This window comes from Antrostomus carolinensis, unplaced genomic scaffold (genome assembly GCF_000700745.2).
Source record: "Antrostomus carolinensis isolate BGI_N321 unplaced genomic scaffold, ASM70074v2 scaffold21220, whole genome shotgun sequence".
NCBI lineage: Eukaryota > Metazoa > Chordata > Aves > Caprimulgiformes > Caprimulgidae > Antrostomus > Antrostomus carolinensis.
Genome location: NW_010290800.1, coordinates 1 through 51,065, shown reverse-complemented (window position 1 = coordinate 51,065; position 51,065 = coordinate 1). Strand labels below are relative to the sequence as shown.

The 51,065-nt window shown below is 47.9% G+C and overlaps 2 protein-coding genes across 4 annotated transcripts; one reads left to right on the top strand and one right to left on the bottom strand.

Annotated features, from left to right (window-relative positions):
- Positions 1–11,764: 11,764 nt before the first annotated feature.
- Positions 11,765–16,633, top strand: LOC104530080 (carbohydrate sulfotransferase 11). The gene is made up of 2 exons (XM_010174564.2): positions 11,765–11,843; positions 15,323–16,633. The coding sequence occupies exons 1-2, from the start codon at positions 11,778–11,780 to the stop codon at positions 16,166–16,168; spliced, it is 912 nt and encodes a 303-aa protein (XP_010172866.1). The 5' UTR covers positions 11,765–11,777; the 3' UTR covers positions 16,169–16,633.
- A 9,147-nt stretch (positions 16,634–25,780) lies between these two features.
- Positions 25,781–49,985, bottom strand: SLC41A3 (solute carrier family 41 member 3). Of its 3 annotated transcripts, XM_010174546.1 has the most exons (11): positions 44,686–45,233; positions 39,014–39,121; positions 38,120–38,191; positions 37,158–37,302; positions 34,893–35,039; positions 33,476–33,484; positions 32,129–32,273; positions 31,340–31,419; positions 29,399–29,533; positions 28,431–28,579; positions 25,781–25,966 (listed from the first exon to the last, which is right to left on the bottom strand). In XM_010174546.1, the coding sequence occupies exons 1-11, from the start codon at positions 44,878–44,880 to the stop codon at positions 25,781–25,783; spliced, it is 1,371 nt and encodes a 456-aa protein (XP_010172848.1). In that variant the 5' UTR covers positions 44,881–45,233. The 3 variants fall into 3 exon arrangements, with proteins under 3 accessions (XP_010172848.1, XP_010172839.1, XP_010172855.1); XM_010174537.1 differs by lacking the exons at positions 33,476–33,484; positions 44,686–45,233 and adding an exon at positions 49,667–49,985; XM_010174553.1 differs by lacking the exon at positions 33,476–33,484.
- Between the last annotated feature and the right edge of the window lie 1,080 nt (positions 49,986–51,065).

The following is a 51,065-nucleotide window of genomic DNA, read 5'->3' as shown; positions in this document are numbered from 1 at the left end:
TGCCCCATCACCCTTCAAGAGCCATCTGTGGCTGCTTGGAGTTGGCCTTAAGTAGCTTCCCAGAAAGCCAAAAGAGTCGTTTGGGGAAAAGGGGAAGATTTCCAGGGGAGGAGGGTCTGTGTGATAGGGATTGGTAGGATCCCTCCATCAGCTCCATGGGGACATGTTTTAGCCATGTACTGGAGAAGAGGGTGGACCATTGTGCAGCCTTCATCCCTTCTCTGCACCCCTCCCTCATCTTGCCCTTAAATGGTACTTCATCACGGAGGCTATAACATCACATCTAGGTGACCCTGGTGCCTGTGATGCTGCAAAACCACCTTCTCCCACATGCAAATGTGTGCGGGTTCATCCACCTGAGCTGGTGGGAGAAGAGATTAGTCTTTCACTGCTGCAGGTTGTGGTGTCTGTTGTGCGTGGGCTGTTGTCTTTGTAAACCTCCTTGTGTGCATGTCCTGTCTTGCCCCACTCAGGTTTGCCTCCGAGCTGCTTTTATTTGTGGTTTTTCCCTCAGCTTTGTGGGTAACCTTCTCACAACGCATCTCTGTTTAGCCCTCTGCAGTTTCTAAGTGCTGGGAGGTGAGGGGAGGCAGAGGGGTTAATTATTTGGTTTGGCTGTTTCAAAAGGGCTAGGGGAGATGGTAGAAACTGTAGCAGTGTCAAAAAAAGCCTGAGCTAAACTTTTAAGTGTCCCCGTGCTGCTGGGACTTGGTTCTGTCAGATCCAGCCAAGTTCAAGTCACTCGGTTGGTTTAATTTCAGCTTTAAGTCAGGACCATGTGAAGTGCCAACTGAAGCATTCTCCCTTCCCATGGGGAGCAGTCCAGGCAAGCTGGGCTATTGGAGACAGGGTGTCTCTGGACACAATCCCATGCTTGGTGGATTCAGCAGGACCTCTAAACAGGGGTGTATTGCACCACTTGATCCAAAACTTGCAATGATCTGTTGCACAGCCCCAAAGTGAGCAGGTTATGTGTTTTCCAGCCCACTGTGTTGTGTGGGTGCTGCTGGGAAGGGCCTTGTACAAACTCATAGCTGCAGTCTTGTCATGGCAAGAGAAATTAAATACCCTTCATTAACCCTCTAATGGATAAGCAGATGAGCTTCAGACTCATGTGTGTGTTTTACTCCCCATCCCTGTGAGAACAGACATAGTTTGGTTGTTCATGTTCCTGGAGGAGTGTGACACCAGTGACAGCTGCCAAGCTGCTGCAATGCTCCTTGTGAGAGGTGGCACCTGGCTGGAGATGGGGCTTTGCCATGGGGGATAACTGGACTGACAACATCCAGGTGGTGGCTGTGCTTGAAGATAGAGTTGTATGGCCCAACACTAGGCTACCTGGAGGCAGTTTCTGAGCCTGAGAGTTAGGATGCAGTGCTGGTGAGTGAAGACACTTTATCCAGTGGTTTCAGAGGGATGGTTGAGCTTCCAGGTCCCATGCCAATGCCTGAGGGTTGTGGCTCAGCTAGTGACAGGGAGGGATGCCATTAAAACACGTGGTGGTTTTACAGGGGACAGGGATGTGCCTGCCTGCTGACCTGCGCAAGGAGGCAGGATCACAACAGTGACTCTAATCCTGCCCTTCTGATCTGCCATGTTAGCCTGGCTGGGTTATCTGGGATGGACTTGCTCCAGCAACCCTTGCAGGGGTACAGCCAGCTACAGACCTTGGGCTCCTCTTGAAGGTCCTGTTCCTAAGGCTCCCATTGCCCATCCCTCGAGGGAGAAGTGTACGGAACTGGGGCATTAGTTGGGTCCTGGTGCAGACATGTGGACACCCTGTGCAGTTCTTTTGCCTGTCCCTAGCTGGTCAGATCAATGGCATCGTGCCCCTTGGCTCTGCTATCAGGTCTGAAAATGCTCTGGCGCAAGCAAGGGGAAGGTCCTGCTGCTCCCCAGGATGCTCCAGGTTGTCACTCTGCTGCAGGCAATGGGAGGGGAGCTGGCGGGGAGAGGTCTGGCAGAGAACAGAGGATTATTCCCCTTCCCTAACTTGAGAGCTGAGACAGACGTCTCTGACAGACTCTAGGCCGCCTCTACCTCAGCAGAGAGAAATGCAGAGCCAGCCAGCCCCTCCTGAGGCTTGGCCCGCAGAGCAGAGGGCAGGCTGGCACACATCGGCTGGGTTATATATTGCCGGCTTGTTCATCACCGGGGGAAATATCAGAGGTGGATGGCGGTGGGTCTGCCTGTGACCACACTGCTCAGGGCTGCATTAAGAGGTAACCTATTGCCCATGTCCACCAAACCTCTCTCACAGGAGTCACTCACTGCTTACCTGCTGATGGGAACGAATGATCACCTGTGTTTGTTCTGAGCTTCTGCAAGAGGACGTTGTCATGAGGCAGAACAGGCTGAACAAGTCATAACTGGGGAGAAAAACACTATAAAAAGAGAAACAAAGATGGGAAGGGCCACAGGGGCATTTCCCAAGCTACAGAGGATGTTGATCTGGAACAATAAATGTATGTTTGTATTGTAAATATTAGAGTTACAGAGTTTTGCGAGGTGATGCCAGCTCCTCTCCATCACTCTTCCCACTCGCTGGCACAGCCCCAGGATGAACCAGAGAGGTCAAATACAGTGTTTGCTCCAAAGGGATCTGTTAGCCGACACGTGGAAGCTGTGCACAGTGGGGACTATCGCAGGTCAGTATCTGAGCTCTCTCCTTCTCTGGAATGCAGCTGCTTGGGGAGCAATGCTGGGCACAGGAAAGGCCTGGGGAAAAGATCAGAAGACATCTCTTCTGGTTATTCTTTTCTGGGATATGGTTTAGTGGGCATTGTGGTGATGAGTTGATGGTTGGACTGGATGATCTCAGAGGTCTTCTCCAACCTTAATGATTCTGTGATTCTCCATAGGGCTGGTTACATTTTGCCATTGCTTGTGCCTGTCTGAGTATTGCTCTTCACCTTGAAATGCTCTATCTCCCCAAAATGCTTGGTCCTGTAGGTGCTGCCAGGTGTACCTGCCAGAATGGGGCATGGATGCTGCCTGCTACCTCTGAGCATGTCCAAGGGGCACAATCTCCTATTGCCAGTGTGGAAACAAAGTGCAGAGATACCCGTCAGCTGTCTAGGGGACAAACCTCAGCTTTGGAGATGTAGGAAAAAACTTGGCCTGCTACCTGGTAAGAGAGCTCCTTCCAAATCTGCTCAGTGCCAGTGGCTCCCACAGTCTGGAGGCTGCCAAGCAAGTCTGAAATAGCTCAGGCATCCCCTGATTCTCTCACCAACCCCCTGCATGTCCAGAAAAGCAGTGGTGGGGGATGCACTGCAGAGCAAGCACTTACTTGAGGTCTTTGTACTCAGTCATCATGTTATTGTTTCCGTTTTTGGGGCAGAACGGTGCCTGTCATGTCTTGCAGATTCAGAAATCAATGTTCTTAGCTGTGACTGATGCTCTTGGCTCTCCCTCAGTGGGAGATACAACTCCTGCACTGCCAGTCTCCTGTGCAGCCTCAGCCAGACCTCTGGCATTTGCCATCCACCCCAGGTTTCCCACACTATGGCCCCAAGTCCTGTTCCCCCCATCCAAAGTACTTGGATGTTCCCTTTTCCCTTGTGAGCTGTGGGAATACACATTTTCCCAGCGGTACGACAAGACGGTGAGAGGCAGAGTCCCACCTAACCCAACGGAGGTAGCTGCCAGTGTAACACAGCAGTGTGACAGGGGACAAGGTCTCTTGTCTGCTTACCATCTTCAAGAACAGCAAATCAAGCAGGAGCTGCCAGCTGAGCAGATGGCAAAGCGCTGCAGGGCCGTGTGAGAGGACATGTCTTGCTGCGCCACATCTGGCATTGTCACCCCTTCATCATGTGGCCTCACACAGCAGCCGTGTCCCCCCTCCCCATATCACCATTGCATGTGGGGGGTCTTCAGCCTCAGCAGAGAAGATGCTCAAGCAGACTTGAGTTTTTTGGGGCAATTCGTCAAACCACTGAGCTCGTTCTGGGAGCAAATACCTGGATGAATCCCAGCCGATTACACCTCCTGCTCCTTCTAGTTTCACTTACAACTCCCCAGCAGAGGAGGTTGTGTCTGAATGCACAAAACTGAAAGATGAGTTTAACCAAATCAAGCACGTGGCTCTGTTAGATTTATTTTCCTTCTTCTCTAACATTTTAATTCAGACTCTGTTGTCTATATCCCCAGCTTTTTAGATGCAGTAAAAATGAGCAGTTGCAGGAATCTAAGTAGATTCGATTTCTCTCTTTGCTGAAACCAAAAACTGGCATTCCCAAATCAAAACCTTCCTGTAAGAATAAAAACAGGAATGGGGTTTGGTTTTAATTCCCAGAGGTGCTCCCTTAACTCTGAAGATGTGCATGGATGTGAGTACCAGAATTGCCACACTTTTTCACAGCTCAATGTAACGTGCAGGAAAGCAAACAGTCACTCATCTGGTTCTCTTCTCCATCAAACAGAGGTCACTACCTTCAGCAGTGTTAAATTCTTGGCTCTGGAGTTTGGTGTGGGATTTTGGTGTTTGGGATCCCATATCGCCCTCATTTTGAAAAGTATATTTAAAGAAAAAAACAACAATCAACCCTTATGCTTAGGTGGAAATAAAGCAAATGTGTTCTCCACCAATACAAGCCCAACCATAAAACCCAGAACTTCCTAGACTTAAACTTTGCTTCCCTGAGACCAGCACTGTTCAACCCAATAGCTCTGATTCTTCCAGGCAGGGCAGCTCTTCATGCAGAACACGGGCCACTGCCCAGGGGTTCAGCTGCTGCTTCCATGTGTGATGCCCTGGACCACCCTCACACAGTCAAAGTGTCCAGCTGCTCAGCAGGCAGTGTGTGCTAGGCTTTGCTATCAATCTGGGAGGGAAAACTGAGCTCAGACTGCAGGAGCTGTCTGGATCTATCACTGCTGCTGTCAAGCTCTATTTTTTTTTTATCTCTCTCTCTTTTTTTTTTCCTTTTTCCCCTCTTGGATGTTAAAATCAAAAATTGGACAGATTCAGCAGCCAGTGGCTGCAGCTGGGATTTGGCTTTGAATAACGCAGTCTCGATATCCTTTCTTAAATTAGATGGCAGGATCCTTCTCTGTGTCTCTTGGGTGCAGTTATTTTAATAGCAAGGAGCCTGTCTTCACAAAGCAGGGCTGCATTTCTACAGTCAGGGACAAGTGAGCCATCACTGGTACGATTGAAGCACACGTTCATCACCCATGACAGGTGCTGGAGAAGAGTCAAAACCAGCAAAGTCTGGAAAAGCTCACTGCTGTGCCCACAAAGAGATCCAGGTCCTAATTTCTGGCTCTTCCACTGATTGACTTTAAGCAAGTGCTGATCCCTTTACACTATAGAGCTCCAGATGTTGTTCCCCCTTTTGATACAAAGTGATAATATTGTTCTTACTTGTTTCCCACCATAAACTCTTCTTTATTCTACAAATACAGTTCAGCTGCACAGTTGGGTACGTACCATGTGTGCCAGGCAGTCAATTCATGTCACCAATACCATTTCCTATGTTCAAATCCAGAATCCATCACAAATCCATCAAATTTCACACCTCCCCCTCCCTCAAGTTCAGAGCTTTTTTGGTTTTTTGTCTGAGAGAGAGCATCTTTCAGGTGCCCCCAAGAGAGCTGGGTCTTCCTACAGGACAAACGAGCACCTATCCCACTCACCCGCTGGGAGCTGCAGGCTGTAATTAACACTCAGACTGATCATTTCAGGTGGCCAGGCACCACAATTATTTTTTCTCTTTTTTTAGGTTTTGCACAGACACAACAGGAAGCGAAGCTGGGGCTGTGAGACAGCAGCAGGGAGACAGCGGTGGGGTCAGGATTAGCTCCTTGGGGCCTCTGGGCTGCATACTCACATGCAAGCAAGCATCTTCTCTCTTCCCTTCCCTTGGCTGGAGACCACTGAGTCTCCAGGTTTTAACACTCTCCAGTGTTTTGTATTGGAGACCATGAGTGGAGCTTTTGGTTCCTTGTGGCCCTGGGGTCCAGCCTGGAAAATGCCTGAAAGCTCCATCCTCCAGCCCAAAAGGAGTTGGGATTCCTCCTGCTGCATCCTGGCCAGACTCCCACTGATCTGGGGTTTCCAAACCTCTTCCTGTTTGGCACCTGTGAAACACCCCCTATCCCTCTCTGCTGGTCTGTTCCCAGGAGACAATCACATCCTAGCTCAGCTCGTACACACATCCATCCCATGGGGCAGCAAGTCCTGGGATCACCTGGTCACCTTGCAGCTCTTCTCAGCAGCTCTGGATCTGCTTGGTCCCAGGAGAGCAGATTTTTCAGTGCTGCAGGTGAGGGTTGCCAATGCTATGGATAGTAGTATTCATGTGTTTTTTGCTGCTATGGCAAATACCTCACCTGGTACATTTCAGGACTTTTTTGTGACTGTCACACTGGCAGCTGATAGCCCGGAGCTAATGCGTCTGGGACCTCCTGCCACTTCCAGCAGCAAAGTAGCAGAAACTGCTGAATTCCAACACTGCAAAATTAAATTCTGTTGCATTTCCACTCCCCTGGTCCAGGATGAAGCTTTAGTTTCCCTGTTTGGTGTTTCAGTCTCTCCCTGCCATGGCAGCCCTTCTCAATGCTTTGTCCATCAACAGTATATTTCTATTTTTATGTTGATTCATTCCTGAAGTACTGGTCCCAAAGCCAATTTGGAGATACTTCACTAGAAATCTGCCTTCTGCCCAGTATTTCCTCCTGCTTTACAGTTGCTTGTGTCCCTTACAGTTCACCTTTTAAACTTTATCTTCTCTATTTGAAGTACTTCCTGTGGTGTGTCATAGCTCGTGCATTACATATATCTGGGTGAAGATCTACCACATATGTTTGATCTACAGGAATGACTTATTTTATTGACAGATCAGGTTGTGTGGGTATAAGCTGTGCTTAGTAAATGCCATGTTGATTTTTTTCCCCTGTCCAGTTGCACCCACATCTTTTAATTGTTTTCTTTCCTTCAGACTGTTTTCTAAAGCCCTGGTAATGCTGATGTCAGCCTAGCAGGCTTGTCGCTGCCTGAATCCTGTCTCTTAGCCAAACACTTCAATTCAGGCGCTGGATTTGCTGTTGTGGTTTTAGAGAACCTCCCTCCGTAATTAAGAGTCTCTGCAGCCAAAACAGCAAATTCTTTCACTGCTGCTTCCAGAAGTCTGGGATGGGCATGATCCAGTCTTTCCCTCACCTCACACATGTCTGGCTGTCTTTGCAATCAGCTAGTACACCCAAATATTCACAGCTTTAAAATCTATTCTCTTTTCCAAAGAGAGCTGGCAAGTTGTTGAAACCCCGGATCCTGCTGCAGTATTGATGTCACGCTGCTGCAAGAGAATAGCTTTGGTTTTGGTGGGACAGCACTAAAATCTGGGCTGTAGGGGGAAAGGAGGGAGGGAGCTCCTTGCCTTTGTAGCACAGGAGACTCCAAAATGTACCTGAGCTCCCTTTCAGGCTTATCTCATTCAGTGATTTCTGGTTGATGTTACTGCCACAGAGCATGGGGTTTTGGGTCTCTTGCTCTGCATCACTCCTATTCCCTTGCCTCATCATTTGAAGATGCAAAGAACAAATGTGGTATTTCCTTCTGCCCGTCTCAGTGAAAAACATTTTGGATTTGGATCACGGACATAGACTGTCTTGATACTTGTTATCCAAATGGTGATCCAGCAGTTGCCAAGGGTTGATGTTTTCTCCCCTCAGAAACTCGATATTCCTTGGCTAAGTGGCGTCACTGCTTTCGGATGCAATTGTGGTGATGATAAATTTCCGAGGATTACCACTGCATGTGGTGGAATCTGGGAACCTCAGTAAGAAGCTATAAAGACAGGAGGAAAGCCAGGATGTGAAGATCTTGGCAGCTCCCCCATGATGGAAGCTCATGCTGTACTTAGGGCCGTGGTGCCAAAATGCAGCACGAACCATTAATGTGTTCTGATGAGATTCCCCCCTCAATGCTATCATATATTTCAGTATTCCTTGGCCTTCACAAACTTCTTGGAGTCCCAGGAGCATCCCAGGGATGGGTAGGCCAACAGTACAGGGGATGGGGTAATTGACTTGCTCTCAGCATGAACAAGTGGAAGAAGAGGGATGTGTAAATGCCATTGCCTATCTGCCACCTTCTTCCCTCCTCCTCCTCACAGTCCAGGCTGTATCCAAGATCTAATGGAAGAAACAGGCACAGATCAAGAATTGAGCCTTTTCCTGGCTCTCCTTCCATGTTTGGTTTCCTCTCCAGCTGTGCAGTTCAGCCAGCTGTGGAACCCCTTGAGCTCAGCCTTCCTAAGGTGGGCTGTTGTCTGCTTGGGGTAGGCGGTGAAGGTGAGAACGGGATGCGGAGAGACCCCAGGATGGGAGCATGCTGTGGGATGGCATGATGAGGTAGTTGGGATGGAGCAGCCAGGGAAGAGGGATTTTGTGTTCAAAGTAGGGCTGAGCTGTGTCTATAGAGGTGCTTGATGATGACCCAGGGTCTGGTGATGGGGAGAGGAGTGCATCAGCAGAGATGTTACAGGTGTTGGGGCTGAGGGATGGTCAATAGGGGATGGCCACAGCTTGGGGTCATGGGACAGAGCTGTGTTAGGTGGCAGAGCCTGGTCTTAGCAGGGCTGGACTCTTAAATCAGTCTCCACAGCCTCCCACTGGCTCAGGCAGGTTGCAGCAGATGTTTTGGGGATGCTATGGGCACAGGCAGCCCGGACTTGTCTCTGTTGGAGCATACACTGCTGGCCACAGGCATTTGCAGCTGCTCTGACCCCAGCCCTGCAGAGGATGGACACTTTGGTCCCACAGGGCACACAGATGTGCTGCTGCCCTCCACACACCCCGGTGCCGGCACAGTGCCATGCTGAGCCATGCACGGTTGCAGCTGCTGCATCTCCCCCTCTGCCACAGGGTGTAACACCATCTCTGAAAGTCATCCTCACGGCCCAGCCAGGAGCCCCTTTGCTTTTCTCCTTGGGATGCCGCATGTAGCTCGAGCAGACGGTTTCTGAGGCGGGAGACTTCCTGCACTTGGAGCCTTGTAAAAACCTGCCACTGGGCCAGATGTTTGCTCTGAAGGGTTTGGCGAGTGCCCCGGGCAGGGGATGGTGTCATCGCTTTGGAGAGCAAAAGCTGTCAAGTTGCAGTGAGTGTGGAGCACTGGTGTCTTCCCCCTGCCAGCTCAGTGCTCCCAGGCTTCTTCAGCCACACGGGAGCAGCCTGGCAGCTTTTTTTCCCTTTTTTTTTTTCTTCCTCTTTACCTTTTTTTCTGGAGCCCTGTACAGCATGAGCATAGCAGGGGTCCCAGGGGGTTTGCTGCTCTCCGGAAAAGATGCCTTGTTCTCTGCCAGATCTCATGCTGGGGAATGGCTGGAGGAAATCTTGCACTGGAAAAAGGCTGGAGGAAATCCATTTTGCAACATTTCTGCTGGGGCTATTGGCAAGAGTCATGCGAGGTGCAGCAGTCCCTGTCCAGGCTTGTTCTCCTGCCTCAGCAGCACCAAAAGGAACAGCCCAGAGCAGTCAGAGCACAGATCTGACCTGCCCAACCTCTGCTCGCTCCCCACTTTACTGCACATTTGCTTTTTATTCATCCTAAAGAGCCTCTTCCTGAGCCCACATGTTCCTCCTGGGCTATGACCTGACCCTGCACCAGGCGATGAAGCCTTTCCCTGGGATGGTGTTTCCATGCACCCCTGCACAACACCAGCATGAGCAATTTGCATTTCTAGCAGCTTCAGGTCATCTTATGTCCCTCATAAGAAAGGTTCTGGTTGATGCACGTGTTAATCTCGGAAACAAACACCTTCACATTGCTTGTACTAAATATAGGACAAGCATCAGCTGCGGTGCAGGGTGCAGAGAGCCCACAGTGGGGTCATGCTCTTAAATCGAGCAGGAGTTTATCAGCCCTGTCCAGGAGAGGGACTGGAGTTTAATGCTCTCTGCTTGCAGAGTTGAGACGCAGTGAGTTGAGTTTCCCAGGTCGATCTCATTCCCTGTCATTTGCAGAGGGTTGAGCCTGGAAATGTGAAACGGGGCCCCTCTGGGACAAGCATTTGAATCTTCTGCTTATCTCTGGTTAGCACAGGTGCTGTTTCACCCTCCTGCGGGGTAACTCATACAGGGGGACTGAGGAAGAAGCTGCACCTTCTCATTGAGTCACATCTCAATCAGCCCAGTGCTGCAGGAAGTGTCATTTCCCATGAACGCACAAGAGTACATGCACTGCTGATGAAATCTTGGGAGGTCAGGCAGTCATTTCCCCCTAATTACAGCTCCAGGAATGAACGGTGTTTAGTTTAGACCTTGATGACTTGGTGCTTTGGAGCAGTTTTTATTTAAGCAAAAATATGAGCATGTGAAAATGAAGACAGAATTTGGATTTTTCCTTCTGGTTATTTTGGTTAAGTAGATGCCATCTGGGGTTTGTATAACAAATTCGGGTTTTTTTGGTGATGGTCAGTGAACAAAAAGATCAAGAGCCCCAAACTGTCGTGGAAAAAGTCTCTGTGTTAGAAACATTCATGTTCCCAGAAATGGTTTGTGAGAGATGCTTTTCCCTCCACCACATACGTCCCTGTGAGATTTTAGAAGGTCTCTGTAGGAGCAGGAACTTGGGGGACTGGAAGAACCTCCCAGGCCACGATCTCCCAAACAATGTCTTATGATCCCCTTCAGAAAAACTATCACCTTCCATTTTAAAACTCACAGTGTGATTTCTTCTGTGGAAGCCAACTCCAGGCCTGCACAGCCCCTGTGGTTAGAAAGCTTCTTCTCATATGAAAAATGTCATGGCACTCTCTGTAAATAGAGAGGGTCAGATACAAGAAGCAGAGGGTGGGTGAGAGGTGGGACAGCTGCTTGGAGGTGTTACTGCAAGCGAGAGCCTGTGCCCCTGTCATGGCTTGGGATATCCAGGCCACATGGTTCTGCCCACACTGTGCTGGAAATGGGTCCCTGGGGCTGAGGGAAGGCAGCTGAAGCAGATGCTTCATAGCCTGGAAGGTGGTTGCATCTCTATATAATTTATGAGCATGAGAACTTGAGCATCTGTCACCAACAGGGTGTCCAGCACTTGCATTCGTGGCTGACCAGATCGAGCCTCAGGTTTGGTGCTGCTGCAAATAGACCTCCAAAATCAAACCAGACAATCTGCATGGCAGGGAAGGGGCAAGGGCTGTTTAGATGGTTATCTTCAGCTTCAAACACTTGAGGAGATGTTTCTGGTTTAGAAGGGGGGGGAAAAAAAAGCAAATAACTTCAAATGACTTATCATCAGTCAGACGAAGCATCTGACCAATTTGTCTTTTAATGACCGTGTCTCTGAGCCTGGAAATGCAAACTCCCAGCCCACAGAGCTGCTGGTGTCAGATCTGCCCCTTATCACTCCAAGCACAGATGTTGTCTTGCTCCCCGTGGGGCCACGGTGATGCTGGCCAGGGTCCTGCTGCCTCCTGGGTCATTCCCTCACCAGTGCAGCCTGTGCACAGTGGTATTTCCCAAATGCACATGGATCAAACTGTTCCCAGTTGCTTTTGAAATTGTAACAAGCTGTTACAAAAATTTATGGCCTTTTATTTGTTTAAAGGTTAGGTTGGGACCTTTTGAACCCTAACTGCAGGTTTTGTTAAAAAATAAGGGAGAGGGACAAGAATTGCTTGAGCATCTTCTCCCAGAGCCAAATGGATTTCTCTCTTCTCAGGGGACGTTACCTCATCCCAACTTGGGCATCTCCAGAAAGGGTGAGAGAAGCAGCCACCCCAACCCCTCTGATTTTTCTCGTTTGTTTTCCAGCCACAGAAGATGGGGGTATGAGATCCACCTGGCAAGGGAAGGCTGGTCGCAGCCCACTCCAGGCCCTGTACGAGAGCGACCAGGTAAGGGGACAGGGAGAGGGAGATGGGGGGGTGAAGAGGGAGTGGGGCACTGGGGGTTGACTCCTTCTTCCACCCCTCTGGTGTGTGGGGCACTGTGCTTCCAAGGTCCCCGCACCTGAACCTCTGTCCGTGTCCAAGAGACCACACCACTTTGGGGAGAATTTGTTGATAAAAAACTGCTTATGGGCCTTGCTGGTACTTGGGCAAATGGTTTCATTACCGGTGGGCTGAGCCATAGCTGGGGAAACCCAGGAGATTGTCCTATGTGAGGAGGGCAAGAACATTGTTGCTACACTTTCTGAGCTAATAATTGATAGATGCTTCTATGTTGGGTGCTATACACCCATACGTATATGCATATATTTATATATACGCATATAGACTGCTGGACCCAGCCATGAGGGGTTTATAATCCTGGGACATCTCAGGCCTCTCCATCACCCTGAGCTGTGCCAGCTACATCTGCTGAAAAAGGGGCGGCCAGGCCCAAGTCTGGGCAGGCAAACGCTCCCCTCAGGGAGCTCAGGGTGGGCTCAGCAGGTCCCTCCCCACACCAGGCTCTGCTACAGGACAAGCCATGGTCACTGCTTGAGGTGGGGAGCACCCGCTCTCGCCAGCCCCCAGTGCCACCAGCCCAGCCAGCATTGGTGACCCAGCATCAGGGAAGGGTTTCCCTTTAGCAGCTCAGTGGGAGCTTGGAGGTTTGTGGTTGAAGCTGCAGAAGGTGTGTTTGTTTCCTTCTACTGTGTTTCTCCCCAGGAAGGTTGTTTTCCCCCCATGCAGCCAAACTTGTCTTTGTAGCGGGATCCTCACCCACAACTTCCCTACAGGAAGTCCTGCAAGAAACCACCCTCCAACCGGTGCAACGGGCTGGGCCATGGCCACACACCCCAGCCACCAAACATGCCCTGCATCTCCTCATGTCCACAGGCCAATCATCATCTTCTGCAGCCTCCAAGAAGCAGAGGGCAGTGCTGGTGGTCCCTGTAGCTGTCTGCCACCCCCATTGCCCATCGGCAGTGCCTGCTGCAGCCCGAGCCAGGTCTCCTTTCCATACACGACACTTTATGTTACTGTCTAGGTTGATGCTTTTATGTCTAATAAGCAGCCAAATTACATTTGCTCTGGGAAAAATGGCAAATGTGGACTTCCTTGGCCACGATGCCAGCAAACCCTAATGCTGCTGGAATGTCGTGGTGTTATTTCCTTAAAAGCGATACTTAATTTCTCTGGCTTTTAAAGAGAAGGAAATGAAGGGAGCAATTTTGCTCTGAAATAACTGCAAGACATGCACTTATTCCAGTGGGCGGCTGTTGAAAAGTAGTCACATTTATTTGTTGCCATGCCTGCAGACAATGTCTGTCTGTCTGTCTGTCTGTCTCTCTGGTCCAATAGTTTTGAATTATGCAAGTGCAGGGAAAAACACCTGAAAAAACCCCCGCATTATTAAAATGCCTTTTTCTTTTTTTAAGCACTTGCAAAAAGGGTTTCCAGTTTTCAAAGGTGATGGGGAGTCTCCAAACAAAAGAAATTTCTGTTGAAAGGTTTGTGTCGCAAGGAGGTGTGCCATGAGAATGCCTCTTCAGCTATGATTATCACCTCTCTAGGTGCTAGATCTTCTTCATATCCTAGTAGCCGACAATGTCAAAGTCATTTCTTGGTGGCAGTTAGAGTCTATTGACCTGCATTTCCTCCAACTGAGCATTTTCCTTTATCATCTCCCTCTTGGAAGGAGCAGGGATGGGATGCTTTCTCCTGCTCCTGTCTCAAGTTACTTTCCATGCAGGTTCCTGGGGAAAGTAGTCACTAAGTTGACATGGATAGGACTATTTTTTTAGTGGAAATGAGATCTAAAAGGTTCTGAGTGTGGTTCATCCCTTGCAGGAGGATCTTTTTGCCCAGATGTTAGTGCCCCTCTGGAGGTGGCAGGATGGGCAGTTTGTCTCACTATCCCAACTCCTGTCAGGAGCTTTACAAAGCCCCATCTCCACAACGCTGCCTCTCCCAGGCTCTAGTGCCTCCCAAAACCCCTTATGGTTTCCCAGGAAGAGGTGAGGGTGCACCTGAAGCTTGCCAAAGGGTGTCCTTCAGCATGCCTAAGCTGTCAGCAGCAAGGATGTAGGAACCAAGGAGATGATCTGCATCTTGAGGTTGCCACGTGTCTGCAGACTGCAGAAATGTTTGCCATGGTGCCCTGTGACATCGGCAGGACTGTCTTCACAACCCCAAAGTGGAAGCCACTGTCATCTTGCGACATGGCAGTCGTTGCATTGTGTTAGAGCAACAGCTTCACGGGGTCAGAGCTGCCCCTGGTTAGCAAACGGGCGGTGAAGCCGTTAGTGGTCATGGCTGGGATGAGGCTGTTAGGGGTTCCCAGCAATGACCTTGGGACTGAACGTGAAACCTCCCAACCCTCATGAGCAAATCAAGGAAGGAGTGGGCAGGAGGAGGAAGGATCCTTCCCCTTCTCAGTTCCTGGAAATTGTTTCCTTCTGCAGATGTTTTAATGACATTTTGAGATTTCTGATGAAAGCCATGACAGAAAAGGTCACATCCCCAAATCTGGATCAGCTGGGGCAGGGGTCACGGGGCTCTGGGTTTCTGGGAAGCCAATGCAGCAGCTGCTGGGCCTTGATGCAGGGGTCAAAAGGGATAAAGAAGAAGGACCATATGTGGAGTCCTCATCCCTGTGGCCAAAGGAGACTGTGACTAGAGCCGCAGCATTGGACTGACCTGTGTGGAAAAAGTCCCTCAGGAGAAGAAACCCAAAGGCGTCAGGAAGGGCCCCACCACCACCTCCAGCAGCACCTTGCTCCTCTCCATCATGCCCTGCCACCCCATCTCACCTCCAGCTCCCTGTGTGCTCCCCAGGGTTCAACCATGAGCGTTAAAAGACCATTTTCCTCCACCCATCTCCCTTTGCCTTTCCTTGGCAGCACACCCACCCCATTTTCACCACGCATGCCCACACTCATGTGCCACATTTCTGCCTCTTGGCTGTGATGTTCACAGTGAGCCCACAGGTGTATGTGTCAGCATGACACGGCAATCAATGCCCCATCGCAGCCCGGAGGCGAGCGCAAAGGGGCTGCACTGTGTGTCCCTGGAGGGGTTGGGCCATGCCTGTCCCCCCAGACTGGTGTAAGGGAGAGCACTTCACCCAGTGTGTGCTGTAAAAAATATTTCATTATTGACTCTCTCTGCAACTCCTCTTCTTCCCTCACCCCCTTTGACTTGTCTCCTCATCCGGCTTCGCATCCCATTTTGTTCTGTCTTTTGCCCCCAGCAGGTCCAAGGATTAAATGCAACAAATCAAGTTGTGTTCAAAGTCAACGTTGTTCCCCAAAGTCCCACATGGGTGACTGCCAAACCCAGGAAAGGGGAGGGAATGGGACAGTTGTGGGCCAAGTGTTGTGTGTAGGCCACGATCAACTTGGGCAAGCTGGTGACCATCTCTTTATTTTTTTTTTTCTTTCCAGTTTGAGCAGTCATCACTGCAGGCAGTTCACCAGCAGAGACGTGAGCTGTTGAGCAACATCTGCAACCGTTACACCCGCAAGCGGCGTCTCCTGCGGCCGGATGACTTGCGGCACTTGGTGGTAGATGACACACATGGGCTGCTCTACTGCTACGTGCCCAAAGTGGCCTGCACTAACTGGAAGCGGGTGATGATGGTCCTGACGGGACAAGGCAAGTACCGGGATCCACTGGAAATCCCTGCCAATGAGGCCCACGTCTCATCCAACCTGCGCACCCTCTCTGAGTACAGTGTCCCCGAGATCAACCACCGCCTGCGCAGCTACCTCAAGTTCATCTTCGTGCGGGAGCCCTTTGAGCGCCTGGTCTCAGCGTACCGCAACAAGTTCACCCGCAGCTACAACACGGCCTTCCACAAGCGCTATGGGACCAAAATCATCCGACGGCACCGGCAGGAGCCCAGCGACAAGGCCCTGGAGCGTGGGGACGACGTGCGCTTCGAGGAGTTCGTCTACTACCTGCTGGATCCACGGACGCAGCGGGAGGAGCCCTTCAATGAGCACTGGGAGCGGGTGCACTCACTCTGCCACCCCTGCATCGTCCACTATGATGTGGTGGGCAAGTATGAGACCTTGGCTGAAGATGCCAACTACATCCTTCAGCTGGTTGGGGCTGACACAAGCATCAAGTTCCCATCTTCATCCAAGACCACCAGGACGACAGACGACATGACGGCTCAGTTTTTCCAGGACATTAGCCCCTTCTACCAAAGGAGACTCTTTAATTTATACAAAATGGACTACTTGCTCTTCAATTACTCCATCCCCTCGTACCTCCGCATCCGATGAGGCAGGGGCTGGGGGGAGAGGCAAAGGAGAGCTGGGTAACTCTCATCTTGCCACAATTCTTCTCCTCCCACCCTGTGTTCATCTCTTAGTTGACTTCTCCCGTGTGCCCTCTCCGTTATGTTCTGCTCCACATCCTGATGCCTCATTCATGCATGGTCTGGAGGGAGGACACCTCTCAAAACACTGGGGTTGGAGTTTTTCCTTCCCTTTCCCTCCTACCCTTCAGCATCTACAGGGGATGGTGGTGGGACTTGACACTGCTGGGTAGGAGGGTTTGCCTTGGCTGGGGACTTTCTTTTAACTAAGAGACTCCTCTGTAGATCCAAGTCTTGGGAAGGCTCCTTTTTTTGGGCAGGATCCCTTTAGGTCTTTCTCCTCCTTACTGGGCTGTTTGGGGGTGGACGTGGCATCTCGGGGGGCAGGGTGGAGCATGTCAGAGACTTGCATAGAACCAGAAATAAAGCAATAATTTAATGTAAGTCTTTCCTTTCATTTAAAATTGCTCCCACCTTTTCTTTTGACCTTGTTCTCCTCCCTCCTCCTCCTCCAGCTTCCCGTGCTGTCCCCCATTGCTGGGGGAAGGCAGTGGTGCGTTACGTGACCACGCATTTCTCCTTGACAAAGCCTAGAGGGCTTTTTTGTTCCTCTCCTTCCATGTGCTCTTGGTTGGGATGCAAAATACTCCAGAGAGAGAGAGGGGGGGGCAGGTTTGTTGCAGGTATGAGCTGTTAAGAGACACAGTGCTTTCTCCTGAACTACAACAGCAGAGCAGTCAGTGTCTCTGTGCGTGTGTGTCTCTGGATTTCTAGTCAAATCTAGTCAATCCAGGCCCCACACCTTCTGGTTTTCAAGAGCAGGTGCTAATTGTTTTGCAAAGCCATATGTACAGCACGGGTGCAGGTGTCTGCTCAGATGAAATCATGTCCTCCACGGTGTCCTGCCCACAGCTTCGCTGGGCTGGCAGAACCCAGCTGGCAGTGCTGGCTTCTCATCCCCTGTCACCATGTGCTGCTCCCATGTGTGGCCACTGCCTCCCACATGGGGTGGCCACATTGCACCGGTGGGTGGAGAACGGTGCTTTGGGGAGCACTGTGGTGGGACATGGGAGATCACTATGGTAAGGAAAAGGTGAAGCTGGACTGGGAAGGCCAGAGAAGAACAGTGTGTGTGTGTGTGTGTGTGTGAGAAAAAAAATGAGAATAAAAATGGGGACAGAGACACCTAGAGGAAAATTCCCTTTTGGCTGGCTGGCTTTGGACAACTCATTACTTGAAGAAGAAATGGGGAGGAGGGGGCAAAAGACAAAAGAAAATGACGAACACTGTCCTAGGATTTTAAATTAAAACCAGTCGAAGGAGCTGTGGTTCTTTAAAACCATATTTCAGTCTTTTTTCTTTTCTCTTCAGCTTGGGTCAGTGCTGCCTTTGTAAATAAACACACCAGTAATAGAATTTGCTGTAGAGTGGGTCCGCTGGCTCGGCTGTGAACACTTGAGTTATTAGTGCAATACAATGGGAAGTTTTCTAAAACCCCAGTGCTCTCAGGCTCTTTTAAAAAATGATGTTTTCATCTAACAATTTTGGCTGTTACATCTTAACCTTTTTTCTCTCTGCCCCTGATCGGCACCTGTACGCTGACACTCGCTCCTTTGTTGCTCTGTTTGGAGATGGGGTTTAGCAAAGCAATGAAAAAGAAAAGTAAATAAAATCGCTGGTAATCCTGGCAGCCTGATTGATCCTCCCAATCTGGACTGAAGATCTCACAGAAATGGCCTTTCTTGTGCTACCTCAGTATCTCCCCATCTAGCTGAAACTCAAAGCACAAAACCAGATTATATGATGCAACAAATTTCATCTCCAGTGTTCAGGCTTGGAGTGCATTCCTCCGGCTTTCTCAGGAGTCTCGCGTTCCCTGCTTAGCACTGCCTCTGCTTGGAAAAATCATTGTTCAAGTCACCACAAACTCTTTTCATCATTTTTGGTCATGAATTGTAATTTGAGGTCAGCTTCAGAGTCACAAAGTGATGGATTTTTAAATGGATTTTTTTTTCTTTTTTTTTTCTTTTCCTAAATATGTTCCCTGCAGGTAGCTCTTGAAAGCTGATGGCACAGAGAGTGCAAAGGACAGACACACAGACTCTCTCCCCGTTGTGCTGTCGGGGGGTGTTCAGGCAGTATCTGGCTGGCTGGGAGCCCCTTTGGGCTCTCTTTAGAGTGAAAGTGAGGAAATGGAACGCTCTGGGCTTTGCCTTTAGCCAGCTGGTTTCTAAACTTTCCTGCAATGGTGGCAATTTAGAGATGGTTCTGGTTTTCATGGCTCTCTGAGTGGCAGCCTGTCCCCAGCCATCCCCATCAGACCTGACCCAGTGCCCTGAAAAACAGCAAAGTCAATGCAGCCCTCCAGCCTCAGCCATGCTCTGCTAAGGGCAACACCTGGCTCAGATTTGGTCTACAAGTGACAGGACGAGAGAAAATGGCCTCAAGTTGCACCAAGGGCAGTTGAGATTGGATCTGAGGAAGAATTTATTTCCTGAAAGGGTTCTGAGGCATTGGAAGGGGTTGCCCAGGGCATTGGTGGAGTCCCCATCCCTGGAGGGATTGAAGAGTTGGGTAGACATAGTGCTGAGGGACATGGGTTAGTTGGGTTGTCAGTGTTGAGTTCATGATTGGACTCGATGAGCTTAAAGGTTCTTTCCAATGGAGGCAATTCTGTGATTCTGTCTTTTGGGTCACATAGGACCTTTGGAAATACTCACCTTTGGGCTTTTTCTAACCCAAGCCATTTAGGTCATACCCTTGCCTTTCCCCCTGCCTAAATGACGGTTGGATTTGATGATCATAAAGATCTTTTCCAACCTTACTGAGTCTATGATTCTATAAATACCACTTCCCAAAGCAAATCCTGCCCATGCAAACAGAAAATGGCCACTTTGTCGTGCTGAAACAACTGCCTTCAGCCCGGGCTGAAGCTTTCCACACCTGAATTTCCAGGTTTGCCCGTGCCAGAGCCCAGCAGCACCGGGGCCGTGGGGCTGGGGGCAGCGGGGAGCCCCCAGGGCTGGGCAGCGTCCCGACTGGCACCGGAAAACGCTGCGGGACTGGAGCAAAACGGAGTTAGAGGGACACCGTGTGACTGCTGATCCCAACTACAAGCATTTTAATTTCCTGTCCGATTTCGGGTGCTGGGAGCCATTTCTCTGAGCAGCTCCTCGTTGTTTGGATTTTTTTTAACTGTTTCACTGCATCCCCTTTTCTTGCCACATGAGAAGAATATCAAGGTTATCTAGGCCATCTCTAAAGTGTAATTGCATTTGGTTTTCTCCTGTACTTGGGACTGGGAATGTGGTGGCACTTGATGTACAACAAGGGCTTGAAATGTAAGGAGATGCCTCCCAGGAGGACAGAGCAGGTGTCATCCCTTTGGCCTTGTCCAAGCACCTTGCTGTGAGCACGGAGTGTTTCCAGGAGGAAGATGGTGGTCAGGTGATGAAGGGTACAAATGTGCTGCCGGGATCCCAAACAGGACCAAACCACAGCCTTGTGGGATGTGTTTGGGTTTGTGGCAATGGGGCTTTGGTGCCGCTGGCCTGTGGGACTACACGCCATGTACTGTGCTGTGTTTTGGCCAAGGTTTGATGATAGGCAGAGATGAAGACTCTTCTTGGGAAGCCCTGTAACCAACAAGGTCAAGACAGGACCAACCATCTCATCAGGAATAAGCTCAGCTGCTGGCACCTGGAGACAGAGCAAAAGGATAAGTCCAAGGGCAGCAGAGGCTTTTCTACCTGGGCATGGACTTCCTTTGCTGCCCCTAAATACAAGCCTTACACTGCCAAAAAAATCCCCCAGCTTGGTATTCCTGCAGGGAAATGAACCTGCCCACAGGGCTGGTGCTCAGGGGTAAGTGTGGCCATGGCCCCACATTGAGCTTTGCCCCCAGGCAGTGCTGGGATGTGGGACATGGGGATGACATCCCATGGCCAAGCTGGAGGTGCTGGTGGCTGCCAAAACAGCCAGGTGAGAGCACTGAGGTGTCTCCGCTGCACTAAGTGCACCAACCTGCCAAAAGGAGCGGAGGCACCCAAGCGAGTGTGGCTGCAATTGGACGCTGACCCCATAACCGAGCAGCTCGGGATGTGTGGGGGCAGGAGAACTGGGGTGGCCAAGGGAGAGCGGTCACAGCCAATGCTGCCAAGGTCACCCCGGCTCAGCAACAGGAGCCCTAAAAACAAATGGAAAAATCCAAGTTAGACGTGATGATTGCATGCGGCTCAGCCTCAGGCAAGGAATAACTTCACAAACTCTATTTAAATCCTCCCTCCTCTCACCTTTCCCCCCCGCCCCTGCCCCAATCAAGTGCCTATTAAAAATAAATAATTAAGTAAACAAATCATGGCTGTTGCCATATGAAGTAGCATTGAGATTTCCAAGTCACAGAGCGCTGGTGTCACACAGCTGACATGGGGTGAATGCACCACAGGCATGCTCAGCGAGGGGCTCTGGGAGGGGGCAAACGCCCACCCTGCCAGGCTGGCCCTGGGGAAACTGCTGGGGAGCTGTCAGAGCACCAGAGATGAAAAAAAAACCCAAACAAGTAAGAAGAGCCTCACTTGGGTATGTCCATGTGTGCACACATATACAATGTAAATAATGATTCTATTATAATAGAATTATTGCAAATAATTGGAATATTTATAGGTGATAATACATGAATTATATGTAATTTTTATATGTGTATAAAGTATGTATCACAAGATTAAACAGCATTTATGATTACACTTACATATTATATGTTCAGTGATTATTTTGTGTATGATTGTAATACTCAATAGCCATTTAGTTTACGTATGTCTACATATGCATGTGTGTTTATATGATAAATATAAATACCCCTTCCTGCAATGTGAGCGTCACCACAGTCCAACGTGGCTTAGCAGCTCACGGGGAGCTGGTCCCTTCCTCCGAGTGCCACTGACAGCTCTGCTTGCTCCAGCCTCCGGAGCGTGGTGGGCACTTTGCCTGCGCTGTGGCTATTTCATGCTATGGAGCCGCTGGCCCCATCCCTGGTGGCCCACGTGAAGCTGTTGAGTTTTACCTTCCAGTGGAACAAAACTGAGCTTCAGTGATTGGGAGGTTTCTTTCCAGAGCTCGCTGTGCACTGCAGATTGGGTTGTTTACCAGCTGGAGGATTAAATAGACTTTCATTGGAGGGAAAAAAAAATATGTAAGTGTTTTCAAGTATGTGTTGGAAGCAGTGTCCTACTTGAAGGCGGCTTTTCAGACTTGCTTGTGTTTGCTGGCTGGCACTTCACTTGTCCTTGGTAAGGATGCTGCATCTCGTTCAAAGTAGAGTTTCTGGAAAAATACTATATTAGGATGGAGGCAGTGAGTGGAAGCTGGAGGGCAGGAAAATAAATGCTTTGACTATCCCTCAAAACAACCCCCTGCTCCCATCTCTCTCTATGGCTGGTGACAGCCCCTTCTTTGCTTACAAAGAGAAACCCGTCTGCAATCATGAATGAGGGAGCCCCTAACTGACCTTCCTCCTCGATGCCAGAGATGTCTCCCTGAGGTCCCAGCACCCACCCCAGCACCCAGCACCCCAACACAGTGGCCTTGCAGTGGTGCAGAGCAGGCACCCATCCCCTCCCAAACTCCCATGCCCTTCCTTGCCCCCATCCCACAGCACTGACGTGACCCTGAGGTTTAGTTTATTTGCAGACAACTAGTGGATGATGTCAGAAGTGAATCTAAACCTTGCTGCTCATACTGTGTGAAGGAAAAACAAGGGACATTATTAAAAAAAAAGAAATATACATTTTTTTCACCATCTCTTACTACACTCAGTTGGCTGATGGCTGCCCAGGGCCTGGGGGATCCAGACCAAAGCACTTATTTTTAGCCTTTATTTCTGCTTTATTTAAAACCAGACAGTCTCATTCTTCTGCTGACACTCCACATTTGCTTTTTTTCCCTCCATAGAGATTAAAACAAGGTAAGCCTTCAACTGGGACCTTGTAGCATATGATGGGTTTCTCAGTCCAGGACAAGCGCTGAGCCCAAATAGGCAGATCAGAGCAGCCAAGGACTAAAGAGCTGCAAGAAAAGAAAGGAGCTCTCTTCTCTCACCTTCTCATTTGTAAGAAAATTGTTTATTTGAGAGCTGGAGGAATAAATACAAATAAAAGTCACTCTCAGCTCAAATGGAGGTGCTGGTGACTGTGGCAGGGTGGCTACAACCCAGTGGAAAGCTGGGCACAGTAATGACAGACACAGCAGCAGAGAAGCCAGGCCCACTGCTGGAAGGGACTTTCCTGCTGGGTTACATTAAAGACAGAAATCACTATGAAACGTCCACACCCCATCTGGGCTCTGCTACCCACACAGGTTTGCTCTGAAGCCATATGAATTTTGTGAAGGGAAAGGGAGGAAAACAACCCCCTCCCCAAATCTCCACCCCAGCAAAATAACCCCAATTCGACACCGCAGGGAGCACAAACCCAGGCAGAGCCGGCTGGGATGTACTGACAGCTCTTAAAAAGCTGAGGATCCAGCAGACATTTAAACACCAGATCTCTGATTTAAGGGGAGGGACGATGCCTGGACACTCGGTGCCACCGAGGCAGCCAGTGCCAGGGGGTGGGAGCAAGTGCTGCCACTCACCAAAGGGCTGGGGGTACTTTCTTGGAGGAGCAGGTTCAAATGGAGTTACAGGAACGCTGATTCAAGCCATGCTCCAGGGCTACACATAACCTTTGTTAGCAAAGGCCCTTTCTCATTTGCACAGGGAAAGAAAGAAAAGGAGGAAAGAGTAAACAGGCTGAACAGCCAAATAACTAGCCTTTCACTGCCCTTCAGAAAAGAAAAGGAAAAAAATCCCCTTTTATTGAAACCATTTCCTTTGGTTATATCATTTCTCTTGCGGCTGGAAGCAATTTTCAGTCTTAAGTGCGTTCCCTGCGCTAAGTACATGGGCAGGAGGCTGATGCTTGGCTGCCCACCAAGGGGGACCCTGGAGAAGAGCACATCTTGCTGTGCCCTCTATAATGTCCCCACATCAGCTCACAGCCCCAACACCTCCTGCAAGGGAGGAACCCCCAAGCCCAGCGTGGGCAAGGTGAAGCACAGGTCACCCCAGCCCAGCTGTGTCCCACAAGTAGGACACAGATGGGATCCATTACGTGTTCCCATCCATGTCCTCTGTCAACAGTGACAACCAGAACAAGCCGAGCTCTGCTCAGAAATCCCTGATGAAGGGACGCACCAGTGCTAGGGTTTTGTTACAATCAGGTGGCAGAGAAGCAGTCGTGTGTTGGGCACTAGGGATTGATACTGGAGGAGGGTGACTGGGGTCCTCTGCAGTCTGCACCAGCCACAGGCTCCAGTCTGGGGCTTTTGGGGGACTGAAGAGAACAGGGGCAAATCTCTGCTATTAAAGAGTTCCATGTGTCTGGGACCTGCAGATGGCTGGGGTGCCCTCAGCAGCTTGGCCTTAGGACCAGCCTTGCCTTAGGAACAGCCTTACCTGATTCACGCCAGCAGCAATAGCATCAAGGGCCAGAGAGGATGTCTCCAAGGCAGTGGGGACACGCAGCAAGGAGGAGAACAGACAATATTGAGGCAGGAGGAGTTATTTGCCAGGCCTGCTCAAGCCAGTGCCAAATTGGAGCTAATAAAAGGTTTACAGAATAAAATACTAAGGCTCAAGTTATTAAAATATACATGTACATATCTCCTAATGCAGCCCCCTCAAACTGGGACCGGCAATCAGACGCTCGCTTTGCTTTTCTCGCAAGCCCCCTCAGCTGCTGCTGCTGCAATTATCACAGGCGGGTGCTCGGGGTGCAGCCGAGCAGAGCTGACAGCACAGAGGCTGCAGCAAGAGATAAAGCAGCGAGGCCCAAGACAGGGGGAACATGTGCCTGGAATGCTGAAATCTCCCCCACCATGAAGCTGGTGTGTGCGTACTCTCCAGCTCAGCCAGCATGGGGTAATTTATCCTTCTTAACACAAAAAGGAAGAAGAGGCTTGGAGAGGGGGGAGGCGACAGCTTATTTTTTTTGAGGGAGTGCTTTTCCCCATGCCTGGCAGCCCAGAGCTGAACAGATTTTGCTATTAGGGACCTTCAGCCACGTGTTGATCCCAGGCAGGGGCCTCAGCTTTGCAGCAGCTCTGGGAGACTGGAGCAGCACCAGGAGCAAAGAAACACCCCAGGCCAGTAGGCACCCAACACAGCTCAAATTGAAGTGTCTAAGAGCTAGCAGGTCCCTGAGCAAGGCATCTGTCTGCCAGCAGGCAGGGACTTCACCTCCTCCTTTCCCTCCTCCAACACATACAAACGCAGATTATTAATAAAGTTGAGGCCTAGTGGCATTTTTCAAAGGTTTGAACCATGTCCTTAACTCCTGACTCTTGGGCATCTTATTATCTGGAGGACCCTACTGCTTCTTTGATTTCAGTGAGAATTGGCTGCTTTCAGCCCCACAAGCTTCCCTGACATGTTCCTGGTAGCACAAGATAGCCACCCTGAAGTGATGACCTAAGGAGTCATTTGCCAAATCCTTGTGCCAAATCCTCACCCAGCCCAACACGGTTCTTATGCCAACAGGAAGATTCTAGACTCATGGCAGAGCAATTGTTAATGAATGCATGTTGAGTGTGGGAAAGGGAATGGGCTTTAATTCTAACCTGAAACATGTGAGCTGCAAAATGCTGCTCCTGGTTAGGAAACAGATTTTCTCGAAGTCCTATTAAAATTGTATTGTCCAACCTTGAATGGATGACAAAGAAGTAAGCAAGAAGTTCTACCTGACAAGTTTGAACCAGAAACAGGCAGAGCCACGGCAATAAACAACCCCCAAATCCACAGCATTACTTTGTTTTTAACCACTTTATTTGTGTGTGTGTGTGTTTCTATAAACATTTTAACTACAGGACATTTCATAAACCATAAAAACAAACCTTCCTACCCCCAAAATGCAATCAATCCAGCTTGTCGGTCAGACAACAGGACGCTGCCAGCGCAGGTAGGTGGTATCCCTAGATAACCTCTGGCTGGGCATGAACCAGCAAGGAGCTCACTGCATCAGATCCTGAGTGTCTGAGCAATGGAGAGGAGGCAAGTTTAAAGACCTGTTTGCTCTCCTCCTCCAGGGATGTGATGGGAGAGAAGAAGGGGGCAAATAAAGAATTTCCTTGATGGAAAGTCATAGAGTTTGACGGAGAGGCTGTGACATTCACCTGGATCGGATGCAGTGACCTCAGCAGGCTTTGGAGCAGCCTTGCAGGCTGTGTTGGTGGTAGGGACTGAAACCCATCAAAATGCTCACTCAGTACAAATGGCCCAAATGCTCCTTGATGCCTTGTTTGCCGGGTGCAGGTGTGAGCAGCGGGCACTGCTTAAAACTGGCTTACTCACTTGTAAGGGCACAAGTCTGTGGGTGCTGATTCCTCGGGATGGGCGAGCCCAGCTGTAAGGCACGATGGGGAGGAGAGATGGGGTGTCAGAGGAGGCCCAATCCAGCTGGGTGACCCAGCACTCACTGCCAAGTACCCCATTGTCCCAGAGGAAAGCACCGTATCACATGAGTGATGCAGAGCAGCGCATGGTCTCTCAGTTCCCCATGTTCATTTCTGCACCGTGGACAAGCCAAACCAGGCGGAAACAGATGGCCAGGAATCCGGTGCCCAGAAGATCCCCCAGGGCAGTGAGGTAGGGGATGGAGAAATTATCTGGATCCAGTGCCTTCCTCCACATCAGACGCACAATTAAGTCAGCCACGTAGAGCAGGATTCCCACCTGAGGAGAGGCAAGACAGGTCCTGCTGTGAGGCAGCAAGAAGGTAATGCACGGCCTCCCTCAGCTCACAGCCAAAATGACATGGCCACGGCCAAGGTACCAGAGCTAGCAGGGATCACCGAGAGGTAACACCTTCCCCAGAGAACTGCTGTTTCTCTGTGGGATGGACCTGTGCTGGGACAGGTGTCGCTGGCTCGGGGCCTTGGGCACTGCATTGCTTGGCATCACCCATGGTGCCATGGACCCGTGCTGCCAGCCACGAGTGAGGGGACCACATCTGAACTGCTCACCAGCATCACATGGCCCAAAACAGGAGTCTGACCATGCCAAAAGCATCTCCCAAAGGTACAGTTCCCACTTCCCAGGCCATGAATGGGAGTGCGCCCATCCACTCCACCAGAAACAGGGCTGCTGTGACTACATGGGCAGCCCCAAAGGATAAGTTTGTAGCCAGATTTTCTTCTCTTCATCCTTCTTTTTGCCATTAGAAATTCAGAACACGTCTACTTTGTTTTTCCTAAAAGTCTCAGTGGACGAGTGGAGTTTGAGGCAGTTTTTACATCAAAGTTATCCCAAGCAGCACTGACATGTTAAAAAAAGAAAATAATTTCTTTTTTTCATTTCAACAGTTTTAAAATCTTTGTTGTGATTTCTTTTAATTCCTATTTCATTCCTGATTCTGATAAACAGATGGAGGAAAAAAATGCTTCGGTTAAAGATTAAAGACTGTCTAGTTAATTGAATTAAGAAAGGAGAGAGAGTTTGCACCCCACATCTGTGGTCCCTCCATGGGAGACTACAGCACAACAGGAACCAAAGCCAGAGGCGTCATTTCTAAAGGTGAAAACTGCAAGCTGGGGGAGGGGGCGGAGGGAGGAGGGGAGATGGGGGAAGCAAGTTAAATAACAGAATCACAGAAACGAAAGCTGGATGGAAACTCAAGAGTTTTATATAGGCCGCTCCTCTGCCTCAACACAGGATCAAATATGCCTACGTCTTTCCTGATGGTCTTTTGTTTAACCTATCCTAAACAACCCTCAAAGATGGAGATGCCACACTACAAGCGATCACTCTCATGGCTTTTTTTTTTCTGTTCTTGTTTTTCCCAAGGTCTAACATAAATCTGCCTTTTTACATTTGAAACCCATGATTTCATGTTTCATCCCTAGTGACCACAGAGAAAATGTTATTCTGTCCCTCCCTACAGAAACTTGGTAGTTTAAAGGCTGCTAACCTGATTTTTCTCAAGCCTTTCTTCTTTGGACTAGCTAACCCCAGTCCATTCAATCATTCCTCTGAGGTCATGTTTTCTAGGCCTCTGATCCTTCTCTCTGGGCTTCCTCCAACTGACCCAAACTTCTCCCTCTCTTTCTTTCTGTCTTCCTTTATAAAGTATAATGGAGGAGAAGAAAGAACCAGGCTGAGGGTATTCTCCTCCACTAGCCTCCTTGGGAATCTTTCAGGGTCAGTGGCGTTGCTGGGATTCTACTCTTTACACCGTCACTTATTCTGCGTATTTTCATGCTTGGCTCCGGTTGAGGAGTTACCTCAATACATAAAGAGAAGAATAAATATTTTCCTTTACAACTATGGCTGGGCTGCTGGGCTTAGGGTTGTGCAAAGGTCGAGAAAAACTGATTGTTTACACATGCAAGGAATTCACCCACAGACACGAGGCTGCTTGTAAGGCAAAGCGAGAAGTCAGCTACCTCACCCTCCAGATTAATCAATCACTGATTTAAAAGGGCAAGTGAAGTCAGAGCCTCTGTGAGTTCAAGCAACAGCCACATGCATTTCTGAGATGACAAAGTTTACAGCACAGGCAAAACAGTGAAAGGGAACAAGCAGAATAAAATGGATGAACTGCCCATTGCCTATCCAGAATTTTTACTTTTGAAGATTTTGAAGATTTCTCAGGCCTGGGTTTCCCTTGGCTTTTGACCCATACGGCCCTGCCCAGAGGAATCCCTAGGTCTTCACCATGGTATCTGAAACTAGTTTCCAAACTGAGTGGGGAAACCTGCTGGCTGGGGTTCACAGCCTCTCACTTTCCCCTTACTGGGACAATCAGTGGCAGTCTAGAAATACTTGGGGCTTAGAGACTCAAAGAGTGAATATAGTAAAACAAGGTACCACCTATAGCAAGAGGCACCTCCTTGCTAAGTGTGTCTCTGCACCCTTACTGCAGCTCTGCAGATGATGATAACTTCTTCCTCATCTCATGTCTGATCCCTCACTCACCCTTAAGGTAAATTGTGCTTATGTGGGAAGCCAGACTCTGGCAGTCTGGGTGAAGTATTACTGGACCTACAGAAGATACATGATGCTTGGTAGGAAGCACAGCTGAAATTATTGGAAATGTGGGCCACTGTTGAAGTTTTACCATGACTCCTCTTTAGCCTGGAGACTGCTTTGTTTTCATGGTATCTGAGAGGTTCCTTCTGGATGACAGTTTGGGGCTTACCTGCAGCAAAGCAGCAGTCAGATAGAACATCACAAAGGTGAAGGACAGAGACGTGTGGCCTCCTTGCAGCAGATGGATGGTGTAGAGGAACACGAGGTGCCCTGGGACAACCAGGAGGAACAGGACTCGGGCTGACTTCGAATTCACCTCTGCAGAGGACAGAGACAGAAACAGCGATGGCAGTGACTGTCAACAGTGGGAAGAAGACAGGACACAGCTGCATATTTTAATGCATAGATTTGGGGCTGTCCCCTCCCACCAACCACATTGCTAATGCCTTTTCTAGAGCACGCAGCAATCTGGAGCATCTGCAGTATCAGCCCAACAGCTTTGTCTAGCACTGAAACTATGTGCCAAAGACATGCTCCATGCTGATGCACTCCACTTCTAAACACTCCTCTCAGCTGATCTCTGCCTCCCACTGCTTCTGTTCTTTCTGCCTTGCTGAAACCCACTTCCCCAGTTTTCAGTTTGTGTTAGCAGTAACTCCCTACCTCCCTACTCCTCCTAGCAGGGAAAATCAAAAGGAACCTGCAATTTGAAATGACAACACACTCAAATCCAGTTCTGCTGATGCTTAGGTTTATCCATTCCTGAAGATGGAGGAATTACTGATTTTCAGCAAGGTTATGCTCTATTCACCCCTCTGTCCACAGGTGACGGCTCTAGGCTGGCCATAGTTAAAATTACTTCCTATTAGATCAAATCTGAGATTCTTTTTCAATTGCTTTCTTTAGTGCTCCCTGAAGGACAGTTTCTTTGCATGTCAGTGAGCAAGGATAGCACAGGCTTTTTTTCAAGCTGCCCACCACAAAGATGCTTCCTCTCTGATCTGAGTATCTTCCCTGGAAGGGGGAAAGGGAGTTCTGCCTTTGAAACCCACCTAGTCCTTCGCCAACCAGGCTTGATAAAGGAGCTATCTGTGATGACAGGCCTTGAGACATGGACACCTAGGGTTCAAGGTCTACCTGATGAGAAGAAAGTGGTGCATGGGTTGGGCCAATTCTGCCTCATCTTGTATGGCAAAACTCCAGGCATGCTCCAGAAGTGCAGGAATGTGGAAATACGGCTGGCCTGGATGGCGACCAGATTCCCTCCAACACCTATGAGAACAAAGCACAGTAAACCTGTAAACCACCTCCACTGCAGCAGGAAACATCAGTCTAAAACCCAGGCCAAGGTGAGGCAATGTGCATTCATTTACAAGCTCACTGAGAGCAGCAGTGAGAGAAAGAGAAAACTTGATCCCACATGTCATGGTGATGCTGTGCTTATTCACTTGGCAAGAACAGCTCTTAAAAATCAGGAAGGCTCCAGTGATCATCTCTTTCTGACTGTTTTATTGGAAACACTTTCCCTCGCTCCCCAGCAGTGGCTGTAAATGCCACGTCGCCTCTGAAGATGACGTAATTGCACCTGGTTTGACGCAGTCTGTGAGCAACACCTGGGGAAAGCAGCACAGGCAATGGCAGGTGCTGCTCACGACCACTTCTTGGATTTACTCACCCAGAGAGCCATTAGTGTTTAAAAGACAAAAACCATCACAGAGAGTGATTATATGTCTGTCTGAAGGCATCTAACACACACGTTAAATGAGAAGAAATCATATGAGAATGAATCAGAGCTCAAATACGTTAGGTAATTAAAAGACAATTAATTCCTTCCAGACTGATTAATTCTAGCAAACATGGAAAAGCAGCTATGTTTTCCAGCAGAAAACAGAGATGATGACCTATGGAGCAAACCTCCACCACCCAGGGTAGAAATGCCACAGAAAAGATAACAGTGAGCCAGAAACTACAGGCTTCTCATGTTTTCCATGCCTTGAAGAAGGAAATGCTCTATCATTAAATGTGAGATTTGCCAGAGCGGAATCAAAGTGAAAATATTAAGACTAGCTCAACATAGCTCAAGATGGAAGGTTTCTGAATTGTGCACTGCTATGCTTTGCAGGATTCCCTTGCACATGCAAAGTGAAGAGCTACCTGTACAAAGACACGGAGCACTGCATAACTGCCACCAGCTCTGCCAAACAGGTCACCGACCCCCACAGAGCAATGTCTGGGTCAATCATCGTTCAACTAAATTGCTGTTGACGTACCTTCCTAATCAGGCTCTTTGGCTAACCATGCTGGAAAGAGTTTGTCAACAAGGTGGCTCTCTTTATGCAGATCCAGTAAGGTGACAGCTGGGTGACACCCTCTGACACTGCAAGAGGACACCACACTTTGAGAGTGGCATGAGGCCAAGCCTGCCCTAGGAACGTGGGTTTCCCCTGGAATGGGCCTGGCCTGCAAGGACATTACAATAGCAGAAAAATAACCCAGTGGATCCTCAGCAATGCCAGGATCCCCAGCAGTTTGTACTGGTGTGTGTATAAAAGTACTGTGAGGCTTCAAACAAATATAAATGTACACACAAAAGATGTTGAGATAGAGAGAAAGATATATATCAAAAATCCCAATGTATTTTATACATATACACACACATATATATAATCTTAATATATTAATCCTTACCAACAATCTGTATAGGGGATGATTGCACAGCTCAAACTGCTGAGCAGAGAGAGAGACAAGAAAAATGGATTTATTGTGACATCCTTACTAAGTTTGATGTTATGAAAGTAAAGGTGTCAACGTAGCTCTCGGAGACAACTATCAGGTGCTGTTAACCTTTCCAACAGCTCTGGCAGTATTTTTCAGCCCTGCCTGCTATTTTGCTTCAGAGATGCTTCAAGATATGAGTAAGCAGGGATGTAATGGGGATTAGTAGCTTCACTTCCACTTGTGATGAGAGGAGAGACCTGAACACAGACCTCTGTGCAGGAGCAACAGTGGATACCATAACCCTTGGGGAGGAGGAGGTATAAATAAAAGCATGCATATAACCCCCCCTGCCCAACTTACCATTAATCACAGGTGTGAAAACTGCCATGCCTTCAAAGTTGGGGTCAGTTACAGTTTTGTCCAAGATGAGCCCACCAATGCTGTTAAAAAAGGACAGGCAATGAGGGTGGATCAATCCCTCCTCCCTGGGCAATTCCTACACTGTGAAAATAGCCCACTGAGATGAGTTACTGCTTCTTCCCCACTGACAGGGCTGAACTATTCCCCATTTACTCCTTTTACAGCTCAGTTTTCACCAACAGGTAGCCTTACAGTTTTTGTTAATGGCATAATGAGATCAGGAAGACCTCCTGACCACCCTTGAGTAAAACTGATAGCAGCCAGGGAAGCTTTATAATCTACCTCAGAAGTTTTGCTACACTTCTATACTGGTCTTAGCGGTCTTTTAAAATTTTGTCCCAGATCTCAGCTGGGTCTGGAAGATGTAGCATAGGTGGAATGAACTACCTGGCACTACATTCACCGGTCTTCTGTCTTTACAGCTGTGTAAAAATAAGGTTGAAGTCTGACTATTTGTGACAGTCATAACTTCCCTTTTGGGTTTCCTGGCTTGCACCCACATGGTGTGTGGATGTGCAAGTGAGACTTAAAATGATGACTTGCTTTTTCCAGTCATTTGGAGGCTCCTTATCTGCTATCTCACAGCCTGCTGGAGCACCATTAATGGTTGAGAAGCCCTGGAAAAATACCTTCTGCTGTCCCTTCCAGTTTCACTTTCTGGGGCTTTCTAAATGAGTCTCTCTGCAGCCTGCATACACAAGTAGGCTTGGGAGCAGTTCCTCAGTTTACCTGCTGATGCTCATTGCAACAATGACTGGTTGCCATCCAGATTTCAGGACTTCAGCAAGGGAAGGACTTTGCTTGGCAATAGCAACCCAGAGAGGGATCATGACAATGAAGACAGCACAAATCAGAGGAGAAACGTATTTCATATCTGGCAAGGAAAAGAAATCTTGAATTAAATGCCCCTGGCTTCACAGGTTGCTAAAATTATATTGCACAAAGTCTGGAAGAAAGGCAGCAGGGCTCTTGGTCCAGCTGAGTTACGATAGCAGAAAATCACATGAACCAAGATATTCCCCACACAACCACCTCACTCCACCACAGAAATCCTTAATTAACCCCTAAAACTCACTGCTAGAGGATGTTATTTGAAAATCAGCAGGATTCAAAGCAAGTTATATTTGAAGATGAGAAAGTCTCCAATTCCATCTCCAACTAAGCAAGACAAGAAGTTACAAAATTTCTGGCTTCGGGGTACAAATCAACCAGCAGGGCAAGGGGGAAACTCCTGTGTGCAAGCTGCATCACACTTACAGCAGACACCTCATGCCTTCACCTAAAACAAGAGGTAATAGGTACTTTTGGTGATAAACTAGCAGAATTGCTGAGCAGCTGGTCTGCTCTATAGGAACAAATGCTCTTTTGCATGTATATGCCACTTAAGATCCAGGGTTTCTTTTGTGCAAGCTTACATGTGTTTCCATTAGGTACTTTTTCCATTTGGTAGGAGCATAAACTTGAAGTGACCTTTAGAAGTAAAGGAATTAAAAAATAAGTAGATGTGCATTATTAAAAGAAAATAAACATGACTCAGAAGCATGAGAAACACCTTCAAGCAATGGGTATGATGCCAATCCTTTTGATATAAAAATACTTCAACAAAGCTCTCCATCTGGTCCCTGTGGTGGGGCCAAAGCCAGTGGGTTGTAATGCAGATTTTGCAGGTAATCTGGGAGACAAAGCAGGCTCAGAATGTGCATTTTATAAAATGACATGTCCAGGGCCTTGGACTACCTGGATGAGATAGCAATGATGTGATATCTTCCATGAATCAAGGGCTCTTACACAAAGAGGTGCACTTTTTACGTGTGGCTTTAGTCGGCACTGAAATGCAATCACTTCTGGGGTGTAAACAGCTGCTGTTTTGTCAGTGCACTTTACCACCTGGAGTCCTTTAGGACCGATGGGTTGTATGACAGACTTAGCTGCTGTACTGGATCTCCTACCTCCATTCCTTTTGTTTCTGGCAATTAATTCCTTCTTAAATAATGCAGACACAGAGCACTGGAGTCTATCAAACCTTATCAAAGCCCATAGAGACTCCTGGTAGGAAGAATGGACTTCAGCCTCCACATTCCAGTTCTGCCACATTCTTTAACGTACAGCCCATAAGCAAGCTGCAACCCTTTGGAACAGTTTGGATCCCCATTATGCAGGACTGGGAAGAACCAAGGCTGTTTTTTTAAAAAATTGAGAATCTTAATTGGCGAAAAGGTATTCCACAGAATGAGATGGTGCTGCATCAATGGCACATACTACTCCAAACTTTACAGACTCACTGGTATTTTTAAAGAATACATTTTGGTATGACCCAGAAGTTCTCACAGCATGACCTGTCCCTTACCACACACTGGGGAGGGAAATGGATTTATTCAACCACCATCAACAGTGCCTTTCTCCTACCTGCTTCACTTCATGCTCCCAATGACTAGATGTCTGTGTGCTGAGTATTTTGCACCTCAAGAGGCTATTTAAACTACTCTGAAATAATCACAAATACTCTCTCGTCACAACCACAGAGGTTATCGTGTTGTTCTGCAATGTGCTCCCTAGAAGATATTATCAGAGGTGTAGCGATTCAAAGATAAACTAGCTTTACAGAGGCAGGTGTGATGGCGTCATGGAAAAAGCCTATTAAAAAAATGCACCTCTGAAGCTCAAGGAGGACTGGACAGAAGCAATTCATGGGCCTCTCCTTGCAATGTGTTCTCCTTCACTCCCTCGCTTGTTGGCATATGGAACGAGTTATGCAAACTGAGAACAGCTGCCTTGCTGCTTCTGCTCACAGGCTGAAGCAACAGTTTGGGTTTCAAGTGGTACTGAGTTTGCTGGATCTTTTTATTTTCCTGTTTCTGTTCTAGTTTAAGCTCACAGTAAATAGCTTAACACTTTGCAAGCAAGAGTCAGGCATGTATCACCAAGTTGCAACATGTTTTGAGCTCTTCAGTGTCAACAGGTGCCCAAGTCTTTGGCAACCAGCAGCACAGCTAACCCCACGGCCACAACTCCTATTCAGACTCCCATGAGCATAAAACAATGCAGCACTGTATCCCTCCCTCCCATTTGATAATATCTTGCTCATCCACAACTCTCCACATCAGAAGCTACAAGAATATTTTACAAATGCTAAAATGCTGAAATAGCTTTGTGAGGAAGGACCTGCTATTACCCATGCACAGAAAGTAGTTATGCTTGGCTAGTGACAGATGCAGGAACAGAGTCTGTGTCACATATGTCAACCTTCTGTTCCAAAGCTATGCAACACACGCTAGTCATTTCTTCGACAAAGCCCAGTTGTGTTTCTTAGGCTCTGCCTTCCAGTTTGCTACCGAAAGAGAGCCTGGAAAATGTCTCTTTGGTCATTTTTCTACCCCAGTAGCATGACAGCCTCCATTCTGAAATATCCCAGAAACAGGTAAGTGCCCTGCAATAATTTCATAAGGATTCATCCCTCCCTTGCTGAGCTGCAAATCCCTGCTAAACACTGTACCTATGTATTTGAAGAGGGTACTGCTGATTCCCGCCAGCAGAGAAAGGGTTATCAAGTCTCCAAGGCTTGCTGCTATGGGTGTGGCAACATTGTCTGGATTGATCCCAACTTTCCTTGCTCCGATGATCACGCCAATCATCACCAGACCTAGAGAAGACATAGAGCAGGCATCAGAGAATGCATCCTGCTGTGTTTCACTCCAGAGCTGCTGTTCTGGTTCCCAGAAGGACTCAGGGTCTGGGAAAAGCAAGGAGCAGATTGCCCGTAGCTGGAGATTGGACATCCCCAGGAATTTGTCCTCGTGCTTTCACCAGCGTGAAGGGCATGACTCTGCCCTTATGAACTGTACCAAAGGCCCAGAGGCACACAAGCAAATTCCAGGGATCAAAGGAGATACCAGCAGGCAGCCCAAATGTAAAAGCTCCCCTCCTGAGCAGCCTAATCTTCGCTGCCTTGAAGCAGGACCAGGCACAAAGCACACTCATAGATAAGCACACAGCAGGCATGCAGCACCTCCTGGTGCCATCCCCTGCTCTGGATTCCACAGCACAAAGATATTTTCCATATTAGACCAAAACTTCTCAAAGTTTGAACCACCAAGGAGCAATGAGCTTCCTTACAGTAGACGGAATTAGCCTTTTGGCCTGGCCATCAGACTGTCCCCTCACATCCCAGAATCTTTGGGGCTGCTTTATTTTGCGCTGAGTGAACGTTGATGTTGTGAGCAGCTCCAGAGTGAAGGAATTACGCAGGTGGCCCACATCACCTCTTTTCTCCTGTCCTCTGAGCTGCATCTGGAAAATTCAGCTGCTTTTCGGCATTGTTGGAGAGAAGGAGAAATTTTGCTTGCCCAGGTAAGTTAATGAGCACAAACCCCAAGCCTTGTTGAACATATGGGAATCCCTCAGCCATCAGATCTCTCTTCTCTCTGTGGAAGAGCCACCTGGAATAAACCCTGCCTGGCCAGCCTCCACTGCTGTGTGACGAGCAAGGGCAGCCTCGAGACAAGACATGTGACATCTCTTCAAAGTCCTTCCGTGGCTGACAGGATGCACCAAAGGAAGCCTGAGAAATGGTGGTGTCCTCCAGCTCACAAACTCCCTGTGCCTGTTTGCACAGGCCCACCAAAGCTGAGTATTCACAGGAGCACCAGTTCTCCCCTAAGAAATACCATGTGTGCATCTTCCCTGGTACAACGTCCCTTATACAGAAATAGGTCCTCACACAACATGGCATTCTCCACAAAAGTCCTCCCAGACACCCACACTCCCCTTCCCACTGCACAAAATAAAACAGCAGTTTCCCACCGTGCACACCCACACACAGGCTGCCTGTGACCGTGTCCAGGGAAGAAAATAACGCTAGCTGAAAGCCTGTGATGGTATAGCAGCAAAGCCTCTCTGTACCACACTGAGCAGGGAGATTGAAGGTAAAAGTTTAATGAAAGCTGGGCTGCTGTTTTTGTCTTTTAACAACTGCCTCATCCCATGTTTTTCATCAAAGGCATCTACAATCACCCTTTGACTCCAGCTTCAGGATATGCACTTGCTCTAACTCATCTCTTTCATTTAGAAAACTTGCTGTATCCAACTCTGCCAGCTCCCTCTATTCAGGGTGTCATGCTGCCCTCGTATGGCAGACTGACAAACTGATCATCTCCAGGCGACACAGAGCAGCTCCTCTCTGTCCATCCCACCACATTTCTCCTGCAAGAGGAATAGCCAGGGGAGTGGACTGCCTGGCTATGAGCTCACAGCAGGCAAGCCACACGGCTGCAGGCAAGCCACAGGGCTGGCCACAATTCTCCACAGGGTACCGAGGGACCCAAGTCCATCTCGAGCTGGTCTGGAGTTGTCTGCTAACAGACTCCCTGCCTTGTGCATGGCGTTAGTCCATTCTCCCCTAGGAAAGGGTCAGTGTAGATGGCTAACATGTCACCCAAGACACATGGAGAAAGTGTGTGCATGTGTGTGCACACTCATGGATAGCATGTGGCATTTGTCACATGTCAGGTGAAGTGGGACATTTTGATTGCTGCTGTGGCTGCGAAGAGCCCAGCAAACAACAGACCCTGGGAGAAGAGAACCAAAGGCAGGATACAGAGGGAGTGAAAGCAGCAGACATAGGCCTAATGCTCCCTGCCTCCCTCCTCCCTGGGTGCGGTGCCAGACCAAAGGGATGTCAGCTGGGCCTCCCTGGCAGAAGGGACAGCTTTTTCCTCACCTGAGTGCTGCATGTTTGATCTGAGAAACCAAGATGACTCACCGAGAGAAAGTGCCGCTATGAAGGCCGTGGTCACGCTGCTGGCACACAGCACAGCAGCCTGGCTCAGCTCCACAGAGCCTTTGGAGATGGCTCCCAGGATTACAGCTGCAACAGCAGCCAGAAGTCCCACCACGGTGGCCTGGACCTGGGGGCCAAAAGACAGCTGGTGAGCAATCACCCACATCTGCTTCCAGGCAGCCCTGGCTCCGCGTGACCGACCGCAGCATTGCCACACAGCTAGGAGGGCAAAGCCTTGCAGAGATGCTGATTGCTTTTGTATTTAAGCAGCATCCCCATTTTAATCCACTAGATTAAAAAAAAAAAATCCTGACAAAGTTTGGAGAAAAACTCTGGAGGCCTGCAAAGGACAGATAACATTTCAGCAAAGGACACCGAGTCCATCAGCAAAAGAATAGACCTGGTCAACACAAAAATGGGCTCCTCATCAACGCAGCACTCCTGGCAAGCTGAAAGCTGTGGAAGGAGATAAGGGAAAGCACACAGACACATGTTGCAAGCCCTGTGGCCTTGCCATGTGCAACCTCTAGGCTGGTTGCTCGATTTTAACAAGCAGAAAGAGCTACAAGAGGCACATTTCTCCCATCTCTGCCCTCTGCCCAAGGCTGATTCCCAAACACTGCCAGTAAATGACAGCCTTTATCTAGGGGCTGTTGTGAAACAGGGATTGTGCCACAGCTGCCCCTGCAAAAGGAGTTTTTTTAATTATTTCAGTTTGTCTGCAAAGGCAATGAATGTCTAGATGTGTTTTGCAGCTAAACTACAAGCTCTGGGGCCACACAGAGCTTTTCTGGAGGTCAAGTCCTGGGCTCTGCTTGGCTCTGTTGAGAATACTTGGCCCAAATCAACAGCTCTGGATCCAGTGCTGTTGAGAACCGATGCTGTTGGGCTGCAGCATAGCAAGAGAAAAGAGCCTTTTTCCTCTCCCAGTTGAATTGACTCACCTGAATAAGGGCTAAATTGCAGGTGGCCATTTTCCATTGCTTCTGGGCATCATCCATCTGTCCCGTGTTAGCCTAGGAGCCAAGAGAGACACCCTGAAAACCTGTTCCTGTGGCACAGGTGGCTGTTTCACCTGGTCCCTGTGGGAAAGAGACTGCTAAAGCCAGAGAGAGGTGAGCACAGGTTGGCATCTCCCAGCCTTCCCTCCAATTTCTTCTTGACTCATCTCCATCATGTTGCAGCCCAGAGTCCCAGGGGCATCAGAGGCTCACAGGGAGGTGCAGAGGTACTGCAGGGCACGCAGCTAAAGACAGAATGCATACATCCACCACATCCCATACAGCCCAAAAGCTGAACAAATTAAACCATTTTTCCTTTTTCATTTCCCCCAAATTGCTCTGTTAAGCTCCAGTTTCTCCTGAGACATGCAATACAAACAGCCCCAAGTAAACAGAAATGCTTAGGGAGGACAGGAGAGATCAAATTCAGAGTAGCAAAAGCTACTGCAGGTCCCAAAAAGCCTCAGTCTGCTCCTCCCAAGGTTAGATTCCTGGGAAGCCCTGGATCAATACCCACAGAAAAGCAATCCAATACTGAAGTGGACAGCTGTGGAGCCCTGGCTTTGTCTCCTTCATGTGTCACAGAACCCCAAATATCAGTAACTGGCCACCCAGGGATTAATTCACCTTCAAAGCGCAGATGGAAATTCTCTGTTCCAGTTACAAAATGAGGGCAAACACATTATTTTAACACTCACACACCACTAGTTTCTACTTACCAGAAATGGATATGTCTCATACACACAGTGTGGTTATATAAAAACAGAATCCCCTGATGTCTCCTGCTAATTCCCTTCCTCCCCACACACACACCACCACCACCTTATTAACACTCACAGCAGTAGAGAGCCTGGATGCCAGCGTCATCTCAAGATTACCCTTCAGACCAACCAAGGCAGGAACCAGGATAAAAACTTCTGTAATTGTCCGAAACACATCCCAGTGCTGGAAGGAAGAAAACAAAGGCAACAAACCTCAGCTTGTGATGTTGACCAGTCCAATACTGTTGCTTCAAAAGGGAGTGGGTTCCCATCTCACCACCTGCCTTATAGGTGTCTGCTGTGCACCTGCGGGCAGATGCTGCCCTGAGCTGGTCGCATTTTGTGAGGGAAGGAAGGAATTTTTAGATTGTGATATTATTTCTGATCTCATGCACTATCCTAACAGGGAAGGAACCTTCTTCCTGAGGGCAGCAGCAGATTTTGGAAAGCCACGAATTAAAATGTGCCTTTAATGTTAGCCAAGAACAACATGAAAAATAATTAGGGTTCACAAGCCAAATGAAATACAGCATGCTCTCCATCCTTTGTACTGACACTGGATACTGGAACGCCTATTGCTGTCCAGACTCATAAGAACAAACACAAAGATCTGGAAACAATCTTACAATAAAAAGTTGTGTCTGTCTTTTTTTTACCAAACTTCTAACTAAGCATCTAAGAACAGTGGTGGGAAGGAAGGAGATTTTTGTGTATCTTCTCCACAGGCAATTTCTAAATCTTCCTGTTACCAAGCATGATCCCAGTGCAGCTGGAAAAAGGATTTTGAATTAAGATATCCCATAAGCCCAAACTGCTGGGCCAATATCTTGATTAACGTTGCTCCTCTGAAGCTGAACTGTACAAAGCTGTTGAATCAGCTGCAACACTAGAAATGATCTGAAACCTTAAGAAACTTTGTTGATTAACACGTCTTCTCTAATTTATCTACCATATGGTGCCTTGGAACATAATTCATTCACCCCCTGTGCATTCAAGGATGTTGGCAAAGTCCCACTGTAGGCAGAGAGGTTCACATCAGGATGAAATCACAGAACGGGGCAGCTCACCAGGAAGTAAAACCAACTAGCTCAACATCTAAGAGCAGAATACAAGAGAAAAAGAGGATCTGCAATGAATCAGACCAAAGGTTCATCTAACCTATCTTTATCTCCACCAGCAGTCAAATTCAGATGTATAAAACAAGAATCTACAAATATGGTAAGTAGACAGGATAACTCTCCTGCGTATTTTACCAGCCTACGACTATGTGCCACAGGGTACTGAGCTGGGGGCAGGGGGTGTTTCTGCACACTTACCAGTGTTCAAAGGATTTCTCTTTCAGGTACTCATCCAACCTCCCCCCTCCAACCCATGTGCCATCCTGTGGCAGAAATTTCCATAGTTCAGCTACATGTTATGTGAAAGATCAGCTTGTTCATTAATTCTAACTTGTCACTGGCTAGTATCATGTGATGGTCCAGAATTCTGCCACTAGAGGACAAAATGAACAACAGATCCCTGTCCACCTTCTCCACATCCATTGGGATTCTATAAACCTGAAAATCCAGGAGGTTGGACAGCCTTGGGTAAATGTCAACACATTCAGCTGTTGGGAAATATATACAAGTTGTAATGACTTGGTGTTTTGCTCTAGTTGTGCCAGGGGAAGATGTGGGAAACCACTGGTGTGGCTGTCTGAAGAGAAGACCTCACAGCTTACTGCTGAGTCAGGATGAATGAAAGTGGGGCTGAGCCAGCGCTGAGCACATGGTACAGGACACTCCTCAGACGTGCACATAACAGACAAAACATTATTATCGATATAAAAAGGCACATTTCCTGGCAGTGGTGACCTGGAAACAGGCACATTTCAAAATATTAAAGGTAAGTTACTGTTGAGTAAATAATAGACAACATGAGAATAGTCACCTTTTTGACATACTACTATTTTGTTTAAGTTTGTTAACATGGAACTTAAATACCTAAGAAAAGCTAGGGGTGGACATCTTAAAGATTCAAATCCCCCTCTCTCCTCTCTCTTTAATTAAGAATAAAGATCCAAACACATCTTTGACACCTTCAAAAAAAAGAGGAGAAAAAACAGACTTCACAGTCACAATCTAGAACAGCCCCAATTATTTGAAGTACACGGGCGTGCAGACATTCATATTTAAGACCTTACATATTTTGTGCATAAAAAGACATAAATAAAATGCAACAGAATAACTCAACTGTTTGTATTTTCTGAGCATGCCACCTTTGGGAAATATGACTTGTGTTACATCAACAGAAGCTCCAACCTTTGCATTCACAATTGCTTTTGCAGGTCTCAAGCCATCGTAACAAAAGTTTCAGGATGTGAGGCATGACTTTTTGGGATTCTGCCTTACATGTAATTACAATGAAAGGTTTGAACAATAATAAAGAATCACACAACTGTACTAATAAAAGAACCCTGACTTAATTGCCTCCATTTGAGTCTCATTAGTGACGCACCACGAGCCTGAGGACAGATTCATAATGATTTATGCCACAGTAGCCAGGATTCCATTGTGTTAGAGACTGCAGAAATACAGAATCACCAGGTGATCCCTGTGTCGTTGCCTTGCAGGACTATCAGCTGGAAAAGAAGGTGAACGTGGCAGGTTAGAGCTGTGCAGGCAAGGAGCTGCCTGAACGAAGATGGCTGGATTAACTCTAGGAAGCGTCTCTGTCCTTTGAGAAGAAAACTGGCCTAGAAGGAACAAAAACATTCCCTGCAGCATTGGAAACCCACACGGGGATATTAAGCCATAAAAAGACTCTTTACATCATGTCCTCACAGCCTTAAAGCTCCACACTGAAGAAACTTGGTTACCCCACGATCCACTGAGCTGGTCCCCATGCCAGCTGGATCTGCTCATGGGGTCTCATAGAAGAAGAGACTCTACCATCTACTGAAACAGTCTCCCCAGCTGCAGTCTAGCCCCACCGTCCCTCCTTACACTGTCCTCACAGTCTCAACCATGTCCTGTTACCTCGTGTGGCAGCAGCTAAGAAACTTCAGAGGTTTCCTATTGCCCTGAACAAGTCAACAGAAAGATCAAAAGATCCTGGACTATAAAACACAAGGCAATTCAAAATCTTTTTCAATGCTAATCATTTCATGGGCTTTTTATCAACAGAGGACAGGGATATCTTATGTCTATGACTTTTATTTGGACCGTGTCCCACTGCAGTGGTGTGGAAGGGAAGAATGAAAGGGAAGCTTTCCTCCTCAAGCCTTTGGTTTGAAATCTGATCGTCCAACTTCTATCAGATTCTTTACCTTACTGTAAAAGAGTGGGTCAAACACTGGCAGCACCCTGCAAGGTCTCCAGCAATGCCAGCCAGCCTGGAATCTGGATCAACCAGCCAGCCAAGGATCACTGAAGCAGAGGCAGAAATGTCCAGCAGGAACAGACCATGCTACCAACCCTGCATGGACTGCATCATCTGCACAACCAAGAAGAGAAAATGGGAAATGGCTAATTCTTTGAGCACCCTTTGTTACAGTATGAGAGACCCAGGTTTGAGCCTTGGAGTCAATTTGATGAGACAAATCTCTCCTGTTGATTTGGGATTTTTTTTTTTTTGTAACATTTAACAGTTTTTGGTTTCATCCCAGGACAGATCAGAAACTGCTAAAATAATGGAAAGTTGATAGGACACAAACAAGCAATTTACGCTTTGTTCTCCTCTTTACAACAACATCAGGCTGGCATATGAGAGAGCCAGCTGGACTCCCAGCACAGAACCACGTGATTTAAAGATATTTTTATGTAACAAAACAAGGGCAGCACCATTAAACTCACATGTATGCTCTAGATACCACCTTTGAGCTTGCCTATACATCTACTTGTCAAAGGCAGAAACAAAGTTTCCGAAGAATGTTTTGCAGTGACTGCAAACAGGGCAAAGTGTTCCTCAGTCAGACCATCCTCTGAAAAATGGGCAAATCACAGACTCGTGGACTAGAAAAACCTGTAGTTTCAGTAGTGTGAGCCCTCGTGATTACCAACATAAGTCTTATGGCACCTGGCCTCAAGCAAACAAACTCAGTCTCAGGTTTTGGTTGGACAGGATAGTGAGTTTCAAGCTCTGCCACTTGAAGAAAAGCTGAAAATACGCAGCTCAAAGACAAAAAGGCACAGAAGAATAATCCAGACCTTTAAAGGCTAAGATCTCTGGATTTTCCCAGCAACTGGTTTTGTTTTTAAATATGGGGTTGTTGATATCACAGCAGCTTACCTCACTAACATCTCTCCTATGCCAGTTGTGACTCTCCATGCACTAGCTCCCTCCTCTGGGAGCTGAACCCACTGACTGGTGGATTCTATTTCAACATAGCAGGAAACAGCTTCACCAAAAAATACACTTCCTATTACTGTGCTCCATGCATGACCCCATTTCTTAGAGCCTAGTGAACAAATACACAAAGTAGACTGCAATCTGGTATTTAAAGGACACATGCAACATAGGTATACCTGGCTTGTGTTTTCCACTGGTTTGGATACAGTTACATTTTTGAAGAAAGCCCAATTCCTAGCAAGTGCATTCTACTTCTTTTAGACAAAGACCTATTCACCTGCCAAGGGTATGGAGTGGGTATGTACTATATCTTTATCCTTCTCTGAGATATTTGGCCAAAGATAACTGCCAACTATTAGCATAACATCTTGGATACTTTTGAGAACTTCTGTAATGCTGCAAGACAGGTCTGTGCCTAAGCACAAGGTGGAGACAACAAACACAGCACAGCAACAGCCTGTGACACTCCAGTTAACCCTTCTTTGATATTCCTCAAACTCTCTTTAATTCAACTTCTCTGCCTTCTTTGTTTCTTCCAATGCAAGAAAAAACAGCAAGGTATTGTCTTTCCAAACACTCAAGTATCCATATTTAGTTCCTGCTGTGGTACTAATGCCAGAGAATTCAATGTAATCCAGTGAGCTCAGGGTGCAGGATATATCCTTGGAAAACTCTGCCAGCCATTTGAATTGTAAATCCACTGGCATGAGATGCCCAAACTAGATCAAATTTTGCATTTCTATTTGTGCCACTGGTACAAAGGAAAGACAGATAGGACAGATTCTGTCTGTGGGCATAATGATGTAAATCCAGCAGCACCCCTTGGAAGTCAATGGAAGTTATTCCAAATTTACACCCACATCTGACCAAGACATCTGGCCAAGAAGCACTCAGTTTGTAGGCAATGCTATTCTTTTTATGCTGGCATGCCTCTCATCACGGTATCTAAATGCCTTCTAGACCAAAGATTATGTTAGGTTGTCTGCAAAGAACTGAAAGCATAAACTTGCCTCTAAGTGAGACAGGTAGTTAATAACAACCCTGACCTAGATCTCCTTATCAGCAATTTTTGAAGGAAAGAAATAATATCACGCAACAGGGGAATACACCGCAGCCAGTTGCTTCATAGCAGTCATCACTGATGTGTTTAGCCAGATCCAGTAAAGGGAGCACCCAGTCTAATACACCAAGGGCAGTGTCAGACAGCCTGTCTGAAAGCCACTATCCCACTTTACAAGGGGCTCATGTACCGATCTAAAGAAGATGGATAGTGTCTCTCTAGCACAGGAAAAGCCTACAGCCATCCTGCCAGCTGGCTGCTAGGGTCACACACATCCAAATAAAAAAATGCACAAATACTCAAGGTCAGTGAAGTAGCCCACCCTCTCACTACAAAGTTGCTTAACCACAGGTACCTACTTGAACAACATCCATCAAGAGGCCAGCAGCTACCATACCCAAGCCAGCCAGAAGGAACGGCACAAAAATCTGGGAGGCAATGGAGAACGAAGTCTCTGGTAGAAATCCACTGGCTGACCTGGTCAGCTTGCAGGTGAAACCTCTCAGCTTCTTGCCATGGAAGCACAGTTCTAATTGCAACTGGGTGACCACCATGGTCAAACACCATTACCCCATGCTCAGCAGTGCAAAGGGGGGGAGATTAGGACATCAAACAGATCCTCCTGGTAGCTGTCTCCAAAGTCAAAAGGAATGTTTCTCCTCAAACTACAGCAATGATGTCAAATTGCTTTAGCTTCTTCTCCTCCAAGGAGCACATCCAGAGGGTTGCAGTAAGGGTATCCTCCAAAATTGATTCAGCTGGGTTGAGCCCAGGTGGCAGCAAACTTGACAGACACTACTTCTCCAAGTTATATCCAGGGGGGAATTAAAAAACAGAAAAGAAGATTGCGGAGGTGTCGGTGGACGAATAGAAATGAGCCCACACCCCATTCAGCTCCCACCACCTCGGTAAAAACCAGTAAGACCTGCTCAGGCTACAGCACTGAAAGAGTGACAGGTCATGCAAGAATCCCTCAGCGTGCTCAAACGCACCAGTGTCCTTTCTCCTCAGGTTACATTTCTTGTCAGACTGCGGCTCGCCTTTGATACGATGGTTTAATAAGTAAGCCTGCTGTGAACCGGCCCCAGTTCCCTCACTCCCACCATAAGCAACATTGAACTTTTCTCACTGTCCCAAGGCCGACGAGGTGGGGAGTTAATAACCAGGATCCGTTGTGCTCTCCTTCAAGGTGAAGAAAGGTCAAGGAAAACATGAGTCCACGTTTCTGACGGCTGACGGTATTACGCAGGTCTCATCCCCAGGCAAGTGACACAGCTAAGCCGGCTGGTGAGAGATCTGCCCTTCTAGATCCCAGCCCCCCTTGTACCCTCCATGGTCTCTGCAGATGTAACAATCGGTCTATGCCAGCTATACCTCTGAATGACTGGCTTTCAGGGGAAAAAAAAAAGATCCAGAGAACCAGCCAATAAGCTTCAAAAGCGAACACCCTTATCTGCTGTCATCACTTCAACTTTCTGCTAGTTTGCAAAGGCCAAGATAAGAGTCATAGTCAGAGCTTATTTAAGGTAGCACTGTAATCTCACTACACCACAGGCAACGGAGAGAAAGGGTGACCGTTTCCATAGCATGCTGTGAGCTGGTCACCATGTCCTAAAGAGAAACACTCTGTTTCTGTGTACTCCCAGGAAGATACTGTCTTTGAGAGGGGGTTTCACCCCAGAATCTCCATGGTCAAACAGCTGACACAAGCTCAAGAACCAGAGCTGCATCATGGCCACATGCAGTCAAAGACTTTGCATCCTGCTCAGTGAAGATGGAAGCGTATTCTTCAGCTCAGTTCTTCAGCTCCAGTCATGCAAGCGGGGGAGGGAGTCAGGGTATTCTGTTGGGGCTCCTTTCTGATAATTAATTTGGGCAAGCTAATTCAACCAGAGGATCAAAAAAGTTTTAAAAGCACAATTTTGGATGGAAGGGCATAGGACTAGTTTAGTACACTGGCAACTGAGCTTTTTCAGTATTCAACCACAAGTTCAAATCCAGCCACACCTCAGTGAAAGCAAGTATTCATTGGTAGGCATGAAAGATTCGGGTTTCTCAGTCCAGCTCAAATTCAGTGTTTACATTACATTGCCTTACTAATGCTTTTGTACTAATCAACCCCTTCCCTGACACTCTGCAGAGAGACGTAAAGATTAATGACTTGTGGACTCTGTCCTTGTGACAGGTTCCCCAGCTTGGAGCTAAATGCATTGGCAGGATTGGACAGAACAAGATAAATAGGGAACTGAGGAAGTTCTCAGCCATTTGGACGGTACATTTCTTTTGGTCTGGATTCACACAAACCAAAGCACAAAGCATAATGGGCTCAGATGGTCCAGCAGATCTCTCTGCAAGCATGGCAGCATGGAAAACAAGCCCTAGCTACAGATGACAGATTGTCCTTTGCTGCTTTCTAGGCTGATATTTCAGTACTGCCCCCAAAACCTTCTCTATTCCTGGTTAGCTTGGTGTGTAGATGTGTCTCTTCCACCTAACAATGGTCTGGTTAGCTGAAAGCTAACCAGGCAGTACATTTCAGCTAATCTAACTGGGAAAAAAGCCCAAAATAGCTAGAAGAGGGAGGTTAATAAAAATCCTGTAATAACCACACATGACCCAACCTCTTTGTACCAGCCAGGAACTGAAAAGTGTCAGCATGAAGGCCTAGTTCTGGTTAGAAACTCACAGAGACTTCAAGGAAATAAAGGACAATCTCTGGACAACTACCACAGATTTTCAAAGGTCTGATAAAGTGCACACTAGTCACATATGTCACTGTATCTGCCACGTGGACTGCCAACAGGCAGAAACATTAATGTAAAGGAAATATTATCGAGCTCAAATGACTCAAATACCATTAAAAAAACAGAGCAGCATCACATCCTGTACTAAAGCATCAGCCTGGCAGGGTTTATGAGTTTATCATGCTTTGGCTCTCTCTGTTTCTGAGCAAGCACCATAAAAAGCCTTCAACCGATGAATCAGTATGCACAGAAGGTAATTGGTTCAGGTGACCTGCGTGTGTACACTGGGTCATTTTATTATGCATTTAAGGAGCCTCTGATAAAGATCTGCACCATATTTGTCAGCAAAGTGATGCATCACATTTTCCTGGCAAAGAAATGTAACGTATTTGTCTGCAAAGAGATGCATCAGGTTTGAGAAGAAAGAGAGTGTTGCTGAACAGCAAGAAAAAGACTAACTAGTTGGGGAAAAAAACCCCTACCTCATGGCTGCACCACTCATCATGGTAGAACCTGGGGAGGTACCAGGGTACTGCTGCCCTTCTCTTCACACAAATACACTGTATCCCTACGCTTGCAAATGAGCCAACACTGCCCTGGAAAAGCCAAAGCAGAAACAGCCTCTTTGGTGAGCCCTGACCCTGATCTAGGGCCCCCATCCACTGCCACAGCATGCAAAAAGAAGAGAAAGATGACAAGTATCAAAGTATAGTATATAGTTTCAGCTGTACCTTATAATCCCTGTAGAGAAGGGACAGGGATACCAGTGAGTGCTCTTACAACATGGCAGTGTTAGCAACAGACAGCACTATTCTGACACCTTATCCCCATGGGAGGACGATCGATGCTTTTCAGGGTCCGTACATCCCAGCTGTTGGTGTACTATCACTCCTGAGGCTGCTAGGTCCCTGTCAGATCAGGCTGTGTACTTCTCCTGTTTCTTACCTTGCTCCTCTCTTCTCCACTTCAGGAAAGGGTAGAGAAAAGAGCTGACGTGGAGAGCCTGACAGCAAGCAGATGGAGAGGCCAGGACTGGCTTGGAAAGGAAGACCAGTTCCTAGCAGCAGCAGGTCCACGATGAGACGTGCTCAAGTGGTCCATGATCACTCATGAAACGTCACTGTGCTAATTGCCAAAGGCCTGCTTCTCCTATGCCATGTTGTATGGGTTAATTTCCTAGGCTCTAAACACTAACGTGAAAGCTCTTTATGAGCTCTTTATTTGCATAAAACAGAAACCAGACTTCTGCGGTTTGAGAGAAGGATGAGATTTCCTTCGCATTCTGTTTATATTAGTGGCCCAGTCCTTCCTAGAAAAAAAATACTCCAAGGGAAGAACATTGAAAGAAAAAACACTCCTCCAGCATCATAAACCCATCTGCAACCTATTTCACACTTTAATATCTCAGGAGATAATAGGAGCATACATTTAATGTCCGATATCCATAGGAATGGGCTGCTCTGAACAGTCTGAAAAATAAAAATGAAAGTGGCTGCTCAGGGCTCAATACTCTCAGAATGACATCTATGGAGGCAAAAAGTAGTTTGCCATTAGGTTCTGGATTTGCATTGGTGTTTTCTGATCTGACTAGTCATTCTGCTGGGCACTGAGTACATGCTAAGGTCAGTTAAGGATATTGTGTCACACTTAAGCCTTTATACCTCTTCTAGCTTAGGGAGATCAGCCCAGGGCTGAGAGCAGAACAACACAGCTCCAGATTTGTGAAAGTTGTCGGTGCAAGCACAGTAGTTTCAGTGTTATTGTATCAGACAAGGCAGGGCAGTCTGACCCAACAGCCATCTAGTCAAATAATAAGGTGTCCTGGTTAAACTATCACATAAGGGTTAACAAAAAGGCGCACAGCAGTGACAGTAACCTGGAGAGCAAAGGTACAGCAATTTATAATCTAGAAATTAACTGCAGCTTTAAACTGTCTAAAATTAGGTGCTCACCACTACCTTAAAGTTCTGTATTGCTGTAACACAGGAGGGAAGGTCTGGTCCTGACTGTCACAGAATCAGAGATCAGACTGGAAGAAGACTGAAGGATTTGAGTCATCTGCTACAAGGCCTTAGAAAAGGATGTGGTGCACAGGCTGAGCTGGGCTGGTTGTATGAAGCATGAACAGTGCTGGCTGGGCTGGCTGGCTCCTTGTGCCAGGAGATGTAGGACTTTCCAGAGCTACATCCAGGAGTAATACAGCTGTATCTACTACTGGAAAGTGCTATGCAACCACAGCCCTTGGGGCTGCAACAGTCATCCTCTTCACAGGACCAAGGTTTTTGCATAGAACTTTGTGCAAGTCTTTGCACAGGGCTCTACCTTCCTACATAGACGTCTCAGATCCTTTGAGTGCTCTTTACTACCATAGCGTCTTTTATCTCCAGAGGAGAAAAAGAGCCAGGAAAACACCACATGCTGTCTCCTGAGAGCTGCATAAAAGTACACAATAGCTGACTTTGAAGGATGTGTTAGCATGTGAAACTGCTGCAAATCCTGCTTTACTTTGCTATCCCCAGAGCAAATCCTCTGCCTCTGAAGAAAAGTCCCTCACCTATCCCACTCCAGGTACATCAGATCAGTTCCTTTCCCTTACCTGAACATAATCCAAAACCATTCCTGCCAAGACCATGCCAAGCCCAGCTAGGAGGTATGGCAGGAGCACTTGCAGGCAAATTGCGACGGCTGACTCTTCCTGTGACTTTGCCATGGCCGCTTTCTCCTCAGCCAACAGCTTCTGCTGTGCAGGCAAAGAGACATCCTCTGCCTCCTGGTTGCCAAGTCGGCTCTCTCTGTGTTTACCCTTGTTCTTTGCTTTGTGCCTGGATCGCTCTCCATTCCTAGTCCTGCCCTCTTTTTTCCTCTGCCGAACTTCCTCACCTTTCATGGTGGCTTTCTCGAATCACAAAGTTTTTCTGAAAAACAAAGTCAGAAACAATGAGATAAGAAAAGGACGCACCAGGTAGGTCAGAGACAGGAATCCCTTTGGTATTTTGTCCACTCTACTAACCTGAAGGCAAACCACCACCTACTACCAAAACCCTAGATGTTCTGCTGACCCAAATAATAGTACTCAGTTTACCTTCAACTTTGTATAGCATCAAATCAATCTGCCTTTCTGTAACTGGACCTCTCTTCCCAGGCCTATGTTCACACTGGAGTCCTTGTTGTGCATCCTGGCTCCCACCCTGAGCACGACTACAAGGACACAGAGGGTGCTGCACACAGCCTGAATTCTGGACCCATCAGCTCTCACATCAGGAGTCATGAAAACTGAGGAGCCCAGCAGAATCCATCCCTTTTTAGCATCTGACTCCTGGCCATGAAGTGGGAGCAGTTCACCTCCTGCAGTCCAGCAAGGTGTGTAATTCACACCTAGCATAACACAGCTGGTTGTCCACCACTGCTCAATACCAGGGTAATTCTTTGATCTTCTTTCTAATCTGGATGCTTTTCCTCCCTTTTGTGCCTTAGCTGACACGCATGCAGTATGTGACTCATCCATCCACAGAGAAGCTGCCATGACCCCACAGCATCTTGTAAGAAAAAACAAACATGCAAAATTGTTACAAGTAATCCTTTTCCTGCCATCAAGCTTCATTTCTTGATACAGCTACAATTCATCCTGTCTGTCCCATTGCTGGACCAGGCAGTGCCCCAGATCTTTCCCCATCACCTCCTGCCAGCACCCAACTGCTGGTAGATGTTCTCTGATGCTCTCATTTTCAGGATGGGCCCCTAACGCCCTAAGCCCCTGCACTGCCACAGGTGGGGTCAGTCCTCTTCTTGCCCAACATCTGGGGAGCAGAGGAAGCAGCCAGGAGGCCCCAGTCACAGCCTAGAGAGATGGACCAAACAAAGTCCCCCTCTGCGGGAGGAGGAAACCCGGCCCCCGTTCCCCCCCTGCGCTTACCGGCTCCTTGCCCTGCCCAGGGCTCTGCCCGGCCCGGGGCTCTGCCCGCAGGGCCGCGGGCGCAGCCGGGATGATGCACAGG

What these genes read in the sequence shown, in the direction of transcription:
- SLC41A3 (XM_010174537.1), bottom strand. Translation starts at nt 49,957, where the DNA reads ATGAAAGGTGAGGAAGTTCGGCAGAGGAAAAAAGAGGGCAGGACTAGG. An exon ending in GCAATTTAGCCCTTATTCAG is followed by an intron (nt 37,303 to 38,119) that starts GTGAGTCAATTC and finishes TTTGGCCCCCAG; the next exon opens with GTCCAGGCCACCGTGGTGGG. An exon ending in CACCACTTTCTTCTCATCAG is followed by an intron (nt 28,580 to 29,398) that starts GTAGACCTTGAA and finishes TGTCCTCTGCAG; the next exon opens with AGGTGAATTCGAAGTCAGCC.
- LOC104530080 (XM_010174564.2), top strand. Translation starts at nt 11,778, where the DNA reads ATGAGATCCACCTGGCAAGGGAAGGCTGGTCGCAGCCCACTCCAGGCC. An exon ending in CCCTGTACGAGAGCGACCAG is followed by an intron (nt 11,844 to 15,322) that starts GTAAGGGGACAG and finishes TTTTCTTTCCAG; the next exon opens with TTTGAGCAGTCATCACTGCA.